The 72,089-nt window shown below is 31.9% G+C and overlaps 7 protein-coding genes and 1 non-coding gene across 8 annotated transcripts in view; 4 read left to right on the plus strand and 4 right to left on the minus strand.

Annotated features, from left to right (window-relative positions):
* Window positions 1-19,214: 19,214 nt before the first annotated feature.
* Window positions 19,215-23,343, plus strand: LOC115721144 (uncharacterized). Its single transcript, XM_030650396.2, has 6 exons — window positions 19,215-19,563; window positions 21,299-21,371; window positions 21,518-21,611; window positions 21,767-21,886; window positions 21,991-22,048; window positions 22,524-23,343. Exons 1-6 carry the CDS (start codon window positions 19,357-19,359, stop codon window positions 23,019-23,021), a joined length of 1,050 nt encoding a protein of 349 aa, XP_030506256.2. The 5' UTR covers window positions 19,215-19,356; the 3' UTR covers window positions 23,022-23,343.
* Window positions 23,344-24,647: 1,304 nt separating this feature from the next.
* Window positions 24,648-27,190, plus strand: LOC133034771 (uncharacterized). The gene has a single exon (XM_061110160.1). It carries the CDS (start codon window positions 25,127-25,129, stop codon window positions 27,044-27,046), a length of 1,920 nt encoding a protein of 639 aa, XP_060966143.1. The 5' UTR covers window positions 24,648-25,126; the 3' UTR covers window positions 27,047-27,190.
* A 423-nt stretch (window positions 27,191-27,613) lies between these two features.
* LOC115718853 (cysteine proteinase inhibitor) lies at window positions 27,614-30,355 on the minus strand. The gene is made up of 3 exons (XM_030647662.2): window positions 29,832-30,355; window positions 29,496-29,713; window positions 27,614-27,844 (listed from the first exon to the last, which is right to left on the minus strand). The coding sequence occupies exons 1-2, from the start codon at window positions 29,931-29,933 to the stop codon at window positions 29,510-29,512; spliced, it is 306 nt and encodes a 101-aa protein (XP_030503522.1). The 5' UTR covers window positions 29,934-30,355; the 3' UTR covers window positions 27,614-27,844; window positions 29,496-29,509.
* A 5,479-nt stretch (window positions 30,356-35,834) lies between these two features.
* LOC115721216 (uncharacterized) lies at window positions 35,835-37,925 on the plus strand. Its single transcript, XM_030650476.2, has 2 exons — window positions 35,835-37,377; window positions 37,460-37,925. The coding sequence occupies exon 1, from the start codon at window positions 35,857-35,859 to the stop codon at window positions 37,303-37,305; it is 1,449 nt and encodes a 482-aa protein (XP_030506336.2). The 5' UTR covers window positions 35,835-35,856; the 3' UTR covers window positions 37,306-37,377; window positions 37,460-37,925.
* Window positions 37,926-45,916: 7,991 nt separating this feature from the next.
* LOC133034143 (uncharacterized) lies at window positions 45,917-46,927 on the minus strand. Its single transcript, XM_061109173.1, has one exon. It carries the CDS (start codon window positions 46,925-46,927, stop codon window positions 45,917-45,919), a length of 1,011 nt encoding a protein of 336 aa, XP_060965156.1.
* Window positions 46,928-47,147: 220 nt separating this feature from the next.
* LOC133034144 (uncharacterized) lies at window positions 47,148-48,287 on the minus strand. Its single transcript, XM_061109174.1, has one exon. The coding sequence runs from the start codon at window positions 48,285-48,287 to the stop codon at window positions 47,148-47,150; it is 1,140 nt and encodes a 379-aa protein (XP_060965157.1).
* LOC133035298 (small nucleolar RNA R71) lies at window positions 47,698-47,804 on the plus strand. Its single transcript, XR_009686573.1, has one exon. It is a non-coding gene; the product is annotated as a small nucleolar RNA R71 (small nucleolar RNA).
* Window positions 48,288-71,053: 22,766 nt separating the features above from the next.
* The window catches only part of LOC133034774 (cysteine proteinase inhibitor A-like), a 1,407-nt gene continuing 371 nt past the window's right edge, over window positions 71,054-72,089 (minus strand). Inside the window, exons 1-2 of the mRNA XM_061110163.1 lie at window positions 71,991-72,089; window positions 71,054-71,376 (exon numbers count right to left, since the gene is read on the minus strand). The exon at window positions 71,991-72,089 is cut by the window's right edge and continues 371 nt beyond it. Coding sequence (XP_060966146.1) covers window positions 71,365-71,376; window positions 71,991-72,089 — 111 coding nt within the window. The 3' untranslated portion in view covers window positions 71,054-71,364. The remainder of the gene's footprint in view (window positions 71,377-71,990) is intronic.

A 72,089-nucleotide genomic window follows, 5' to 3' on the forward strand; every position in this document is an offset into this window, starting at 1 on the left:
TGTATGTCAATGATTCTCGACAAATCTAATACCATGATCCTTGCTATCTCATGTTAGTTTATTGCATATGCAAACATTCAATATTTATTGTCGACAAAAATTTCAATAAATGATAATTTCCTCCCATATTGACATAACTTATAGAGATCTCTTTAAATTACATATTTTTCAAATATGTTTATCATTTATAGGTACCTATATAGAATCACTTCAGGGATTCAATTATGATCAAATGTGTTATGTCTAACTTCTCTTGGGAGTCTTTTCGAGTACCGTTTTCATCACGGTTATCATTTTAATACTTTATAACATTAAGGTATCTCCATGAGTACCTCTAGATTTAACAACTTCAGGGCAAATCAAATGAAAATTTATTAATAATTTCTACATTGTTCATTTACGCTTCAGGCGTTTTCAACTCATTCTATCTCAACTTTGAATAATATTGATTTGCAGTTGGTATATATCATTTTGAACTATATTGTTCTTATATACTTTGTGCAAGGATCATTTTTCAAAAATTATCATCATCCCAACTGCTTCTCTCCCCCTGATCGAGAGAATTTTTAAAAATTGTGATATCTAATAATATTAATATACCTGTAGGGATTTCAGTATATCACAATGAATCAATATTTGTTTAAACTCATATATACTATATGACATTGAACTTTAGGTTCAATAAACTTCATTTTCAAGTTCAATCCTTATGAACTTAATTCATTTCTAAGAATGAGTCATACGTGTATAATTAGAAATACATAAATTTACACATTTTGTAAATGCATGATTATATAATCTTATCACATCGATAAGAAACTATGCAATAAAAATCTAACAATGGCTCAAGATTGTTATGAAAATATAATTTAAATATTTTCTATGTGCAAATATATGCACATTCTTCTTTTGAGCCTTATAAATAACAATGAGAAGAATCTTCTGGTTCTTCAACAAAATTTAGTCAGATTCTTTGACAATTTATTGCATATGATTGATCATGTCAAAATAATTCAATTCATGAACTTCAGGTTCACTATAATTTGTATTTCAATGAAACTTTCAAAATGTAATGTAAATTCATTACAACATAATCATTACAAGTTTCATTTTTATATACACGAATAATATAATTATATTATTCTCCAAAACATATACACTCTTCAGGAATCATTATCATCAATTCAATGATGTGTATAATTTAAAAGATACATGACAACTTCATCATGTTATTGTAATGGTCAAATAGATATAACCATAACATATCATTCATTTTTCCTGATATCTTTTTAACAAGTCGTCTAATTTATTAATAGACTATTCATCAGTCTAATTATCATGACTTGACATATTATATATTTAAATGTACAACAAGTACATATAATAAGTTATTTATTATCACTTTCATAACTAGATAAAAGTTACACATCTAGGTACATACAAAGACATTTTACTGCTCAAAGTAGCAAATGTATGTAAGACTTCTTCAGGAAGCTTTTCAACTAATCATTTTGTGATTCTTTATCACTTTGATTATATTGGATCACTAACAAATATTAGTAAATTATATATCCACTTTTGGGAATATGCAAACTGAATTATATGGTAACTATATATTTACATATCATGTACCAACAATAGTTTGAAACTATTGATTTCAAGAAATAATAAAATATGTATATATTAATTTGCTTCTGGCATTACCAATATATGTGAAATCTATATTCTTTGAAATAGAATTTCATGTCTATTCATTCTCTTTAGGTAATGATATTTAAATATTCTAAATGTACAATAAGTTTGTACAATTCACATTCTATTAAATAATCAAGTATACTTTTATCTTGACTATAAGTGTGTCCGTACTACAGGTACGCGACCACTATTATTCAATTCCACACATGATATATAGATTTCATGCACTTTGATTGTGTGTGGTATCTCATCTTTTGGTTATTTCCAATTTCTTCTGGAAATATTTGAGTATCAAACAATGCCATTGATTATTTAAAATCATTACATTCACTTCGGGGAATGACGTTGAACAAGTAGAACATTATTATAAATTTCTTAAAAATTTATTACTTGTTCATATATAAAAAGAAATTACTCAGCAATTTCTTTAACAATATTTCAAAGAATATATGAATACAATTTTTTGCATAATCTCCAAGATGTATGCAAAATTTGATCTTTAATATATGTCACATGCAATAATTTTCAACATTGCAAGCAATAACAGCGTATAATAACATGACTAATACAAACAATCTTTAAAAGTAGTTGACTTCAATTCGTATCATTCTCTGCAGGGAATGATGAACAATAAATACATGTCTCATGTATTTAAATAACAGTAGTCATGCTCACTGTTATTCTTATACTTTGATGTTTCAATGCAATTTTCTTAATATTCTTTTTAGGTATTCAAAACCCACTATAAAATTGCATCAATAATAATCATTTTTAATGATTCTTTAGTTGTATTCACATAAATACAATTATTTTTTTTTTGACAAATATAAAACATTTACTTCTGGAAATGTTTGTCAAAATCTATATCGATATTAGATTATTTTTCATTGTCCTCAAAGAATACAAGAACATATATATAAATATGTATTCATCTCTTTCATTATATATCCATCAACTATATAATGAATATTACGTTTGCATAATCTTCAGGATATATGCAAGATTTTATTGAGAACGCATAATCATCAGGATATATGCAATATTTTATCGAGGATGCATAATCTTCAGGATATATGCATTTTTTTTTTATCGAGGATGCATAATCTTCAGGATATATGCAATTTTTTTTTATCGATGATGCATAATCTTCAGGATATATGCAATATTTTATCGATGATGCATAATCTTTAGGATATATGCAATATTTTATCGATGATACATAATCTTCTGGATATATGTATAATTTATATAGATTTTCTCTATCATATCATAGGCACACATATATTGTAAATATTATAAATGATAAGAACATAATATGTATATATATATGAATCAATAATAAATATATAAAAACATATACATATATATATATAATATATAGATATATATAGATAAAAAGAAAAAAAGAAAACTAAAGGATTCTTGAAATTGTTTCAGTCAGATAAGTATATATATAAATGGAAGAGGTTTCAATGGTTACATTTTTATTGTAACCATCATGGTTACATTTTTTTTAAGCCATTAGATTACTATTAAATGGTTGTGATTAATTTGGAAATTAAATAAAAATAAATAATAAATAACTTGTAACCTGAAAGTAACCTAATCATTTATTTCCTTATAAAACTTTAATTAAGATTAATTATATTTTAAAATTAAATTAATTATAATTATTAATTAATTTTTTGCAATTTATTACTATATAAGGATCTTTTAGCAATTTATTTTTTTATACTTAAATTATTTAAATTTTATAGAAAAACTTTTTATAATTTAAAATTATACACATGTAATTTCATAATTTAAATTTTATTATGCTTGTAATCTTAATTTTAAATTATTACACTTAATTATTTAATTTTTTTATTTAAATATTTAAAAAGTAAAATGAAATAAGTTGAAGGATTTTTTAGAAAAAAAATGGCTGCACTTGTTATCGATTGATTAGCTTGAGGTCTCATACTTAGTTCATATAATTGTAACAAAATAATTAAATATCATTTAAAAATAATTAATTATTTGAAAATTTATAATAAGAAGAGAATTTTAATTTGGGTCAAAAGAAGTTTAATTTTTGTTAAAAAAATAAAATAAATTTTATTGTAAATATTATAAGTAAATGGCTTAATTATTAAAATAATTCAAGTAAGGATTTAAATATAAATATTAATTGCTAAAAGAGGTCTTGTTAAATATTTAAATAATTATTTTAAGAAAATAGTTAATTATAATTAAATAATTCTAAAAAAGGAATGTCTATTTAATTAATTATTTTAAGAAAATAGTTAATTATAATTAATTAAATCTAAAAAAGGAAAGTCTACATATTAGTAACCTGCTATTACAAGTTAGAAAAAAATGTAACCATATGGGTACAATAAAAATGTAACCATTAAATAGTCACCCATATATAAATATATATTTAGTGTATCGTGACTTTGAAACAATTCAAGAATTTTAACAAAATACTTACATTGGGTCTTAGGCAGAGACTTATGCTTGAAGCTTGGGCAGAGACTCGTGCTGATAACGTGTTATAAAATAATATAAAGTAGATGAGAAGAAAGAAGAAGAAGATGAAGAGAGAAAGAGAAAGTGAATGAGAATTTCTGAGTTGTTTATTCCAATGGGGTGAACCCCTATTTATACAAATACAAGAGTGAGATATTAAGAAACTAAGAAAAAGGGAAACTAAGGAAAAGAAGAATGTTGATTACAATTCATGGTAATAAATAAAAGATTTGGACATCCACATAATTATTAATATTTATAACAGTATACAATTATTAATATGTTAAATTTATTGTATTATGATTAAAATGAATATTTGAAGCTAAAAAAAATTAAAGATTACCTTTTCATAGAGTAAAATAATAATTAAGAAATTTAAATTTGATTAATTAAGATTTTTGTTATTTGAATTTTAATATACACATATAGAGTCGTACTTTTAATTTTTACAGGTTGTTAATATCTTTTATTGTGAATTATTACAATTTTTGAATTTAAAGATTTATGCTGTCTCATTTTTGAGCGAGTTAAAGTGCACTCATCTTATTCATTAAAATTATTTAATTTTATTAACGTGACAATTATCCATATATTAAATTCTTTAATATCTATTCTATATAAAATGTGCCTATATAACAGAATTCTTGATTTATGAGAAATTATTGGGCCACTTTTTTTTTAAATTTTTTTTTCTCTCTTCTCTCTGCCAAAGTTAACGATTTATTCTTAATTTAAACTAAATAATTTTATTTTTTCTGCGCATAAAACATCTGTAACTATCAAACTTCCGTTATTCTCTCTGGGAAGTAAAATCCCTAATATCCTAATTGTAATTCCACGATGAACACAACTAATTTAGAGAATAAGAATGCTCCTCCCCCAGTACACTTCCTCAACCTTATTCTTCCCCTTTCCTCTTTCATTGCAACCGCGTTGCGCTCCTTCCCCAGTACATCATCATCAATATCACCATAATTAATATTAATATTAATATTATACTCACTACTTCTGGAAGAAACGACAGTAACTGAATCTCCAGGGGAAGTATTCGTAGTATTGGATTTGATAAGGCCATTAGAAAAGAGTTCATCGGCATGAACAAATTTTGGGGATGGGGCAATAATAATTATTGGAGGGTTGAAATTGAAATTCCGTATTTTAATATTCCCAGTTTGATTATTTAATTAAATGATTAATTAAATGCGGAATAATAAAACTGGTACTGAAAACAGTTTTCTGTAGTTACAGAATGCAACTCTGTAACTCCAGAGAAACCCAGAAAAACAAACAGTGCATAAAAGTAAAAACACACAAGATTTTTGTACGTGGTTTCAACAATCCTTTCAGATTGTTACTAGTCCACGGGGCCACGCCTAGAGATAAGATTCATTAGATCGGTATCAAAAATACAAAGTAATTGACTTATGCATAATTAGACTCCCTCTTATTGTATGCCGCAAGCTTGATGTATTCCACCTACTAACCGAATCTTGATAAAACTCCAAGTGCTCGAACTCCCTTCGATCACCTTGAAGAGTGCTTGAATCCTCCCGATTCAAGGCTTAAAGGCTATCTCCCGAAAGCCTATACAACCATCTCCCGAAGGTTGTGTGCTTGTATCCTCCCGATGCAAGACTTCAAAAGCAATCTCCCGAAAGCTTGTAAATACCCTTCTCCCGAAGGTGCACTGATGTTCTTCTTCGTTGTAGACTTGAATACAGACTCAAGACAATACAAACAACAAATAAACAGAGTAAGAGTAGAACAACTCTTCTCTACAAAACAAAGACACTCTTTTCTTATGATATGAAAGTGAATAAAAGAGTTAACATAACAAAGACACTCTTTCCTTAAGATATGAATATAATTCTAAGTGTGTGAAAGAGATACAAAACCTAGCTACTATAAGATGTATTTATAATGAATATACATCTCATAGACAGCTTACATTCGGTCTGAACAAGACCTCAACCCACTAGAAACTTCCCTAAAATAATTCTTCAATCAGTCCAGGAATTTCCGTTTCTGTACATACAGAATCGTGGGCAGTAACTACAACTTTCCTTTTATAGAAAAGGAAAGTCTAGCTCCGGTTTTCTCTTCAAGAAACCTGATCTAAGAAAATGGGAAACTCAACACAAGATCAGATTACACAGCTGGTTAGATAAAGACGAAATGGGTAACCAAACTTACCATTTTTACCTTTTTTCCAAAAATAGGAAAGCTAGACAACTTTCCTTTCAAGTTTGATTTACACAAATATGGAAACCATATCAATATATGCCAGCCGAAATATACATTAAATAATAAAATATTTTTGTCAATTAAATATGCCAAAAATAGAATTAACAATCTCCCCCTTTGGCACTTTGATTGACGAAACATTTTATTATGAGAAAACCTGCATCAAGTGTTAGAAACCAAAGCAAATAGCTTTTCAAAGATACAAGAGTATAGAAAATACTCCCCCTGCATGAAAGCTCTCTAACACATAAAACATTTAACTTTTTTTGGACGGAAAAGCTTGCAAACCGAAGAACACAACTTTTTAAATGGAAAAGTGTTAAACCACAAACAACTTTTTAAACGGAAAAGTGTTAAACCACAAACAAGCAACTCCCCCTAAAACCAAGGGTCCAGAGTTGTAACAAAGAGTTCAATGAATCCAAAAAAAAAATATGACTACTCCCCCTTTTTGTCTATCAAGAAGCCAAAGATAACAAAAACAAACAAGAACAAAGTCATAAAGTCAAATAAACATTAATAAAAAGCAAGAGATAGAGAATTGAACCACTTATTCATCATCATTGGATCGGAAGTATTTCATGATGTTGTCCATCTTCCTAAGAAGCAAGGCTTGACTTGTTGCTATTCTCCCTAAACACAAGTTGAATTCACCCATTTCTGTAGAAGCAGAAGCAGCAGCAGGTTCAACAGTAACACCAAGGGAAGCAAGGTTGTAAGTCGACTTTCAAGCTTTGGTCTTCGACTTTCTGGCAGATTTCATCGGAGCAGAAGACGAACCAGAAGCTCCGGTTGCTGGTGCAGACGGCGCAGGCGGGGTGACCGGAGAAGCAGAAGCAGAGCCACGAGAGGGCTTCTTGGACGATTGGGCAATCTTAGTTTTGGCCATTTTCCTTTGAAAACCCTAGAACACAAGCACTCTTACACTTTGAAAAAAGTTAGACCTTTGAGAGAGAAAAAAAATAGAAAGAGAAGAGAGAGTGGTGATCGTGGGTTAATGGGTAGTTGAGCATATATAGCATTTGATTTTACTTACCCAAAATCAGAAAAATAATTGAAAAGGAAAGTAACCTCCTTACCTTTGACTCACATGTGGAGAGAAAAAAGGAAACCAAAAAAGGTTTTTCAAAATTTGGTCAATGTTTCCTTAAATGGAAAAAGGAAACCTAAAATCCCCACAAAATCTAAGAATTTAAAAACCCTTACCAAAACCGAAATAGCCACCAAAAAGACCAAATCTCCACAAAATAAAGGAAACATTCTAAATAAATAAATACAATTAAAACATGTTTCCATAAAATGAAAAAAATAAAAGAAAAAATATTTACAAGGATTCGAAAATGAATTCGAAAAAAATATGCCCCCCTTTTTCTTTTATTTTTTCAGAAAATGCCCCCAAAGAAAAAATTGCAAATAAGGAACAAGAGAACACACCAAGACACAAAAGCACTAATCACCACTTAAGAGCAAAAATTGTGTCTAAGAACAGAATGAAACATAACAAAAAAATAACAAAATTTTTAACAAAGCTCACTTGACTACTCGATCACGAACCTTTTTTTTTTTAGTATTATTATTTTTTTTTTATTTTTTGATTAAAAGACAGAAAAATAAAATAACCTTGATATTTTTGCAACTAGAATTCACAATGTCCATTTGTCTTTGTCCCTGATGAAAAAATCAAACTCATAAGAATAATCAGAAATTATTTTATCAAACTAATGAAGTAATAGAATGAGGTCATACCGGTTCACAGGAAAAATTGACTCCATCACCAAGAATATTAAAGTACATCAAACAGTATGTAATAGCTTTATAACACCATTTTCGAGAATAAACAAATTTTACCACAAACTGTGTCAAGCATTAGTGTGTGAAAGTGTAAGCAAGGAACATTGCCCAATTTGTCAAAAAGACTTTTTCTGATAAATTGTACCCATAGGAGACGCTGTCACACTACCTCAATGGTAGCCCTTTTCAATGGTAGCGTATCTTCTACATAACTCCTAATTACATAGTTCCAACTTACTCAGAGATGGCTTTCACACATTGAGATAGGTAGCTCTATTCATCCAATGGAGCTTGAACACACAGTTTTTTGAACAACATCATTCGAAAATGGTAGCTTACATAACACTGTTTGATGAACCTGAATATTCCTGTGAGGAGTGGACAATTTTCCTGACAAACCTGTATGACATCATAATATTACAACATTAGCAATAAAATAATGACTGAAATTCTTATAAGGCTGAAATTTTCTTCTAGGACAAAGACAAGACATTATGAACTCTAAGACAACTCAAATATCAAGGACTATGGAAAAATAAAAGCATTAAACAGTACAAACCCCTAAGGATTTCCTTAGAGAAATAAATCGGACCGAGTCAAGAGCTTTAGTAAAAATATCTGCAATTTTTTTGCTAGTTTCAACATATTCTAAGACAAGAATTTTATTTTCCACAAGCTCTCTAATAAAGTGATGACGAATGTCTATGTGCTTAGTGCGAGAGTGTTGAACAGGATTCTTAGAAATGTTTATAGCACTAGTGTTATCACAAAAGATGGTTAAAGTTTTCAAATCAAACCCATAATCTGCCATCATTTGTTTCATCCATAACAATTGGGTACAACAACTACCCGCAGCAATGTACTCACCTCTGCATTGTGGACAGAGAGATTGAGTTTTGCTTCTTGCTATGCCATGAAACCAAATTGTTTCCAAGATAGAAACATCCACCACTAGTACTTTTTCTATCATCAGCATTACCTGCCCAATCAGCATCACTAAAGCAAACAAGGTTAGAATTAGTGTCCTTTGAAAACCAAATCCCAAAATCAATAGTGCTATTTACATAGCGAATGATTCTTTTCACAGCAGAAAGATGGGATTCCATGGGATTAGCCTGATAACGTGCACAAACACCAACACTATAGCAAATGTCAGGACGACTAGCAGTAAGATAAAGCAAACTACCTATCATACTTCGATACAAAGTTTGATCTACCTTTACTCCTTGTTCATCTTTGCTTAATTTCAAAGTTGTGCTCATGAGAGTGTTGGTATGTTTGGCTTTCTCAAGACCAAACTTTTTCACCAAATTCTTTGCATACTTGCTTTGAGTGACAAAAGTTCCCTCATCTGATTGCTTCACTTGAAGACCGAGAAAATAAGTGAGTTCACCTACCATACTCATTTCGAACTCCTTTTGCATTTGGGAAACAAAAACCTGCACTTCAGAGTTAGAAGTTGTTCCAAAAACAAGATCATCAACATATGAAAAAATAATATCAAATTGAATGTGTGTGATGAACTGTGTTTTAATAACATTTCCTTTTCTATAACCATGAGAGTGTAAAAACTCAGATAGACGCTCATACCAAGCACGGGGTGCTTGTTTCATGCCATACAAAGCCTTGTCTAAAACATGATCAAGAAGGTGGGAATCCTTAATCGCTCCATTTTGTTGTGGGATTTTAGGAGCAGAAAGATTATGAAAAATACCATAAGATTTACAGAATTTACCATACACAGTATTTTCAAAATTTTTTCCATGATTACTCTTACCACGAACTATCTTACCAATGTTGCAATCTTTTTGAACTTTTAATTTCAAGCAAAGATACTTAAGAACATCAAAAGTATCAATGTTTTCTCTAAAAAATTCTACCCATGAAAACCAAGAGAAATCATCAACACACATAAAAATATACTTCTTACCATTCAAGCTTTCAACCTGGATTGGACCCATTAAGTCCATATGTGGGAGTTCGAGCACTCTAGAAGTATTCACATCTGGGACACTCTTGTGAGAAATTTTCAATTGCTTACCTAACTGGCATGGACCACATTTTCCCAATGACTCTTTACCTAATTTAGGTAATCCTCGAACAATCCCTGAAACAGATAATTTTTTCAGATTTTTAAAGTGAATGTGCCCAAGTTTTTCATGCCATAGGTCAGTAACATTTTCAATGACAGAATGACAAGTGGCATGCGTAGTGAGAGTATAACAATTATCACTAGATCGCAGCCCTTGTAACACAATTTCATCAAGAATATTACATACATAGCAATGATTGCTATCAAAGCTCACAAAAGATAACCCCGATCCACAAATCTGACTAATGCTAAGTAGATTAGCTTTTAGTCCTTCAACCAACATGACATTCTTTAGTTTAGGAAGCCCTTCGAACTTGAGAGTTCCCATTCCTATGACTTTACCAGTAAGACCGTTACCAAATGTAACTTCTCCACAGTGCATTGGTCTTATGTTCACAAGAAATTCTTTTTCACCTGTCATGTGTTTGGAACAACCACTATCAAAATACCACATGTTAGAAGCAACAGTTTTAAAACAAGTAGAACCTACCAAGCATTTGTTTTTGACAACCCATTTTTGTTTTTGTAAAACATGTTTATTTCCAATGTAATTAGATTTAAACATGTTATGCATGGTTATGCATTTAGGTCGAATGTGACCTTTTACTCCACAAAAATGGCAAATAGGAATGAAACGTCTTCCTTTCCCTTTGAAATTGTCAAACTTACCGTGCTGCTTCTTTTCTGTAGCAACAGAGTGCTTTGCTGTCGAGACAGAAACCTGCGAGGTAGAAACAGTTCTTCCAGAAACAAAACTATTAGTGGTATTAGACACAGGTTGATTTGGAACATAACCCAGCCCAGCATGATTGGTTTGGCCAGATTTTTGAATTTTTTCAAAGATGGTGGAACCTGGATTTAACATTTTAACATTCTTTTTAATGTTATCAATTTCCTTGGTTAAAGAAATAATTTTTGATTCTTTTAAAGACAATTCAGATTCACAACATTTGAGTTTATCTTCCAACTCATTAATGTTGTTACACAAAATTTTATTATCTTTAACCAGGGAGCGATTTTCAGCACTAGTTTCCAACCACTTACCAAACATTACCTTGTAGGATTCAATCATGGAATCCTCATCAATTTCTGACTCATCTGATTCGGATCTGGATTCTTCCTTGTTGTCATTGATCAGGATATTGTTCAAGCAAATGCTTTTTCCTTTTTTCCTGCAAATTTCTTGACAAAACACTTGTTAGGACAACTTTTTCTTTTTCATCCTCACTACTCTCAGAATCATCACTCCAAGTAACATTCAATCCCTTTTTATTTTTCTTTAAGGTATTAGCACATTCGGATTGAGTGTGACCAAAACCTTCACATTCTCTGCATTTAATACCCTTTTTATTGTTAGATGGAAAAGGTTTAGAGGGAATGTTACCAGAAATGTTACCTTTTGGGTTCTTTGAAAAGAACTTTTTATTTCCACCAGATTTCATGAATTTTTGGAAATTTTTTGCCAATAGAACCATTTCATCATTATTTTCATCATCAGAAACAATATTTTCAGAAGCATTAAAGGCAATACCTTTGCTTTTCTCATTCGAGAGATTTTGCTTACTCTTTTTCTTGATTTGTTGATTCAACTCAAAGGTTCTTAAAGATCCCATGAGTTCCTCAACCTTCATTTTGCCAAAATCTTTTGCCTCTTCCATTGCAAGCAATTTTGTATCAAACCTGTCAGGAAGAACTCGAACAATTTTTCGAACCAAGACAGATTCATCTAGTTTTTCTCCCAAGGCAAAAAACTCATTAGAAATATCAGATAATCTTTCATAGAAATCATTAAAGTTTCAGTATCTGACATTCTCAATTCATCAAATCTAGTTTGAAGCATGGTAAATCGTGATCTCTTTACATCAGCAGTACCTTCAAATTGAATTTGAAGGATTTCCCATGCTTCTTTTGCAGATTCACAAGATGAGATTAATTTAATAAAACCTTCACCAACACCATTAAAAATAGCATGTAAAGCCTTATTATTATAACCAGACAGTTTTTCATCTTCAGTGGTCCAACTGAGTTCAGATTTTACCTGAGTATTACCTTTTTCATCATTTTCAGTAGGTTGAGACCAACCTGTAAGAATAGCTCTCCATGCTTTCTCATCTTGCGATTTGATGAAAGCTCTCATCCTGACCTTCCAATAAGGATAATTCGACTCATTCAATAGAGGAGGTCTAGAGATGGAACTTCCTTCTGCAAACAAAGACATCTCACACAAAACAAGTTAAACGGAATAACCTCAAGATCTCACTAAGAATTTAGTGACTTGCTCTGATACCAATTGAAATTCCGTATTTTAATATTCCCAGTTTGATTATTTAATTAAATGATTAATTAAATGCGAAATAATAAAACTGGTACTGAAAACAGTTTTCTGTAGTTACAGAATGCAACTCTGTAACTCCAGAGAAACCCAGAAAAACAAACAGTGCATAAAAGTAAAAACACACAAGATTTTTGTACGTGGTTTCAACAATCCTTTCAGATTGTTACTAGTCCACGGGGCCACGCCCAGAGATAAGATTCATTAGATCGGTATCAAAAATACAAAGTAATTGACTTATGCATAAATAGACTCCCTCTTATTGTATGCCGCAAGCTTGATGTATTCCACCTACTAACCGAATCTTGATAAAACTCCAAGTGCTCGAACTCCCTTCGATCACCTTGAAGAGTGCTTGAATCCTCCCGATTCAAGGCTTAAAGGCTATCTCCCGAAAGCCTATACAACCATCTCTCGAAGGTTGTGTGCTTGTATCCTCCCGATGCAAGACTTCAAAAGCAATCTCCCGAAAGCTTGTAAATACCCTTCTCCCGAAGGTGCACTGATGTTCTTCTTCGTTGTAGACTTGAATACAGACTCAAGACAATACAAACAACAAATAAACAGAGTAAGAGTAGAACAACTCTTCTCTACAAAACAAAGACACTCTTTTCTTATGATATGAAAGTGAATAAAAGAGTTAACATAACAAAGACACTCTTTCCTTAAGATATGAATATAATTCTAAGTGTGTGAAAGAGATACAAAACCTAGCTACTATAAGATGTATTTATAATGAATATACATCTCATAGACAGCTTACATTCGGTCTGAACAAGACCTCAACCCACTAGAAACTTCCCTAAAATAATTCTTCAATCGATCCAGAATTTCCGTTTCGTACATACGTAATCGTGGGCAGTAACTACAACTTTCCTTTTATAGAAAAGGAAAGTCTAGCTCCGGTTTTCTCTTCAAGAAACCTGATCTAAGAAAATGGGAAACTCAACACAAGATCAGATTACACAGCTGGTTAGATAAAGACGAAATGGGTAACCAAACTTACCATTTTTACCTTTTTTCCAAAAATAGGAAAGCTAGACAACTTTCCTTTCAAGTTTGATTTACACAAATATGGAAACCATATCAATATATGCCAGCCGAAATATACATTAAATAATAAAATATTTTTGTCAATTAAATATGCCAAAAATGGAATTAACAGAAATCGAAACTCTCATCAAATTCAAGACTGTTTGCTATAGAAGGGACTATTACGTCAGATAACCAACTATCAGAGAAACTCTGAACGGCTAAAGGTCGAGAATGAGATGATGATGAGGCTGCAGTTTCTTCTTCCATGGATATAACAATAACTACTGCTACTTTTTAAGTTATATATATATATATAAAAATACTAGTTAGCAACCACGTGCGAGCCACGTTATAGGATGTTATTAATTGGCAACTTGTTAATTATAAAAACAACTCTTATAAAAGTGGTACCTAAATACATTTTACCACTTCTTTATAAAATTAAACTCTAATATAGTGTATAATGTAAGCTAAATGTTGCCCACAGTAAAAATTATATTATATTGGACATAAAATGTAATATGAACACTATAATAAATATTATCTTTTTATTTATTATTTTTACCACTTATTAATAAAACCGATTATTTTCATATTTTATTTAAATATCTAATAGAGTTTTTATATGCTTTTATTCAAAATTTAAAATCTTTGTTAATTTTTATGGTTAATGTTACAATTTAATATAAAATTTATGGCATAAATTAATTCTAATCAAACTATTAAAAAGTTTGTTAAGAAAGTCATTCGATCTAACTACCTAATATCTAGTTATAATTAGATTATTAGATGTAAATTTTAAAATTATAATTAGATCAAATCCGTTATCGAATAAGACGTCTAATCCAATGAACAACTCATCGATCCAATTCTCATCAAGTTGTCTTCTAATTATAATTTTATATATTTTTAAAATATATTTATTAATTTATTTTTAATTTTATATGTGTTTATATAAATAAGTAGATATAACTTTAATTATATATGTGTATATACTAACGCCTATATAAATTATAATAGCATTATTATATATGTTAGATTAGATTTTTGAATTATATTGATGTATGTTGATTATGTGATCATAAAAATTATATTATACATATCGAATTTGTGTTTATCACTAATTATGAAAAATAAGTTTTAAATTGTGTTTATTTTATTTATTTTTTTCTTTTAGTGAAATTTAGCCTTATTAATGGTTAAGACAACCAGTTAATGCATTGAAAGCATTGAATAGTCAGAACGGATTAAATATTATACATTTATTGAATTAATCAAATTAGACAAGTTGATTTGATTCGATTGAATTAGATCAGTTAACTATTCAAAATCTAATAAATAATTGGAATAGAGAGATTTCTCTTAAAAGAAAATTAGAATAGATAGATTTCGAGTCCAATGTAAAACATTAGTTTTAATATATAAACGCTTAATTTTTTTTTTTTTAAAAAAAACCATTTACATTAACGTGACGGCTAAACCACCTGAACTTTACGTTTTGTAACACTTAACCACAAAAATCAAAATTTTGGCGGCTAAACCACCTAAGTTCTGGTTCCGTTTCGCTCTGCACACCTCCGTCCAAAAATCACAGTTAAGTGCCACGGTGGACTGTACACGTGGAAAGTCCACCGTGACACTTAATTATAAATTTTAGACGGAGGTGTGCAGAACAAAACAGAACCAGGTTTACGTAGTTTAGCCGCATTGCAAGAACTTCACAATTGTATTTGAGCTCCTACTCTTTTTTGGCAGATACGTTTTGATGACATTTTATTTTCTTTTAAAAAAAAAGAAATATATGGATCAGTGAGTCAGCCTTTGTAATATATATTATATATAAATATATTCTTTAGTACATACATTGCTTCAAGTTCAAGTCGTCGACTTTGTCGGTCTCTGAGGAAGAACAAGACGACATCGTCTCTTCCCTCAGTTCTTCTACCATCAATTTCCTCCGTTTTTCCTTCCCATGATGCTCACCATCACCATCTCCACCACCCTCATCCTTGTTTGCCATGGCAACATCTTCGTTTGAAGCCGAACTGGCCCTTCCATCATCCAATATACCACTTGGATCTTGTCGGCTGGGCCGCCACATTACTTTGGTGAAAATTTCTGCATAATCTCTAACACCATAGAATGAATTTCATAACATTAACAATATGAAATATTAGTGTTAAAAGCAATTTTTCATAATTATAATTTACAAACAAATGCATAATATTCATAGTATACTTTTATATACAGGTATATATTGGTACTACATGTACTCACTGATCGAAAAAATTTAGACTTGCAATTTAAAATTTGTTGATTTGCTTTTAGATGTTATAATAAAGAAGAGACATAATTTTATAGTGTTAAAGTAATGCAATGGTTTGAAAAGATAACTACAAATAGCAGAACAGTAATACTTTTATAAACAACTACAAAATTCATATGTTTATACTTGAAGATTTGTAAGTTTGCACGATTTAGATGTTGGTTTACTTTATCATATCAGAAAGGTTAGTTGATGAATCAAAGCACAGTTTAAAAAATTTGTCAAGAGTGACCGCACTTTCATGCCTTTTCAATTTCATTACAAGCATTGCCAACTTTTCAAATGGGTATGTTAAATTTTAACGTTAGTTTCTGTTACAAGAAAAGCATATTCTTTGGTATATTCTGTTAAGTGCACAACAAAAACTGTTAAATAGGCATTTTATATATTAGGTAAGATATATATGTGTGTGTGCCAAGAAATTGAAAACCTTAAATTATATATATGTAAATGTAAATAGTTGATATTGTAGTGTGAAAAAGGGACACGTGATTATGTCTATACTTCCTTCAAATTGATCTCACTTGTTTCTTTGTCATAGTTTTGATTATGTTCTTTTTCATATTCCTTTTTTGTTCCAACTAAAGATTGCCATTTTGCTTTTTCTTGTTGAATGTGTTAAACCATGGTCAATCAACCCTGAACTATTTGTGGGAATATTTTTCATAGCATACTATTTACCTATTTTGGTTTATTGAAATTATTGGTGTAGGTAATCAGGAACAAATGGAACACTTACCTTGATCTTCTTCAGGCAAATTGTTCTGAAGGGTGAGTAGAACTCAAATGTAATAGCTTGCTAAGGCTGTTGAAATATTAGTCAAGGATTTGAAAGTGTTTTCTCCATTCAACGAAGAGCTCTTTACGTGGCTCAGCTTATTAAGATTGACCATCAAAAAAATACTGCCTGTATTCGTCAGGTATATATTATTCCTTTGCTTTTCTTATATATGAAAGCGTTAAAGTTACAAAATATTAACATAGAATTTATACTCTAATTTTGTTAATGTTTTATTAAACTGAAAATAAGCAAATGTTGTCTTTAAAAAGAGGTTTACTCTGTACTTATAAAGTAATATCCTCTGTTACAGTACAAATTTGACTACACTAAGTCCTCTGTAATTAGGAATAAGTATTCATTAATGTGATCTCAGTGAAAACATTTGCTGAATATCTCTAAACATTTGCTAATGATTTGAAAAACTCTCTTAATTAGGTTGAGCAGTTGATCAAAGATGAAGCAGTATATGCAGCCTATGAATTGCTGGAATGTTTTTGTGACTTCATTCTCGTCCAACTCTCATACATTCGAAAAACTAAGTAAGTACCATCAAATATGCATGGTTGATTGCCTTTCAATATATATATTTTCTACTAAGTATTAAAGGTTTTTGTTCCTTTGGTTCATTCAGAGCTGTCCAAATGATATTCATGAAGCAATATGATATAACTATCTAAATATGGTTATACTAAGTCTGCTAGGGGTATAATGATTGCTGAGCTCAAAAAGTTGATTGAAGCTAACCCACTATTTTTGGGAGAAACTTAAAGTTTCCACCTTGAAGAACTCGAGATTACGTACACTGATTAATCAAAGGTCTTGATTAGTTCTATCTTATGTGTTGACACTATTTTTTGTTTCTTTTGTGCTATAATATTGGCTTAATTTTTTTTTCTTTTTAAATGTTGAAAATTGCAATTTAACCATATTTGTGGACAACCTAATGGTGTCAGGGCTCCATCCCCCGTCGCGTAATCTTCTGTTGGATTACGCGAAATAGTGACTAACATCCAAATTTCAGAGTTGACGAAAAATCTGCAATTGAATAAGGTAAAAACTACTACAATATTTACTTTATAAAATTTTTGTTTCAATATCTTACTATTATTAACACCATTTGATTTGGATATAGAAAAAATATTTTTGGATTGAGGCGGCAATAAAAATAACTCATATTGTACAGAGTTTTTATTACATGTCATGTGACGCATGTCATAAAAAAATAAATTTATACAATCGCAAGGAAAAAATCATATGTGACAAGCCAACATGCGGCCAGGAAGGATTTCCTACACCACGATATCTTACAAAACATACGATGTTATTGAAATTAAGTTAAAATTAAAAAAGATACTAACAATCTTATTATGCATTTTACAGTGCTACAACATATGTTGAACTTGATGACAATACAAAGAGCGTATCTGCTGTCATGTTCACAGATATTGTGACAAATATATTTTTCGTGTACTGCTGCCCAACTAATGCAATATACTCCAGAGGTGTAGTTTTACATGCCTTTCATAAGTTGATTTTTTTTAATTAAATAAATTATGCACACCATGTCTAATCATCTTAACTGAAAATACATCACTGTTTGTAGGAACACCGCCGCTTTGTCGACACTACCATATTCAATTTATCAACGAAAAAATGGACAATCCAGTTATATATGGACCCGGCTAGAATGAAAAGTGAAAAATACAAAAATTATACTATTGTCTCTATCGAAGCAAATGAAGATTGAAATTCACCAATTAGTATCATTAGTTTTTTTTTCTACAATTTTTAGACAAATGCTATCTTCAATTATCAACAATTTAGAGATTGATTTTTAATTTTCTTTTGTCTATCTCATTTAAGTAATGTTTTTTTTAAGTATTGGAACATCAATTTTTAGTTTATTTTTGGATTAACTTAAGAACATATTTAAATCATCAAGCTTTCTTAAACACTAATATATTGCATACGGTATTCACTTTTAATTGACAACATTATAAACTATAATATTTAGATACACATAATAATAATCTTACCTAATAACTAATAATATTTTTTCTTTAATTTTTATAAATTGTATCACTTTCAAATAACATAGAAAAAAATTTAGCATAAAATTTAATATACGTACTTCGTACGTAACTTTTTGCTAGTATATTAAATTGTGCTCATAAAATTTTATCCACTTTTTTCACAGCTATAAAAAACTTAATTTAAAATAAATTTTTATTAATAAAATTAGACGAAATTTATTTTGATCCACCAATTTTAATAATTTTTTTTAAATAAAATTAAAAAGTACGAAAAATTGGAAAGTACACGTTATTATATATGGGATAAAATCCAAATTAAACTTTTAAAAAACGAGGCAATAAAGACAATAGGATAAGGGCGAAAAAAACACGAGCGAAAACACGAGAGACAGAGTGGGAAAGAACCGTGGCACGTCTATTGGGTTGGTCTCTCGAAAGACCGGTTTTTTTAAATTAAATAATAATATATTTTTTTTTTTGACGCGAAATTAAATAATAATATTAATAAAATAGGAAATGAAATTTGTTTTGAGCGAACTGGAAATTCTCCCTCCCCTTTATATTTCATCTTTCTTGTATATGTACATACGTCTTCTGTGTGAGTTTTCCAGACAGAAGGCGAGAACGACGTTGGTTATTAGGGTTTTTGTTTTTACGCCGTTTCATGGTCACAGACTACAGTTACCCAACATGAAGAAAAAGCTAGATACCCGTTTTCCAGCTGTAAGTAAATTTGTCTTTTTAACTACTTCTCCTTGGATATCTTGGTAGCTAAGTTTTGAATGATTAAAGAAAACAAGTGAAAAGTTTTGTTCTTGTTGTTGTTTCAAGTTTCTAGAAAATCTTTTTTGGAGTCTGATAAGTTTTATAGCGGTGTTTGAGGTTTACAGTATGTTTTTATGTAATAGCAAGTTAGGGAAAGAGAGGGTCTTTTTTTGATTTGATTTCTTGTCAACTTCTAATGCCTGTGTAGTTTTGCCGTTTTATTAAAACAGAGTCTTATCAGTTGTTAGTATGTACAATCTTTTACTCTGTAAAAAATGATATGTATGTATATTTGGGCTGCGTCTTTCAACTCCACTTTTTATTTTAATTTTGTTAGAAATGAAAAAATATTAGACGTAACTTAGACACCCCTAATTTGTACCTTGTAATGTTTAGAGACTAGAAAGCAATAAAACATACTGTTAGTTATATCATGGCAAGTAGAGGGACCCTGAGAATTGAATTTGAAGCCTAGCCTATGTGACTTGACTACTCAACCAACCCCTTTTTAGTGTTGCCCAATTTCAAGTTTGTTTTTCTTTATCCAGAGAGATTCAACTTAAGAAGTTTGCTGTTGTGACAATTTGGGTATGCAAGTCTATGATTTGAATTGTTTTTTATATATTTTTCTCAGAAGTACAGTACATGCTCACGCAATTATCACTTATGGCAATGAATTTGTGGTTAGACCACCATTTAAATTCTATTTCCTCTGCCTCTACTACCATACCCTTTCTGACTATTTGGTGATTTGGTGGTTATGTAAGTTGTTTGTTTTGCAGAATAGTTACAAGTGTGTAGCTGTAAATAATAAATGGTTGTAATTTATGAAACTTATGAGTTCTTGGTAAACATGGGGATTGTGGTGATACATTTCTTTCTTTCTTTCTTTTCTGTTACTGGGTTATCTTGTGCTCTTTGCTTATTTTAATTGTTATTCTAATTATGTTTGAGTGGAAAGTAAATTTGCGGCCACTTTTTCTTCTAATTATTTGATATTTCACATGTCCTTAGTCTTAGTGAGTAAGCATAATTTTTCCCACAAGTTAGTTTGATGATTTTGTTCGTATTTACAAGAGAGTCATTCTTTGATTTCATATTTTCTCCCAATTTTGTTCAAGTTGGTTCTGCTCTGTTTTTTACTTCTATAGCATCTAGTAAAAATTGATGTAATATTTATTCTCATCAGCTGTCCAAACGTGTTCAACAATTGCATCATGCATTCTTTCTTTCATCTTACATTTATCACTGCTAGTTTATTTTAAGATACACGTGCTTACAATTTTGTGCTTAGTTGTAGTATCACACACAAAAACACATGCAATTACAATATTTTGTCCACATGGCTTACAATTTTGTGTCCTAGCTGTTAGTATATCTACAAAGTTTGTCTTCATTTATTAGTCATCTTAGTTTATGCACAGTGTAGGAAGATTTATATTTCAATCATTCTTCTTCAGGTATGGATTCATTTTATATTTAGAGATACAACATATCCACATACAAACCCTCTTGTGCATTTTAGATCGACTTACTGAGTTACCCTTTTTGTTTTCCTTTCTTGTTTGCTAATGCAACTGAATAATTTTATTAAAGTTTTTGGTCCCAGAAAAAGTTGTTATGCTAAATTTTCAGCTTACCTTTTACACTGTATAATTAGACTCTTGTCTTATTTCAATCAATCAATTTACAGGCTAGGATCAAGAAGATTATGCAAACAGATGAGGATGTTGGAAAAATCTCTATGGCTGTACCTCTTTTAGTATGTAAGTAGTGTTTATCGTTTAAATACTCAGTTCAGTTTAAGTATAGCTATGCATTTTCAGTTTTAATAATCTCATTTATTCCTTCAACAGTGATCACATAACGTGTTTTATTGACTAATTATGGCTTTTTAAATTACACTATGCAGCCAAAGCTTTGGAACTATTTCTACAAGATCTTTGCCATCAGACGTATGGTATTACTCAGCAGAAAGGTGCAAAGACCATGAATGCTCTGCATTTGTGAGTGACTAATTATTTTACCCTTCATATCTGGTTTGCTTTTGACACATGGTGCCTTTTTTTTTGGTGCTTCCATAAAGTTTGTACCTCTTTCTTGCATTTTGTTTGATACACTGACATGCACATATGCTTTAAATTGGTTTCTGATCATGCAGAAAACAGTGTGTGCACTCGTTTAATGTTTTTGATTTCCTGAAGGATATTGTCAGCAAAGTTCCTGATTTGGGTGGGTCTGATACTGCTGCTGGGGAGGAACGATCTGCTGCGAAGAAAAGGTTTGTGAAATATGCAACTTCTCTTTCAAGTATTAGGTCCAGCAGCCAAGAAAGGGATTTTATTTTTAATTTGATTGTTTAAATTCTTCTGCATTTTTTATCAGGAAAGTTGTAGATACCGAAGGCCATAATAGTGATGAGGATTTTCAGAAGAATAAAACGGTAATTTTTTAAATTGACTTTTGTACTTGTTGTTATCATAGAGTCAATCCCTTTGTAGACAATTAGTTTTTTTGGAATACAGACCAGGCCTTCCTCTGTTGTCATTTAAAGATTTTCCATTTACTTTTCTTGATAAACTTGATTCCTTGCCATTCAGAAGGTGGAAAACTAAACTAAATTACTGGATAAGTTACCCTTATCTTGCGTAATTATGGAAGAAGGCAGAAGATATAGCTGTCCATATTTTTTGGTGTTGTTTGTCCATCCATTTACGTTTTGAAACTCGTTGCTTCCCGATTTATTTTTCTTTGATATTGACCTCAGATAGTTTAATTTGCTTCAGATTATTCTCAATGGCCCTTATACAACTGCACAACTAATTTGACGTACTTATGAGTCCATTATGGGATGATTTAGTGATTTACTGCCATATCATATGCTCTTGACTATTTATTTTTGTTATTATTGTTTTTAGCATGAAGTTGGTCATCACACTAGTGGCAGAGGAAGGGGTAGGGGCAGAGGTAGAGGGCGTGCTCGAGGTAGTCGAGTTAGAGACAAAGAGGCATATCATGACAGGTACGAAGATGATCCAGACGATTTCAAGTACAAGAAAAGTAATGATCAAAATCTTGAAGTTCTAGATGATAGAGCAGAGCCTGAAGGACCCAAGGAGAAGATTGCATGTGATGATAGCACCAAAGCATCGGTTCGAAACTTTGACTTGAATGTTGACTTGAATGAGACTGAGGACTTAACGGCTGTGATGACCCCACCTCCTGTTCCTGTTCCTGTTCTTACACCTGTCCCTTTCCCTGCTCAGACTGCACAGATCATTCCTGAAAACAAGCACGGGGACTACTCTGGTTGGTCCTTGGCGGATGTGGAAAAGATGGCCATTGATCCCATACAACTGGCCAGCTTAAATAGGAGGATGGATGAAGATGATGAAGATTATGATGAAGAAAGTTAACTGACTGCAGAATAAATAGTTAAGGCTTAAGGTTGTTGGTTGATTCCATTATTTTAGATAATAGTCATCTTTTGAATACTTAGTTAAGAGGAGGTAGGATCATACTAGACAATAGGTAAAGAAAAACAATGTAGGAGTGACTTTGTTCATGACAGATGTTTAGGAGAAGGTAGATGAAAGAAAGAAGAATTTATTGATTTTAGTTAAATATAGGATTAGAGGAATTCTTTACTTTTGATTTCTCTAACAGTTTGCAGTATATATATGCCCTGTAACAAAAGAAAGTTCAGTAAAGAGAAGAGACCACATTGTTTGATTTTTCTGTGACTGTCTCCAACCTTAGGCAACAAAGTGGACCTGTTTGGTGCTCAATGCTTCTTTCTTTTGATAGATAACGGAATTCATGTAGTTTTCAAATTAAAAATGGTATGTGTGGATTGGTAGAACACCAAATTTGTCACAAAATCTGAAACTAAATTGGACAATAATTGTCATGTAATAACCAAAAATCGAACACCAAATTTTATTTCCATTTAATAGCCAATACTTTAATATTTTACTCACCATACTAATACAATTATATTGACAATGAACCAAAAAGATAATAATTGAAAATGCTCCTAATTTTTCTTAATAAGATTACACAGCATGTAGATGCAACTCATAAACAGTGGAAGAACTGGAATTGGAGATCAGAACGAGACTTGAACTTAAATGGTTCTTCACAAGATCTGTGAAATGAGCTTCTTCAAACTATGCCAAAGCCTCAATCTTGTTTGCTAGACCATCTTCTCTTGTAAACTCATTTGAGTAAATTAGTTCAATTTTGCAACTCAAACATGTAATAGAGTAATAACAATATTGCTTTTTATCAAACTAAAAATTAAAATTCAAGAATTGACATAATATAAAAACTAGAAGTCTATACACCACTGCACATAGCACTTTGAAATCAATAAAGAAGCTCCTGTAACAAGAAGCTCTAACATGGCTGTTGCAATGACAGTGTTAAATTTACATTTAACTAAACACTAATTAAACAAGAAATCTCAAATTTATCTTGTTGCTGTTAATAATCTATTAATAGAATAAAAATAAGAGGGGAGGGAGGAAATATCATCATCAATAACAACTTAAAACATTCTAGTTTTCTCTTATATTCTATATTCTACAACTAAATTTTGGCAACTCTATACAATTACAAATAACTTAATTCAATTTTGCAAACAGCACAAGTAAATGTATAGAGATTTGCAACTCAATACAAATAAATCAAATAATTTCACTACTCATGAGAGTAAATTAATAGTCTTGTAACATGATTTTTCAAATCAAAACATGTAATTCAATTCAATTCAATTTTGCAATCTTATTTGGTAACTCAACACAAGTAAATAAATAGAAGTTTGCAACCTTTTAGTCCACGACTAGTTGCTACAACAAAGATTTTACATATTTTTTTTTTTCTATTAAACTTACAAATCATATTTAATTAACTGTAATTGTCATTTTTTACAATTAATGAAAAGCTAGTATTTGTACTGAGCATAAAGACTCAAACTTCAAAAGCTAACACACATATTGATTTTTAATCACTATCTTTGTATAAAAAACAAAGAAAAAAACACAGACATGATATTAAGTTTAAGCCTCTCAAAACAACCAACCCAAAGTTAGCTTAGCAGTGGCAACGGATTCCACTTCCCTACCAGAAAACAACATAGCTCCACGTAATCAGCTCCTCTTGCATTTTATTCAGTAAAAAATAAAAATAATTAAATAAATCACTCTATGTAAACTTCGTAGTTAAGATATTCCAAGGCCTTGGCCAAAAAATCCAAACATATACATACTAGCAAAAAATAAATAGTCAACGACAGCCTGTTCTAGAAAATACGTGGTGACCAAGATATCCAAATATGTTTCAGCAAAAGAAAATAATGATTAGAGAACGTACTACGTAGTGCCCAAGTAATTGAGCCTCGTATAAATTTAACAGACAAATCAAACCCAATCTCAAACAACCGATTATATCTGCTATTTTCACAGCTCAGCTCAGCTCAACTCTCATCGAATCTTTAGTCTTCACGGCGGCCAAATTGAGAATGGCTCCTCCAAGCCTTCTCGGTCCGCCAGAGCTCTACAACAACCCAACCCCATCACAAAAATCCCAAGCCAGCACCGGCGCCGGGGACCCTTTTGTAGATCTCTTAGTGGCCAACTTCAACAACTTGCGACCAGCTGAAACAATTCCGAGGGGTTTAACTGAAAATCAATCCCCCACCTTTCTCTCCTCCGGCAATCCTTGCCTTGACTTCTTCTTCCACGTGGTACCGGACACTCCAGCTCAGTCACTGACCGAGAGGCTCCGGTTAGCCTGGGCTCATAATCCCTTGATTACGCTAAAGCTCGTTTGTAATCTTCGTGGGGTTAGGGGAACCGGTAAGTCAGACAAGGAAGGTTTCTATACGGCGGCGTTTTGGCTTCACAAACATCATCCCAAGACTCTTGCTTCTAACGTGGCATCATTGGCTGATTTTGGTTACTTTAAGGATTTACCAGAGATTCTATACCGACTTTTACAAGGTCCTGATGTGAGGAGAATTCAAAAGGCCGAGTGGGAACAGAAGAAAGGTGTTGGGTTTCGATTTCTCAAGTCTAAGAAGACATCGAAACCGTCGATCAAAGGGGTTCAATCCACTGTGCCTAGAGAGATTAGAGTGTTGAACGATGTGGAGAAAGCAAAGAAGGAGAAGCAGAGAGCCAGAGTGTTGAGGGAAGAGAAGAGAATCGCCATGGCTAAAAAGGTTGTCGACAGATATATTCATGACCCTGAATTTCGATTCTTATATGAAAAGATCACAGACCATTTCGCTGAGTGTTTGAAAATTGATATCGAGAATTTGAACAATTGTAAAGAAAAATCTTTTACGTTTAGTCTGGCGGCCAAGTGGTGTCCTTCTCTCGATTCTTCTTTCGATCGTTCCACCTTGCTTTGCGAGAGCATTGCTAAGAAGGTTTTTCCGCGTGAATCGTGCCCTGAGTATGAAGGCGTTGAGGAAGCCCATTACGTGTACAGAGTCAGAGACCGGTTGAGGAAGGAAGTGCTTGTTCCCCTGAGAAAGGCCTTGGAATTGCCAGAGGTTTACATAGGTGCCAATCAATGGAACTCCATCCCATATAACCGTGTGGCTTCAGTAGCCATGAAATTCTACAAAGATAAGTTTTTGAAGCACGATGGCGAAAGGTTTAGAGAATATTTGGAAGATGTGAAACAGGGCAAGTCCAAGATCGCTGCTGGAGCTCTACTTCCCCACGAGATCATTAACTCGCTCCACGAGGGCGACGATGGCGGCCAAGTCGCCGAGCTTCAGTGGAAGAGAATGGTTAAAGATTTGTCAAAAGAAGGAAAGTTAAAAAACTGCCTTGCAGTTTCTGATGTTTCCGGAAGCATGAGCGGTACTCCAATGGAGGTCGCTATTGCATTGGGATTACTGGTCTCTGAGCTGAGCGAGGAGCCTTGGAAAGGAAAGATCATCACTTTCAGCGAGTTCCCAAAACTGCACATTATCGAAGGTGACAATCTTGAATCCAAGACTAACTTTGTGAGAAGCATGGATTGGGGAATGAACACTGATTTTCAGAAGGTGTTTGATCAAATTCTGGTAGTGGCGGAGAATGGAAAGTTGAAAGCAGAGGAAATGGTGAAGAGGGTGTTTGTGTTTAGTGACATGGAGTTTGACCAAGCGTGTCTGAATAGTTGGGAGACTGATTACGAGGTGATAAGGAGGAAGTTCCAGGAGAAGGGGTACGAGAAAGCGGTGCCGGAGATAGTGTTCTGGAACTTGAGGGATTCAATGTCGACGCCGGTGATGGGGAATCAGAAAGGGGTGGCTTTGGTGAGTGGTTTCTCAAAGAATTTGATGAAGATGTTTTTGGATAACAGTGGTGAGATTGATCCAATGGGTGTAATGGAGGTTGCCATCGCTGGTGAGGAGTACCAGAAACTGGTAGTCGTCGATTAAATTGAAATGTGTATATTTTGACGTTTTGTCTCTACAAAGTTTTAAACAAGAAAAAATAAAATAGAAAGGACTGAGAAGAGTCATTGAAGGTTTTTTGTTTTCTTTCTTTTATTTGTTCTTTATCGACTATTCTGTTACCTATGATTTGAAGGCTGAGAGTTTTTAACAACTGCATTGGTGCATCCAATTGCACTATCTAACAACAAATAACTAAAAAAAAGCTCAACTAAAAACTAGAACAAAAATATTTTCTTAGGCTTAGTAGCCATGAGACACCTTCCTTCATCTTCTCAATCGCACAGTTATGCTTTTCTTCTTATTGTTATTGTTAGTTACTCTACAAATATTATTTTAATTCAATAATTGAGGCTTACGTCTCAATTGACGCCTCAATACGCCTTAAGGCTCACCTCGCCTCACAGAAAAAAATGGCATGATGCTTAAAACTCGATACTCAATTAGAGAAATAATAACAGAAAGATTTAATGAGCGAATCCTATTCCTATAGCCTATACCGGACATATAAGGCCCACAAATATAACAGCCAGTGGAAATTTTGCTCAACAGTAACATAAAGGTCTGGTCTGCATTCATCGATTGTACTATTTATTTATTCGATGTTTTCAACAGAGTTACAGTATATTAAGGACAGTTGTCTTCATAATAAAGAGATAAATATAGGATTCTGAGGACGATTTGGCTCCATTGGATAGCATGGAACATACATTATGATATGATGTACTTAAAGTTAAGACTTAAAATCAAGCATACCGATTCATACAAGACATCCCCAGTCACCTGAAATTTCAAGGATAACATCATCAGTACCTAGTATTATGCTAACATAATTTAGAAATAATTATTTTAATCAATGCATGACCCTCAAACAGCACACACATTATGTAATCTGGTGTGTGTCATCGAAATGCTTAGGGATGAAATTAAATATATTCAGCTTTAAAAACATCAAGCCTATTATGAAGTTGTAATCATAGAAACATCATAGAGTACCATCTAATAATGCACATTGCACTGAACTATAACTAATCACAACTTGGGATTTTGATATGAAAAAACTTGACTTTTGACTGTTATATGTCTTTGAAATTGATGCAATCAGTCAAGAAATTCCAATGTTTAACTACTCGGAAACCAATTGTTGTAAAACTTAGGTAATAAATTGTTTAATTACTATTATCAACTAAAAAAATAAATATAAACGTTTGACATTTAAGAAATCTGCATGACACAAACAAATGAACAAATCTTATTCTCAAAAATTATTCTAGCCTTTTGTGGGAAAGTTAAAGGGCATCCAAACTAACTTTTCTCATAGACCATACTTCAAATTCGTTCTTCCAAAACCAAACGCACCTCAATCCTTTTTCAGTACCATTTCTTTAACCAAATAGTGATATTATCACTTACGAACAATGTTTACACATTATGTTTCTATTTGGCTCTAATCTATTCATTCTCAAGGACCCTCCCACCTTTCCTAAAAGGTTGAATTTTACTCAGCTCGAATCTTTCCATTTCACACACATTTTAATCCTAGAGTTACCGAATACAGTCCCAGAGTTTAACTTGGTAACTGACAGTAGGTAGTGCGGTCGTCAATTATAGGAATGGAAACAAATCATTTGACGTATATGCTCAGGTTTTCTTTTAATAAAAATTGACATTAGAATTTGTATCTCCTGATACTACAATTTAAAATCAAGCACTGGAAATTTCTGATACCATGTAAGGCACATAACATACAGATACAGTTCAATATCAATCAAAGGGAAAATTAGCCTTAAGGTAGCATTTTAGCAGAGTGCTCCGATAGTATGATTGTTCCTACTGGTCACTGGGGTTCCAACCGCAGACCTCTTACCCACAAGCACCCACAGCCAATTACTTGAAGGATAGCTCAAGTGGCGTATGGCTATAAAATGGCAAGATAAAAGACATCTTATAGTTTATGTCTAAATAAGGATCCATTACCGTAATCAACCGATTCTGAGATCATGACCAAGAATTCTCTAACAAACGAATTGAAAATAATAATAATAACACATCATCTTTCTTATATAATGATCAATAACATGTTAACTACTAAGTGATCAAGTCTAATGATGTCAATTCATGAAACTTAAGCAAATACTAACATGAAAACAATGGTTTACACAATAGTACTTGTAACCAAATAGCACAAGGGTCAAAGTTAAGTGATCAGGATCATTGTTTGTGTCAGTTTTGAAATATGAAACAACTCAATTGAGGTTCAATTTTATCAGAGCGTCTAATGATACTACTCAAAAGAAATATATATTTTCATAATATTGCAATAAAAGTAAGATTGCAAAAACAGAGTCTTTTTCTTATATTCCCGTATTCATAATCATATATAGAATTAGATAAATAGATTTGAAAAAAAAAATCAAAGACGTTTACAGCTTACCATATAGCTCAGAATTAAGAGGATGATCCAGAAGGAGCATCACCAATATATTTGAATTCCTGGAGCTCCTTAAAATGCATCCATGGCTTCTCCCACACCTTGGCTTCATAAACCTTCTTCTTATCCCCATCCAAAGCCTCCAACGTAATATGATGCATCGTACCAGAAACCACTTGCACTTTCGTGTTTACAACCTTCTCAAATTGCAGAAGCGAATTCTGCATCCCAAAACAAAGAAATCAATATCAGTTCTTTCCCTCTACACAACGATCGGTCATCAATCGGTATCTAAACAAGAAAAAAAATTGTAATCGGATAGAAAATGAGGATCTGCACCTGTTTCTTGTTGTGTTCATCGACAGCAAAACGAGCAAGGCTTTCGATCTCGAGACTGTTCTGATTCCCATCAACTTCTTTGATTCCACCGACGGTCGCCATTTTCCTTTCTTCCAAAATTTTCTTCTGTGCTTTCGTTTCTTTCCAATGTGAAATCTGTATAGCTTTATATAACAATATATATAAAAGGCATGATTATGGATTAAGTGAGATATACCATAGAAGAGAGCAAGAAAATCTGTCTGCGGCTGTTATCGAGTACAGCAATGTGTATTATAAGTTTTGTGCACTCGCAAGATGCTTGTTGATTAAATAAGCTTGTGCCACGTGTTAGAATAGGATTAGATTTTCTGATGGTCAACGGGAACAATTTGAAAGGAATACTGTGAACAGCCCCACAGGATATATATAACTGGCGCTTTGGAGGATATTTTTATGTTATGATTGGAATGTGGTTAATGGGTAAGAAAGAAGATATGAAAAAGTTGAAAGGATGATGGTGGGCCCGGTAACTGTGATTGTGTGAGCAATTACAATTGGGATAGAAAAAGATTTCTTATTAGTTTTGGAATTTTCGTTGGGAGAGGAATGGAATGGATGGGGACAAGATGCGGTTCCAAATGCTGAATGAGAAAGATGATGCTCATCAATGACTCATAATATGGTCAAAATAATAAATGAAATAAATCCCACTTTCCTATAGTCTCTTCTCCAAGGTTACAAAAGATAATTTGCTAAACTACCATCAAAAAGTAATATGGAATAATTAGATATTACACTATTTTTTTTTTTTTAATTATCTTATTACATTTACAGATTTTTTTTTTATATATTTTACAATTTTTCATAGAATTAATACGAAATAAATAAGAAAACTATATAGAAAGTAATATAAAAATAATATATAAATAACATTAACAGTTTAAAATAATAAAAAAAAATAATATACAAATAACAAAAAATTAACAACAAATTAACAAGAGTACAACATAAAAAGATAATATTTTTTATTAATAAAATCAAAAAAATCGTAAAAATATTTAAAATTCCGCAAAACCGTATGTTTGTAATTTTTTTTTGTTATTTTTGTGTATTTGTGAAATAATCCCAAGTAAAATTGTGTGTCTATTGCTACTAGAGATGTTCGTGGTGCGGGTGCAGTTTTTTAAATTCGCAGTGCGGGTGCAGTTTTTGACTATTTTTTCAAACAAACCTGTACATGCGGTTTTTTTTAATTTTCCAAACCGCACCCGCACCCGCACCCGCACCCGCACCGTGAAACTAAAAAACCGCATCGCAAAAAATGGTGCGGTGCGATGTGGTTTATGCAGTTTTTACGGTTTGGACTATCACTAAATAATTAAACTATCACAAATACAACAAAACTTGAGCAACACTTGTCAAAAATACCATAAGGCTTGAAAATAAATATGAAAAAAAAGTTTCAAGTTTCAACAATACAATAATTAGTGGGCTTGGGTTGGGCCTTCACATATTAGACCTAAATAAATATAAAAATTGGTATTTTTATAATATACGGTGCGGTGCTGTTTGAACCGCATATTTACAATTCAAAATCACAAACCACACTGCACCGTACGGTTTAGGAAAAATTCAAATCGCGACCACATCACAAAGAATTTCAAACCACATTTTTTTTGCGATGCGGTATGGTGTGGATAGTTTCAGCGATTTGATGAACACCCCTAATTACTACCTAAACGTCTCGTATTGCTTAATGTAGTTAAGTAAAATTTTGTGTCTGATAACTATTGTAGAATAATATTAACTATTTACAAGCTACCATCTGATACTACTAGACACCAATAATGGCAATACTCTTTGCAAAAAGAAATGCTAAATGATACCAATAGTACTTAATATCACTTAAATATATCATATCGCTATTGGTGTAATCAATTATCAGACCTCACATAATTTAATCAACTATATTAATTTTACACAATAACCCATACTGTGTAAATTTAAAATAGCACAATTGAAGAAAAAAAATGAAGGTTAACTTTTGCGTTGGTCAATGAGTTTGACCAGTTAACTTTTGCGTTGGTCAATGAGTTTGACCAGATACGTTGACCAATGCAAAAACTCCCTTTTTATTTGGGTCAGATGCAGGGCTGATCCTGAGGGTAGGCGAGCTAGGCGTGCGTCTTGGGCCCCAAACGGTCAAGACCCTGAAATTATGAAAAAAATAATTAATATAGATAAAACATTAAATAAGAAAATAATATAACAAAAATTATTTGGTGTAGTTATGAAGGATTGAACTTTAGAGCTCTTAAGAGTTTTTTAAAGCTTTTTCATTACACTAAATCACTAGAATTATGATTTTGATAATAGTTAAACTACATATAGGGACCTTAAAATTTAATTTCGCCTTAGGCACCATATACCTTAGCAGGGTCGGCCCTAGACATAGGCAGGCTAGGCCCGTGCCTAGGGCCCACACTTTTTGGGGCCCAAAATGAAAAATAAAAAAAAATTCATTATATTTTTATTTAACTAAAATTAAGTGTATTGTAAACAACAAATATTCATAGCTTAGTTAGTTGAGCTGTATGACATATTATACAATGTCATGAGTTCAAATCCCATAACACTTTTTTTCAATATTTTTTTATATATAATTTTGAGGGTCCTAAAATTTAGTTCGCCTTAGACCCATATATTCTTAGGGCTGACCCTGTACCTTAGGATCGACCCTGGTTAGATGATGGGCGTCATCAAAAGGCCACGTGTCACTCACCCAAAAATGCAGATAATATTTATCCCCAAGCCTCTATTTGCAAGCCTTCATTTTCTCGAGAGTTATGGAGGCTTACTATCCTAATCGGGATTTGGAATCCCATTCATGTCCATGAATCCAATTTTCCCCTTGGGCTATTTGCGAAGATGTTATGGACTCTTCATATTCTCACAATTCTAGTAGTAGTTGTTTTGGAATTCAGTATTTTATGTTGAAGTGATATTGATATTATTATAAATAAATTAGCCAAAAATAGTTTTATAATTATTTTAAATTTTGGGTATATAATTGTAAAACTTTCTAAAAAAAAGTATGCTTATGTAATGTTTGATCAAGAATGTCCATTTTTGAGAAATTTGCGGCCAAACCCCCTTATGTTTCATTTGTTTAACACTTAACCTCCTTTTCTTTTATTTTGGTGGGGAAACCCCCTTTTATTTTGTTCTGTTAGCAAATTCACTATTCTGTTCATCTCACCCATTTACCCCTTATGTGTCAGCCTCCAGATCACAAATAAATGCCAGCATGGCAAAGTAATTACATAATGTTAAAATAAAATTTCTTTTTCAGTTTTTTTATATAATTAAAACAAAAAAAAAATAAATAAATATATTTGAATAATTAAATACAAAAATTAAATCATAACAATTAAAAACTAAAATTATTACAATATTCTAAAACCACAACCACGATCAAAACAAAACCCAAAAATAAAACCCCAAAATTAGATATTTCCCCAAAATCACCATTAAAACGAAAATCCAAAATAAAAATCTCAGTCCTTGCTTCTTATTCTGGTTTAGGGGTGGACGATTGCTAGAGGTTTGTTATATTTCATCTTCCATTGAAGTCGACGACATAGCTGTGCGAAGGAGAATATCGAGAGGTGGCCATTTCTTCAGCTTCTACTGTGACGAGTAGCTGTGCAGTGTGGGTCGACATCAAAGGAGCTGTAAATTGAACAATGGTGAATATCAGAGGAGAAGATAAAAATCCTCCAGAATATGATATGCTATATCTTGTGAAATTAGAATTTTATTTAATAACAAAAAAAGTGGAGTTTGCTTTGCTGTATGTTGGTTGAACGAGAAAAAATGGTGGATTTTATAGGTGATGAGTTTCTTGGGGCAGTGTGGGTCATTGATTGATGTAAGTGGTTTTAGTTGGTGAAATGATATTGAAAAACATTTAAATATTCAAGTGGATTTAAATATTGAGAATGAGTGATAAATGTCATTTTCCCTTTACACATATGCACATGTCTACGTTATTTTGTCTTCTTATGAGGGGTAAAAAGTTAAAGGGGTTTTTCTTTTTTTTTTTTTTTTTTTTTTTTTTTTTTTTGATTCAAGCGTTTATATATTACATCATGTTTTACCTGGGACTCGAACCCAGGACCTCCAACACTCACACACCCACCTATGGCCACTTGAGCTAGCCCCAAGTGGTTAAGTTAAAGGGGTTTTTCATGTATATTAACATTGAATAGATGAAAACTACTCTAAAATAAGACTTGCCCAGATAAAAACTAACCCCAAATACCAAAACTTTCAATTTGAAATACATTCTTTTTTTCCTTTTTTCTTTTTTTCCTTTTAAGTTTATGACATGTTACAACAAGTATGTATGCATCAAAACTAAAAAAAAAAAAAAAAAAATAAGTGTGTATATACTCATAGCTAAGCACATGTTAATTATTACTAATTCAATTATTCATATTATGAACTCACTATTGGGGGAGTGAGTTATGTGCAAGTGATTGTATCAATCTCTCAAATATTTAAAACTATTTTATTGGATGTACTAGGACAAAGTTTTATTTGTGCTCTATTTGGAAAGATGTGATGTGATGATAAGGATTGTGGAGAGATTAGATTGTTGACCATAAAATCAAAATGAATATAAGCTTGTGGTTATAGAGATCTTTTATTTTTATTTTGTTTATGTACTTTTGCCCAACATGCAACTTATAACTGTTTCTAAAGAAAATTATAGGCATTGATTTTAATTAAATTGGAGTGATACATATGATTTTTTAATTAGATATGTTTGGATATCTTATCTATTTTGAAACTGAACAAAATTATTTATAATATGTTTGAGCTCTAATATTACCTAACCCTATTTTTTCAATTGAATGGAAAGAAGGTGAGGATGCAGTTCGATATATTCTTGAAGCACCTTTCACACAACCCGACACCACAACAAGTTGAAATTGAAGATGATGCACCTTTCACACAATCTGACACACAACAAGTTGAAATAGTGGCTGAATCATCAATTGAAGAACCACAAACAGAAGTTGGACTTGACTCTCAAGCACCATTTGAAGAACCTCAAGCACCATGTGATGAAGAACTTCCAACACAACAAGAAGACTTTGAAATGCTAGAGCTAGAATATGTCGGTGAACCAGAAATTGAAAGAGAGAATGCAAGGGAGCCAGAAACTTGCAATTGGTGGTCAAGTATTATAGAATTACACGTTGATCCCGATGTTGATGACGATGGAATTGATTCTGCTTCTGATGTTGCAAGTGTGAATAGTGATGAAGACAACTGCTGTAAAACTATTTTGGAATATAATCCAAACATGAAAATGGATGGATTCAATTTCAAATTAGGCATGGAATTCGGGTCAGTGCAATTGCTAAAAAATACCTTGAAGGAACATTTCATACTCGAGAGTAAAGAGTACAAATTACTAGCAAATGATTTGGAGAAATTTAGGGCGGTTTGTAGAGCACCAGGGTGTCCTTACCTACTCTACGCACATGTGAACGGAGGTATAATAACTTAGTTTCCTTTATCTTTCTATGCATTTTCCTGTTCATTATGACAAGTTAGTTGTACTTTGTCTCAAATTGTAAATTATGATTTTTGGAGTTAATTTATTTACTTTTACTTTGTACATAATGGGATGAGTAGAGTAATTTAGTGCATTTTCAATTATATATATTGACATATAAAATATAACTGATTTTAATTGATATTAATTGATTTTAGTTCACGTTTTATTTTTCTAAAGACATAAATACCTAAAATTCCATGGCTATGAGATGGTGTTAAATATATCAGCTAGTGTACACACATATCAGCTGTTGTATAAGTTATCCTTGTTGTTAGTGATAGAGCATAAATATAGATGTACCATTTAATATTTGCCACTAAATTTGTTTCCGTATTTTTATCATGAAACTTGCTATAACTATTCTTGCATTTTTATTTGTGAACAGATGGGAAAACATTTCGGATCAACAAGATGAAACCCAAACACCAATGTGGCATAGTGTTAGAAAATAAGCATGCAGACGCACAATGGTTGGCAAAGCATTTCCTTAATGAGTTTAGGATGCACCCCAATATGGAATTCTCAGCTTTCCACCAGATGACACAAAATAGCAAGTTCTCCAAGGTCTCGAACCATCAATTCTACAGGGCCCGTGACACTGCAAGGATAATATTAGAGGGGTCTGTTAAGGATCAATATGAAATCGTAGAAGACTATTGCAACCAACTTTTGGAAACAAACCCTGGGAGTACTGCAAATATTCAAACTATATTGGTTGATGGTAAAAGGGTTTTTGAGAAGGTTTACATATGCTTAAAGGCATGTAAGGATGGTTTCATAAGGGGTTGCAGGAGGCTAATTGAATTAGATGGTTATCATTTAAAAGGCTATTGCAAAGGAATTCTATTGGCTGCCGTTGGGATTGATGGAGCAAACTCAATCTTTCCGATTGCATATGCAGTGGTTGGGAAAGAGACTAAAGAAAGTTGGACTTGGTTTTTGGAGCTGTTAAAAGAAGACTTGCATCCCACCGATCCTTGCATATACACGATGATGAGAGATAGGCAAAAAGGTTTGCAAAATGCAGTGGACAAGATTTTCCTTGGTTCCGATGGTCGTTTTTGTGTGAGACATATGCATGGTAATTTTAAGAAAGATTTCCCTGGACTTCTGCTGAAACAAATGTTGTGGGCTGCAGCAAGAGCCACAACCCCAGCTGACTTTGAAAGAAAAATGAAGGACTTAAAAGATGTTAATGAGAGAGCTTATAATTGGCTCGCTGCAAAGAACTCATCCGAGTTGAGTAAATCACACTTCAAAGAATCTGTGAAGTGTGACATGTTGCTTAAGAATGTATGTGAAAGTTTCAATAGTGCAATCTTGGATGCAAGGGATAAACCAATTGTAACTTTATTGGAGTCGTTAAGGCTTTGGTTGATTCGTAAGTTTACCAAAAACAGGGAGAATGTGGACAAGTGGAAGAACCCTGTGCATAACAATATCATGAAGATATTGGATAAGCAAATGGAAATTTCTGCTTATTGCTCTATTCAACTTTCAAATGCTACAATGTTTCAAGTAACCATGAATGATGGAAAGAGCTTAACTGTTGATTTGGATACACACACGTGCACATGCAGAAGATGGCAACTGACGGGGCTTCCATGTGGACATGGTTTGGCCACAATATTTTTTGCTAAACATGATGTGTGGGGATATATTCACTCGTGGTACCACAAAGCAGCTTACGAAGGTACAGTAGGGCCAGTGTCGAGCCCAGACAACTGGCCAAACAAAGGAATTAATCCTATACTACCTCCAGGTGAAAACAACCTTCCCGGAAGGCCAAAGAAGAAAAGAAACTTGAGTGCTAATGAGCCGCCCCTGCTAATGCAACCAAGCTTAGTAAAAAAAGGATAACTGAATCATTGTGGTAATTGTGGACAAGTTGGACACAGTAGAAGAACATGCAAGAATGAAGCTGCACCTACGGTATTTATAATCTTTATTCTAAGTGATTCTGATAAGTTTTATAATGTAAAATGAAATTGAACTATAAGTTATATTTGTGTAGGTTGAGAAGAAAAAGGGAGAGCGCCCACCTGTCAAGAACCCAACTAAAGAAACAATCAAGAGGAAGAAAAGAAAAGAGAGACAAAAGGCTGGGGAAAGTGCAGTTGGAGCAGGGACCTCAACTGCAACTTCTTAATAGATTATGAATTGTGCAAACCCTTTTGATATTCAAACCCTTAATAATGTAGTATTTTGATCATTTGGGGTAGTTTTTTGTAAAGTTTTCAAGGAGATTATGATAGTCATAACATACTTTGGCAACAAGTTGTTTTTTGTAAAACTTTCTAGGACCTAATATATATTAGGAGCTAAATTATTTATCTTATGATGGTGATATCATGAGTACATTCTAATAACTCTTACAACTGCAGTGTACAAAAGGTTCTTTTAAATATATAGTTGTGTTGACATTATATATTATATACATGTACATGATATATTATATATAGATAGTTCAATTTAAAAGATGACCTTGTTATTTCTTTTTGGAACTTTTAGGAGTTAATATGTATTAGCATCATGATGTAAATCTGGTGATATCATACAAACTTGTTCCAAGTTCAAGAATAATTATAATTGAAATAGTACTTCATTTTATTCCAAAATATTTACTATTACAACATGCATTAATATTAATTTACTAATGTCAATTCTCCAACTTAATATTTCAAATACAACAACACCATCACTATTACAATAGAAAACAGAAAAGGTTTTATGTTGCTTTTAATATTTTTATTCTCCATATCTTGAACAATGTGATTGCTTTTACCATAACTTTGTATAACTGATTCAAATTGTGGCATGTTATGAATTTTGTCCACTAGATGGGAAGGTTCTTCATAAGTTGCTGTAATAGAAGAAATTTCACTCTCCAATTGTTGTATCTTCTTAAGTAATCTCAATATCACTTGTTTAGACCGTTCACACATCTCAAGGTCCAACCAAGCCCAAAAACTACAAGACTATTGCCCCTGCCAAAACATAGTATTTCTAAAAAGCTATTAAAATAGACTAAATGTTAAAAACAAGTTTATACAATATCTTTTACATGATAATTACAATTAAATATATATATATATATACACAACACAAACACAGACACAAATGCAAAGATCAAGATTAACATCAACTATAAATAATTACCAAATCATCATTTTTATGTCAAGTAGTAATTACCAAATCATCAAATGGTACTGAAAGTTCTGGAAAAACAAAATTTGTAAAATCTAGTGTTCCAGCGAATTTACCTACTGCTGCAAATTTAAGATCTGCTGCAACAAAAATGTCGTCTACAGAAGCAAAGTCTCCAGTAAGTTCAAAAAGGATAAGATCTCAGGTAAGAAGGTTTGTTCCAATCTGTCATTTTTGTGGTATTAAAGGACATATCAGGTCTAAATTAATGTTTCACGTTGCAAAATATGTTTAAAACAAATTATTTTGGTAATTTGAAATTTTTTCAAAAGAAACATAGTTCTTTGAAACAATAATGGATTGAAAAAGAAAAATGTTTAGCTGGTTTTTCTGATAAAAGTGCTGCTTCTCAAATGTGGTATTTTGACAGTGGTTGTTCTAGACATATGACAGGTGACAAGGATTTTTTAGTGAATATCAGACCAATGCAATGTGGTGAGGTCACGTTTGGTAATGGTTTAACAGGGAATGTCATTGGAATGGGAACTCTCAATTTTGAAGGGTTACCAAGGTTGAAAAATGTTATGCTTGTTGAGGGACTAAAAGCTAATTTACTTAGCATTAGTCAGATTTGTAATCAAGGGTATACCGTCAATTTTGACAATGATCATTGTTTTGTTCTTAACAGTGATAAACAATGCATTTTACAAGGGTTTAGATCTGTTGATAATTGCTATACTCTCACATCTATTCTTACTTATCATTCTGCATGTGAAAATACCAGTGCCATAAATATTTCCAAAAATCATGTTCAACATTCTAGAACAAAGCACATTGATATAAGGCATCACTTTATCAGGGAACTTGTTGAAAACAAATCTTTGCAATTAGAATATGTTGATACTGAAAAAAAATTAGCTGACATTTTCACCAAGACCCTAGATTCAAGTCGCTTTGACTCCCTCAGAAAGTCTTTTGGAGTTTGCATTGTCTAATCTCTCTTGTTCATATTTTTTTTGTACAATATTGTTAAGTTTTTTCTTTCTAGCATTTAATCTTCTTTCATTTAAATTTGACAAATTATGTTTATGCTTTTGGAATATAATTAGTTAGGATCTCATTTTTATCATACTTTTTGAAATTGAGTTAAAAGGTTCATGTTACTTTTTATTTGTGTCTGGGATTAAATAATGTTCTTTTATAGAGTTGAGCGATTTTTGTTTCAGTTGCTTGTCAGGCCCCTTGCTGGAATAGAGCTACCCATACTAAGGTGTGAAAGCCATCTTTTGAGTAAGCTGGAACATTATAATTAGCAACTATGATGATGATGCACTACCATAGAAAAGGGCTACTGTTTAACGCCCAAATGTGACTTCCACTAGCGGTGGTTGTAGTATAGATCGGGCGGTCGATTCCACAGGGAGGTGATTATGGACAAAAGCGTTAGTAGAAAAATAAAAACAAAAAGTTAATAATAAGTGATAGTAGTAACAAATGATTTTGTGGTTTTTGTTTTGGTAATAAATATTAAAGGAAAGCAAATAAAGGTGTAATCAATAATAAAAGAGAGAAAGGCTTCAAGAATCATCCATATGCTTGTTTAGCTATTTTGTACCTTTGATTCACTAAGTTGACACAATGATGTAACATTGAAGTTCATCATATTTTGAGTATACAAGTTCTTAAAAATAAAAGAAATAATTTAATCTTATGTAGAACCTAGAAATGACATTATACATCAAGCAATAATGCAATAAAAGATTAAATATAAAACTAAACATCAATATTATTTTTACTAAATAGTAACACATAGAAAGAGCATGACTAATCCTATATATTTTTAGTAAAAATAATGACAAAGAGATAGAGATGGAGATGGAGGTGATAGTGAAGGAAATGAACATTAATATTACTTTTATTAATTTTTGGACACATAGGGAGAGCATGACTAAACCTATATATCATTTAACAAAAAGTAAATAAAAATGAACATAAAAGATAGAAATGAGCAATACTACCATTACTATAATCACTAAATAAAAATATATAGAAAGAGCATGACTAAGTCTATATATATATTTGGTATAATAGCATAGATAGTATAGATGGAAGAAGAACATAAAAATAAAAGTGGAATATGAACTTGCATTACTCAAATAAACATTACAACAAAAAGTGAATCAAAGATACAAAATAACCTCACTTTGCATATGGAATCATCCCTAACCTTCCAAGGAAGATTAGGCCATTATGCTAATCATTCTCATAAAATTTCTAAAGAGAAAAGATGAGAAGAAAAGTTGAGAGAATTTTGCTATAGTTTTTCTACACTAAAAATTACACTCCCAATTACTAAAATGAGCTCCTATTTATAGAGCCATAAAAGGACTAAAAATAAATAAATAAAAATTTGGGATTATAAAATAAATATTAAGATTAAATTTGACATTTCAAATTAAAAATAAAATTAATATTATTTTTGTTATCATTGTGATTTTGACTTCTACTCTTTGGATGAAGGTTGAGTGTGGAAGAGGAAAATAGGGTTGATGATGACCTAGACTTATCATCATTGCATCACATGCTTTGGAAGAGACAAAATTGATGATGAGCTTCATGGGCTAGACTTAACCTTTTTGGGTTGGGTTGCTTTGGACTTCAACAAAAATGCCATTTTTTTCTTCATTTCTTTTCAACTTTGCTCCTTCCTCTTTCTTTCAACAAAAATACACTTTAATTCCTACAAGAAAGACATAAATTGAATCAAAATCAAATATTTTCATTTATAAAATATATTACAATAATTTCATGAAAATATCAATTAAAACTCAATTTATTTTATCATTTAAAATAAATAAAAGTGTATTTTTAACCACTAATCACAACCCCCAACTAGCTTATTGCTAGTCCCTAGCAATTCAAGCGGAGAAAAAGAATAATCGAGTTGAATAAGCAAGTCAAATCACGCAAAAATATCCAAGCATTTTCAAAATATTAGTAGAGAGTTAAAGATTGCTATCAGTGTTATTTCAGTTGTAACAACAGAGTTGTGTGTGTGTGCACCAAACTGTATTTATTTTATTTTAAGTCTTAACACAAATAGTATCGAAAAATCTCAAAAGTGTAAAGGTCTCAACTCCAATTTTTTTTCACGGGTATTGAAAGTATTTATATTGGAAGGGTGACACTCTTTGGAGTTGGAAATGTAACAATTAACGCACAAATGAGAGAGGATAAACTTTTTAGGATAAGCAATTTGAACAAATATTGATCACAAGATAGACATATCAAACCAATAGAATTCAAATGACAAACAACCTTTGGGATTTACATGAAAAACTCACAAAATAAAGAGCCAACTAACTAACTAATAAATAAAGAAATATAATAACAATTTTTTTTTCTTTAGAGAGACATGTGATGCTTCTCTTTTTTTTTTTTTTTAATTAAAATAAACTAACATGATTTTTTTTTTTAGATATGGAAAGAATGGAGGTAAATAGAAATAAAATGATATTACTTTTGCTATTTTTATTTTTTTTTTAAAGATGGAGACTACTTGAAAATCAAAATAAAATGATGTTGCTCTTGTTCTTTTTTTTTTTTTTCATTATATATATTTTTTTGATGATTTTTTTTTTTTACTTTTTTTTTTCTTCTCTTTTTTTTTTTTTTTGACAAGAGACAACATATAAAAATAAAGATATAAAGAAATACAATAAAGTTACAAAGAAATAAACACAAAGGCTCTTTTGACAATAAATTAATCCCTCTAGTAAATGTCATGTTTGAAATTCCAAAAGTTTAACTTTACCAACTCAAATGATCAATGAAAGTTCAAAAAGTTATTTTCTCAACTCTCACAACTCACAAAAAATGAAAAACTTTACACTCAAAATTTTTCTTAACTATATGTGTTTACAACCATTTTACCACATGTTTGGAAAGTGCACAAAAGAACTCTGAAAATCACAACTTGGTAACAAAATATAGCAAATATTGACTCAAACTGTAATTTTACTATCATGCTTGGATAATTTTGAAAAAATTTGACTTAAAAAATTCAACAAGACAATTATAATTCTCTAAATGAACGCTCACCAGAGCTCACCACCCCCAACTCAAAATTAGACAGTGTCCTCAATGTCACAAAAAATATGAAATGAAAAAGATATGGAAAAGAGTACACCTGATCGACGATAATATGCACGGGGTGAGAGTGGAGATAACCTGATAACAGTAACCCAAAACAAACATAGAAAATACAAAAATACAAAAACACAAAACAAAAATAAAAATAAAATAAAATACTATAATATATAGATAGGGAAAATAAACATTTCAGAGTGTATAATCTGGGTCCTCAAGAAGGACCTCTTCAACAAGGCTCACACTCTCAATGTAATGTTTCAGTCTCTGGCCATTGACTCGAAAAATTCTCCCATCGGTTGGGTCCTTGACTTCAACAGAACCGTTGGGGAATACTTGTTTCACCACATATGGACCAGTCCACCGCGATCTCAACTTACCGGGGTGGAGATGCAAACGAGAATCGTACAAATGTACTTTTTGATTCGGCTCAAAATGTTTTCTTAGGATCTGTTTATCGTGAGCAACTTTCAGCTTTGCTTTGTAGATCCTAGAATTATCGTAAGCATCATTTCTCAACTCCTCAATTTCAGACAATTGAAGTTTTCGGTTCATACCTGCCGCACTTAGATCGAAGTTCAGGGCCTTAATAGCCCAATAAGCTTTGTGCTCAAGTTCGACAGGTAAATGACATGCTTTCCCATAGACAAGTCGATAAGGAGACATCCCAAGAGGGGACTTGTAAGCAGTGCGATATGCCCAAAGTGCATCTTGAAGACGTGTTGACCAATCTTTGCGGTCGGGATTTACCGTCTTTTCAAGAATGTTTTTGATCTCCCTATTAGCTAGCTCAGCTTGACCATTGGTTTGTGGATGATAGGCATTTGCAACTTTGTGAAGTACACCGTACTTTCGCATAAGAGCCTCAAAAGATCTGTTGCAAAAATGAGTGCCTTGATCACTAATGATAGCGCGAGGGGTACCAAACCTCGATAACACATTTTCTTTTAAGAATTTCACAACAGTCGCGTTATCATTATTTCGACAAGGTACTGCCTCGACCCATTTTGAAACATAATCCACAACAAGAAGGATGTAAAGGTAACCAAAAGAAGGTGGAAATGGTCCCATAAAGTCTATCCCCCAACAATCAAATACTTCAATGACAAGAATTGGGTTCAAGGGCATCATGTGCCGACGGGACAAGGAGCCTAACTTTTGGCACCTTACACAAGAGCGACAAAAATCATTGGTGTCTTTGAACAAAGTGGGCCAGTAAAGACCGCATTGTAAGATTTTTGTAGCGATTTTCTTCACAGAAAAGTGACCACCACAAGCATCATTGTGGCAAAAATTTAGCACACTAGACACCTCATCATCGGGAATGCATTTTCGCATAATCTGGTCGGGACAATACTTGAATAAGTATGGATCATCCCAAAAGAAATTTCGCACCTCAACCAAGAATTTGCGTTTGTCTTGTGAACTCCACTCAGAAGGGAGCTCACCAGTTACTAAGTAGTTAACAATGTGCGCATACCACGGTAACTTAGTAACAACGAATAATTGTTCATCGGGGAAATCATCATGAATAGGTGGGCCATCAGCGGGATCACTAAATTCAAGTCGGGACAAGTGATCCGCGACTACATTTTCAACACCTTTCTTGTCTTTGATTGTTATGTCAAATTCTTGCAAGAGAAGGATCCACCTTATTAAGCGTGCCTTAGCATCCTTTTTGGAAAGGAGGTACTTAAGGGCAGAGTGATCGGTGAAGATCGTAATAGGTGATCCAATCAGGTAAGCTCGAAGTTTGTCAAGAGCAAAGACAACGGCAAGCAACTCTTTTTCAGTTGTGGAATAGTTCATTTGAGCACTATTAAGAGTTCTACTTGCATAGTAGACAACAAAAGGTTTCCCCTCCCTTCGTTGTCCAAGAACAGCTCCAACAGCAAAATTACTGGCATCACACATGATTTCAAAAGGAAGACTCCAATCGGGTGATTGAATAATGGGAGCAGAAGTGAGTGAATTCACAAGTGTTTGGAAGGACTCCTCACACTTTGGGGTCCACTCAAAAGTAGCATCTTTGGCTAGGAGGTTGCATAATGGACGAGAAATCATTGAAAAATTCTTTATGAACCTCCTATAAAAACCAGCATGGCCAAGAAATGACCGAATGTCTTTGACGAGATCTTAGGGGTAGGAAGTTTAGAGATGAGGTCAATTTTAGATTGATCAACCTCAATCCCTTTTTCAGAAACAATGTGGCCTAAGACAATTCCAGAAGATACCATAAAATGACACTTTTCCCAATTAAGCACAAGACCTTTCTCGATGCAACGTTTTAAAACAGCCTCAAGATTGAGAAGGCATGCGTCAAAAGATTTTCCAAAGACGGTTAAGTCATCCATATAAACTTCCATGGTGTTTTCAATCATGTCACTGAAAATACTCATCATGCATCTTTGGAAAGTAGCTGGTGCATTACACAGTCCAAATGGCATACGCCGGAAAGCATATGTTCCAAAAGGACAAGTGAAAGTGGTCTTCTCTTGGTCCTCTAATGCAATCTCAATTTGATAGTAACCTGAATAACCATCGAGAAAGCAGTAGAAAGGATGACCAGCTACGCGCTCAAGAATTTGATCAATGAATGGGAGCGGGAAATGATCTTTACGGGAGGCGGCATTCAATTTTCGATAATCAATGCACATGCGCCAACCCGTCACAGTTTTGGTGGGAACAAGGGCCCCTTTTTCATTTTGGACAACAGTAACACCTGATTTCTTAGGTACTACCTGAACTGGACTTACCCATTTGCTATCGGCCACCGGGTAAATGATAGCAGCATCAAGAAGTTTTAACACTTCATTTTTCACCACTTCTTTCATTGGTGGGTTCAGTCTTCTTTGAGGGTCCCTTCGTGGGATAGCTTCTTCTTCCAGATTAATTCGGTGGGTGAAAATTCGAGGGCTAATACCTTTGATATCAGCAAACGTCCAACCTATCGCAAGTTTGTATTTTCGCAGTAGCTCGAGTAAGCCGCAATTCTTGAGAAAGTTGAAGGTCGGACGAGATGATAACTGGAAAGGTTTGGCCATCTCCCAGAAAAACATATTTCAAACCCTTTGGAAGTTAGTTCAGTTGAACATTGGGAGGTTCTTCGGCAGAAGCTTTTAGCGTGTCCCTCTCACGAGGTAATGCTTCAAAGTGTGGCTTCCAAAATTTCTTCCTACGTTTTGTGTGTCCAATTGATCAACGGTAGCAAGAGCGGACTCAACAAACCGGGATTCTCATTTTCAAGGCGTGAGAGGAGTTCATCAAGATTAACGAAATTTCTTTGCAATTGAATCTCTTCAGAAACAAGATTGTCAATCATGAATGTTTGATGACATTCTTCATCCTCTTGAAGTTGTTTCCCAATGTGAAAAATGTTGACCTCAAGTGTCATATTTCCAAATGATATTTTCATTAGACCATTACGACAATTGATCAAAGCATTTGCAGTGGCAAGGAATGGTCTTCCAAGGATGATGGGAATCTTGGATTCCATGTTGACCACAGATTGAGTATCCAGAACAAGGAAGTCCACGGGATAATAGAATTTCTCAATTTGAACAAGAACATCCTCAACGATACCCCGAGGCTTTTTGATAGAGCGGTCAGCAAGCTGCAGCACAACAGATGTTGGCTTCATTTCTCTAAGACCAAGTTGCGAGTACACAGAGTAAGGCATGAGATTCACACTCGCGCCAAGGTCAAGCAAAGCTTGGCTGACTTCATGAGTCCCAATTTGGCATGAAATGGTGGGACAACCAGGATCTTTGTATTTTGGCGGTGTCTTTTGTTCGATCACCGCACTCACTTGTTCAGTCAAGAAAGCAGTCTTCTTGACATGGTGCTTTCTCTTAGCAGTGCACAAGTCCTTGATGATTTTGGCATAAGCTGGCACTTGTTTTATGATGTGAAGCAAAGGAAGATTAATCTTCACTTGTGTCAAGTGCTCAAGGAGTTCAGCTCGGTTTTCAGGAATTTTCCCAACAGGTCTAAGAGCACAGGGAAATGGTACTTTTGCTTGACCATTTATCGGTGCCTTTGTCAGGGGCAACTTTTGAATTTGAAGTAGTGGTTTTGATGGATGGATCTTCCAAAGCTTTACCACTTCTTGTTGTGATGGCGTTAACCCCTTTAACGATGGGATCATTAGAGGTAGAGATTTCAGCCATGTGTTGCCCTTGTGCATTAAATTGAGGCAGGAAGGAAGTCTGCCTTTCTCGTAAATAGCCAAGGATGCGGTCAATTTTGAAAATTGACTTTTTATTTCTTGGACATCTTCCTTTAATTGGCGATTGATTTTAGCTTGTTCCTCAATGAATGCATGAATAGTGCTTTCAAGGGAGTTCCCTTGTTGTTGAGCATTGTATTGAGGCGTAGGATATGCCTTTGGAGGTTGAGCTTGATGCTCATTTCTCCATTGTCCTCCGGCATGTTTGAGCTTGGTTAGAGTTATCTCTCCAACCGAAATTCGGGTGGTTTCTCCAACCGGGGTTGTACGTATGGGAGAATGGCTTGTTATATTGCCCTAAGGCATTGCATTGCTCCTCATGAACCCCCTTCATTTCTTTGTAAACTAAGCAGTCCTTAGCTAAATGCCCATTTTCTCCACAAACGAAACAAGGTTCGAGTGGTCTGGATTGTGCTTGGGCAACCATGCACCCTTTTTGGCCATCTTTAGTCGTAAGGATTTCAATTTGCTTTTTTAAAGATTCGACTTGGGCCTTTAAGCTGTCCTCTTCCCGAAGTTGGTAAATCCCAGCTAGTCGATTTCTGTTGGTGCTTTCAGCAGCACTTGGACCAGTCCATGTGTGAGATTTTTCAGCAAGCTCAATGAGAAACTCAAGAGCTTCTTCGGGTTCCTTTTGAAGGAACTCACCGTTGCACATCATTTCTACGAACTGGCGCTCACGACTTGTGAGGCCTTCATAGAAGTAGCTGACGATGCGCCAACTCTCGTACCCGTGGTGTGGACACTGACTTAAGAGATCTTTAAATCTCTCCCAGACTTGATAGAACGTTTCATTGTCTTTTTGGGAAAATGTTGAGATTTGTCTTTTCAAACTGTTGGTCTTATGGACAGGGAAATATTTAACAAAAAATGTTTTGGTCATTTCTTCCCATGTTCCGATAGACCTAGATCTCAAAGAATACAACCAACTTTTAGCTTTATCCTTCAAGGAGAAGGGAAAAAACTTTAAGCGTGCAGCATCATTGATGGTTGCTCGGTCATAAAAAGTGTCAACAACTTCCTCAAATTCCCTAATATGCACATATGGATTTTCATTTTCTATTCCATGAAAAGTTGGCAAAAGTTGAATAATGCCGGGTTTGACACCAAGACTTGGCATATTAGGTGGAAATATGAAGCATGATGGTATGGAAGTTTGGGTGGGGTGAAGGTAATCATTAAGTGTTCTCTGTTGTATTTCATTATTATTATTCATTGCGAAGGGATTACCGATTATCGTGTGAATGGGAGAAGGAGTAGTGGATGGATTGGACGAAGTTTCACTAGAAGTGGTTTCGTCAGAAGAAGAGTTACTCATCCACTCTTGTTTGCTTTTTTTTTTAAAAATATATTTAATTTTTTTGTTCAACTTGTTCCCAGGTTACTTTGGAGGTTTTTAGAATGGTCCTTCACAACTTACTAGAACTCCCCGGGGTTACCAGGTAAGTGTGAAGGGTTCACTAACCTTTTCCACCAAAGACCTTTCTAAGCAAAAATGAGTTGCTTATTTTTGATAAAACAAGGTTGTTTTTGTTATAGTAAATAGCACAAAAATGTAATATTACAATGATTAACACAAAAATGTTCCCAGGCCAATTGGAAAGGTTGCCAAGGTACCGCTTCGTCCCAACCTTGCCTAGACAGAACCGAGGTTCCCAGGTAAGGTGGAGGGTACACTAACACAAACCTTATTTAAAAACCAATCTTTCTAGACAGAACAATCTTGGTTTGTGTCATATACAATATTACACCGTTGTACCAAATACTAAGCGTTTTATGAAGAAGTTTTTATAACTTACTTTTTTTTTTTTTTGTATTTTATGATTTTTTAGAGGACTTAAATGCTATGAGTACTAAGAAAAAAAACAAATAAAACACTAATGAAAAAAAAGAAACAATAACTAAAAGATAGTATAAACAATCACACTAAACAAAAATTAAAGTAAAAAAAATAATAAAAAAAAAAATAAAGGGAATAGACTTTTTTTTTTTTCAAGAAAAAAATTATACTTGTAAAACTAAATACAAGAAGATGTTAACTATTTTTTTTTTTTTTTCAAGAAATCATTTCTGATAAGGAAGATCGGATAAAACTGCAACCTTAGAGCATACTTTGAATTCTTGGTAATTTTTTTTTACAAATATTTACACAACATAAGACAATATTCATAAGAAAATAAAATATAACAAAAAAAAAGTTACTAACCTCTTGATTGTAGATTTCACTAGCTTTCGAAAAATTACCTCCCCGGCAACGGCGCCAAAATTTGTTTAACGCCCAAATGTGACTTCCACTAGCGGTGGTTGTAGTATAGATCGGGCGGTCGATTCCACAGGGAGGTGATTATGGACAAAAGCGTTAGTAGAAAAATAAAAACAAAAAGTTAATAATAAGTGATAGTAGTAACAAATGATTTTGTGGTTTTTGTTTTGGTAATAAATATTAAAGGAAAGCAAATAAAGGTGTAATCAATAATAAAAGAGAGAAAGGCTTCAAGAATCATCCATATGCTTGTTTAGCTATTTTGTACCTTTGATTCACTAAGTTGACACAATGATGTAACATTGAAGTTCATTATATTTTGAGTATACAAGTTCTTAAAAATAAAAGAAATAATTTAATCTTATGTAGAACCTAGAAATGACATTATACATCAAGCAATAATGCAATAAAAGATTAAATATAAAACTAAACATCAATATTATTTTTACTAAATAGTAACACATAGAAAGAGCATGACTAATCCTATATATTTTTAGTAAAAATAATGACAAAGAGATAGAGATGGAGATGGAGGTGATAGTGAAGGAAATGAACATTAATATTACTTTTATTAATTTTTGGACACATAGGGAGAGCATGACTAAACCTATATATCATTTAACAAAAAGTAAATAAAAATGAACATAAAAGATAGAAATGAGCAATACTACCATTACTATAATCACTAAATAAAAATATATAGAAAGAGCATGACTAAGTCTATATATATATTTGGTATAATAGCATAGATAGTATAGATGGAAGAAGAACATAAAAATAAAAGTGGAATATGAACTTGCATTACTCAAATAAACATTACAACAAAAAGTGAATCAAAGATACAAAATAACCTCACTTTGCATATGGAATCATCCCTAACCTTCCAAGGAAGATTAGGCCATTATGCTAATCATTCTCATAAAATTTCTAAAGAGAAAAGATGAGAAGAAAAGTTGAGAGAATTTTGCTATAGTTTTTCTACACTAAAAATTACACTCCCAATTACTAAAATGAGCTCCTATTTATAGAGCCATAAAAGGACTAAAAATAAATAAATAAAAATTTGGGATTATAAAATAAATATTAAGATTAAATTTGACATTTCAAATTAAAAATAAAATTAATATTATTTTTGTTATCATTGTGATTTTGACTTCTACTCTTTGGATGAAGGTTGAGTGTGGAAGAGGAAAATAGGGTTGATGATGACCTAGACTTATCATCATTGCATCACATGCTTTGGAAGAGACAAAATTGATGATGAGCTTCATGGGCTAGACTTAACCTTTTTGGGTTGGGTTGCTTTGGACTTCAACAAAAATGCCATTTTTTTCTTCATTTCTTTTCAACTTTGCTCCTTCCTCTTTCTTTCAACAAAAATACACTTTAATTCCTACAAGAAAGACATAAATTGAATCAAAATCAAATATTTTCATTTATAAAATATATTACAATAATTTCATGAAAATATCAATTAAAACTCAATTTATTTTATCATTTAAAATAAATAAAAGTGTATTTTTAACCACTAATCAGCTACCTTCAGTATGGTGTGATAGCATCCAGTTGTGGGATCAAATTGAAAAAGGCGAAAATGAAAAATCTTGCCAATGACAATGATCCTATTTTCACTGCACACACTTATGTCTGACAAGTGTGTTCAATTCTGTAAGTCTCCTCTACTAAAATAAATTAAAAATCCTGGTTCACAATTGTTAGTAACATGCATATCTTTTTCCTCAACATCAATTAAGTATGATTTGTTCTTGAGATACTAACTATTTATACTCTTTCGAAAGCATAACATGTATTTTTGTCATTTGTAATGATTTTTGATTAAATTGCTTGGTTTAGAATTTCTTATATTTATTGTACATCTTTTATTTTATTTTCGGTTCTTTAAAATTAAAAAATAAAAAAAAATATAAAGAGAGGGAGGTGTTGGTGACTTGATTCATGGGCTAAAGGAAATTTGTGCTTAATTGGTAAGTATCAATATTTATTCTTTCTTGATTTATTTTGATATGTTTCCATTTAAAGATTGATCTCTTATATGGTAATGTGTTTTAATCTTGAAAGATTGTCTTAAATAGGATATTTTTGGAAATAATGTTGGTACTTCTAGTTTCCTTTTATTTTATTTTTTTAAAAAAAGGAAAGGAGAAATTTTTGCAAGATAGTGGGGCGGTTTCCTTTTGTGTTCTTGGGCCGGTAGTTTCTCTTTTTAAGTTGGTTTCCTCTTTTGATCCTCTCTCTCATGATTGTATAAACCAACTTCCTTTGTCTTTTATTTTCATAGCCTAGCTACCCGATTCCTATTTCTTTGTGTTCTTGTTCTTTGTTTCTCATTCTTACTTTCAGAAATTCATGGCTAAAACTAAGAACCTAAGGCATCCAAGGAAAATGGTGGAATCCGATCAAGCCCCCTCAAATGCTCTTCTTGTTGCTCCAATCGTCTTGCTGCCATGGAGGAGGTTTAGCAAAAGATGTCCAAGCACCTGTCGTCATTGATCAAGCTTTATGGGGCATAAGTTTTCTTTCTTTTTGTTTTTGTTGGACATATTTCTATATTTTCATTTCTTTTTGTCTTTGGCCCTTATAGATAAACAAAAAGGGGGAGTAATTGGGTTTTTAATTGTATACTCAACTGTCTAGGGGGAGTTGATGTTTGTGTTTGTGTTTGTGTTCGTCTTTGGTCAAAGTTAGCTTTTTATTTTGGTTTAATGTTGTGCTTCTTAGGGAGAGTTTTTTATGTTTGTTTCGCTAACTTTGTTTTGTAGGTGTTTGTTAATTAATAATATTTTGATTATCTAAAGTGCCAAAGGGGGAGATTGTTAGGTCCTTTTTCGGCAATTTAGTTGTCAAAATATTTTTTAATTAATGTGCATTTTATTGAGCATTCAATTTGTTTTTATCAACTCTGGACCCTTTTTCCAGGGGGAGTTGTGTTTGGTACTTGTGAACTTATTTGGATTAAAAGTTAGCATGTTGTTTTGTTGTTTTACAATTTCGAGTGTGTTACTCAGGGGGAGTTGTTATTTGTTCTTGCTAACTTTAATTTGCAGGTACTTTGTGTTAGAAAATATTTTGTTCATCTAAAGTGCCAAAGGGGGAGATTGTAAAGTCCTTTTTTGGCAAGTTAGTTGACAAAATATTTTTTCCTTTTATGGTAAGATTGTTGTGCATTCATATTCGATTTCTTACCTTATAAATTCGGTTTGTAGTTGCTCTTTTCCTTGTTAGGAAAGTTGCACTTTCAGCTGAACTTTCCTTTTGTTGAAAACTTCTTAAAAGAGAAGCAATTGTCTTTTGGAAAGTTGTATTTTTTAGGGAAACTTTGATTATTGCCTTTTCCTTATTGATTTCGATTGTATCTTGATACAATCAGAATATCTAATCTGTTTTTGGCAGGAATCAAGCATTGATAAAGGATCGGACCCAATTATAGCAAGTTTCCCGTTTTTGGTGTGATCTGCTGCGTCAGCATCCGAATCTGATGTAGCAGATCGTGTTTTCTTAGGAAAGTTTTTGTACAGCTGTAGATTCGAACTTGTGACTGTCTCTAAGGTTTCTATGTTCTATAAATAGAGCCTAGAGAGCAGCCATTCGAATCAGCTCTTCCATTATTCATTCTTTGCATTTATCTTTTAGAGAGAAGAGTGTTTCTTTGTTTTGTGAGAGCCTAGTTGTTCATCTAGGTTCTAGTTGTTCTATTTCTGTTCTTACTCTGTCCTAGAGGTTGTGAAAAACTACTTGACTGAACAAGAGATTGGTCTTCGGGAGAAGACTTGATAAAGCCTTACTTCGGGAGGAAGTAAGCACTTGGTCTTCGGGAGAAGACTTGTTGAAGCCTTACTTCGGGAGGAAGTAAGCACTCACACTTCAAAGACGAAGGGAGTTCGGGCTTGAAGGTGTTTCAAGAAGTCAGATTCATAAAGTGGATTACAAAGGATTGCGGCAATACTTTAGAGGGAGTCTAAACTTGTTTAAGTCAATTGTCTTTGTAATTTTGATACTTTATTAATTGATTTCATTCTCTGGGTGTGGCCCCGTGGACTAGGAGTGTTCGTGAGAACACTGATACCACGTATAAATCTCTTGTGTCAAGTTATTTATTTTTCTGCAAATATTTTATATTCTGCCTGTTCTGTTTTGCTGTAGCAGAATTACTTTCTGCTTCTGCAGACTCAACCTGTTTTATATTTTCTTATATATAATTGACAATTGCAAAAACACAATTTTTCATCTTATTTAAGAGTAGTTTTCATCTATTCAATGTTAATATACATGGAAAACCCCTTTAACTCTTTACCCCTCATAAGAAGACAAAATAACGTAGACATGTGCATATGTGTAAAGGGAAAATGACATTTATCACTCATTCTCAATATTTAAATTCACTTGAATATTTAAATGTTTTTCAATATCATTTCACCAACTAAAACTACTTACATCAATCAATGACCCACACTGCCCCAAGAAACTCATCACCTATAAAATCTACCATTTTTTCTCGTTCAACCAACATACAGCAAAGCAAACTCCACTTTTTTTGTTATTAAATAAAATTCTAATTTCACAAGAAATAGCATACCATATTCTGGAGGATTTTTATCTTCTCCTCTGATATTCACCATTGTTCAATTTACGGCTCTTTTGATGTCGACCCACACCGCACAGCTACTCGTCACAGTAGAAGCTGAAGAAATGGCCACCTTTCGATATTCTCCTTCGCACAGCTATGTCGTCGACTTTAATGGAAGATGAAATATAACAAACCTCTAGCAATCGTCCACCCCTAAACCTAAATAAGAAGCAAGGACTGAGATTTTTATTTTGGGTTTTCGTTTTAATGGTGATTTTGGGGAGATATTTAATTTTGGGGTTTTATTTGTGAGTTTTGTTTTGATCATGGTTGTGGTATTAGAATATTGTAATAATTTTAGTTTTTAATTGTTATGATTTAATTTTTGTATTTAATTATTCAAATATGTTTATATTTTTTTTTTGTGTTTTAATTATATAAAAAAACTGAAAAAGAAATTTTATTTTGACATTATGTAATTACTTTGCCATGCTGGCATTTATTTGTGATCTGGAGGCTGACACGTAAGGCGTAAACGAGAGAGATGAACGGAATAGTGAATTTGCTAACAGAACAAAACAAAAGGGGGTTTTCCCACCAAAATAAAAGAAAAGGGGTTTAAGTGTTAAACAAATAAAACATAAGGGGGTTTGGCCGCAAATTTCTCTCCATTTTTTATTAGAAAATAGAAATCTTAAAAGTATTCCATGATGAATTAGTGGTTCTCTTAATATATATAGAGGCACCCGATTTAAGCTCGTTGTGTACTTTGGCAGAATGAGTTACGCCTTCAATTTTACATAAATAAGTGTTGATTTATGTGTCAGCTGACATAAGTTTTAAATAAATTTTATACTTTTTTTGGTAGTTTAATAGGCTATAGGAGGCAGGTGCTCATCATAATATAATTTTATAATAGATAAGTTTACTTGCTATAGCCCTTTCAGCTACTGGATTATATTTTTTGGATTTAAAAATTAGATTTGAACAAGGATAGAAGGGTGTAATAAGTAATTTCACAAGTCTAATTGTACTTGTATTTTTTTAGTGGATATGTCCCAAAATTACAGTAAAAACAGGTAGGGGTCATTGCAATTCCAAAGCCAAGTGTTATCTACCTGGTGAATTTCAATGTTTCCCTATTGACAATAGCGTTGTGGTTGTAATAATTCCCAACCTTCAGCTGTCTTTGGGGGCATCTTTCCTTGACGACTCTTAGCCAAAGCAGCCACGACTTGTCTTAAAGAGTTTCGAACCAAAGCGTTAACACTCGACTTTTCTTTCCTGGTTGAAGCAGTGCATCCACATTAAGCTTGTGTTTCCCCATCTTCGGAGGTAGCCACTTCCTACTTTGGTTTGGACTATGAGGGGGAATATGAGTTCTTTGTTATTGTTGAGCCTGTTGGTAAAAGGCCAAAAATTCCTTTGCTTCCTGACATATCTTGGAGGGTTGTTCCTGCTGATTCCTGAACACAAAAGAGTTCCTGCTGTTCCAAGTCTTCCAAAGAATGCATAGAAAAAGGTTAAAAGTATCACTTGGAAAGTGGGATTTAATGTATAACAATATATCAATGCTATTTTTTCCTCTCAAATTACTAAGAATATGCTTAAAAACCGTACCTGACCACACCCTCTTAACACCCTTACAGTTAAAAAGAGCATGCTGAATAGACTCAGGATACAGTTCACAACGAGGACAGGTGGGGGAGGGATAACTATTTCTACAATGTAGGTTAACAGCAGTGGGAAAAGTGTAACGCCCTGAACCTCAGGAACGCCACGTGTGTGCTTTTATAATCTTATTATCAATAATCTATTAGTTTAGGAAAAGTGTGGTTTAATTCAAAAAAAAAATATATTATCTTTAATTAAATTTAAAATAGAAACTTTAGTTCAAAATACTGTTGTAATATGGGGATCCCCTGCTAATAAAAGTCTTTTATAACCAATTATAAAACCATTAATACAAGAGTAGGTTATACATCCAATCATAGAAAAAGGGGTGATCCTGCTTCCTGGAAGCCAAGACAGCACGGTTGATATGTACATTGCTGGGAGACCTCTGACTCGTGGCCAAAAAGAACCGCTAATCTTCTTACCTGCATCATGAAGCACCCGTGAGTCATAATGACTCAGCAAGAAAGCTATTAGACAAAAGAAAATTATGGAAAGTGATAGTAGATTTCTTTTTAACAAATTATTCATACCAGTAGATTGCACTCTTTCAACGTATATTTACAATTCAACGTCTATACGAGCAACTCATTACAAAAGTAAGAGTATTTATAGCTATACATAATCAACAATCTCAGCATTTCATAAAACACCTTAATCATGCATTATCATAAATATTCATTTTCAATGCTTCATAAAGCACCCTAGTTCACACATTAACATATCCACACAATTTCAGTGCTTCATAAAGCACTCCAATCATACATCATTACAACTTGTTTTCTTACATCCCTAAGCCACTGAGACTGTAAGAAAAATGACCAATTTCATAAGCAATTTAACATTTATTCAATCATACCTTAACAAAAATGTATTCAATTACAACTCATCACATAATAACACTCTTGATCGTTCCACAACTTCATAACCACATAATTTAGGTACTTCATAAAGTACCCCTACCACTCGTTAACCACGAGCTGTATATGTCACTATCGTTGTCCGATACAACAAACGATAAGTAAGAAACCTATCCGCGGTTTCAGGAGTAATTACTCATAACGGTAATAACCGTTTCTTTTACTCGATCATAATCGAGCCACAACGATAATAATCGTTTCATAATACTTCCCTCGATCATAATCGAGTCAAACGATAATAATCGTTTCATAATATTTCCCTCGATCATAATCGAGACTATCACAATTATAATCGTTAACTACAAACGGTATATAGTACTTTTCTTACCTCAAGTCCAAAGTCAAGTATGTGGGCCGACCTGAGTGGAACGATGCCCGATACTTTCGAGTCCTATGTCACGATAAAGGTAAATCAATAAGGGTCCATTCCAAAACACTGTCTAAAACCCGCATAAAATAACTTAGGGTTTTCTACCAAATCTTATGGTAAAAACACCCTAAAATAAAATACATCTTTTGGCTCTAATCCATGTCTCATACTGTAGAGCTCTTCATAAGCTTCGAAACGGTATATAGAATGTCTAAAACGGACACCCGAGTGAAAAGTTATGGCTAAAATACAAAAATTGGCGATTCCTGAAAAATTGACCATCCGGAATTCCGGTTGGTGCAGCCATGTTCCATTCGGAATCCCGGTTCACAACAGCAGAAACTCGAAAATTTCAGCTCTTCAAAGTCTCGAAACTTGCTCCAAACCTAACCAATTGATCCCAAACTTTACAGAGCAGTATAATAACCATAAGACAATATATTCCAAGCTTCAAAACACAACAATTCAATCTCTAACTCAAAATCACATGTTCAAGTGAAGAAAACTTAATTTTTAGCTTCATCCAATGCAACTCAAGTCAACCAGCCATGGAAGCCACCCAAATCAATTTTCAGCATACTCAAAAATCTAAACTAAACATAACCCTAACTTACTTTAACTCCTACCGCTACTGAAACACAAAACCTTACTCCAAAACCAATTAAATTCTTAGAACAAAGCATAGAACTTACCTTGATTGCTTCTAGGTTGTGCTTAGGTTCTACAAGCTACTTCAATTCAAGAGAAATGGTGAAGTTTTGATCCTTTGCTGGCTGGTTTTTGGTTCACACGAAGGGAAGAAGAAGGAGAAGAAGAAAAAGTTTTGTTTCTTACCTTGGAAGCTTTTCCCTTAAATAGGGTTTCTTATTATTTTCTTCTTCTTTTTTTTTTTTTTTTTTTTTTTTTTTAATAATAGTGGGCAGCCCACAAAGTCTAGAAAGTCAAAATACCTATTCTACAAAATGACTAATTTACCCCCAAAGAAATTAAACTTTAAAATAACCTAGGGGCATTTTGGTAATTTTCTAACTTTCCTGATTTAACCTACTTCTCAACATCTTAACCTAGTCCGGTATAATTTCCAATATAACACAATTTCTACCATCGTGACATTTCTGACCATTCTGTCGAGTTCCACAATTGCCAGGCCCAAAAATATTTTATTCGAATTATGGTATCTACGACACCCACATATTTCAATACAATCTCCGTAATTAATAAATTACGCTTTATTATTCATTTACTCATATTTTCCTAATCAACTCGTAATTAGTTTAAGTAGGATTATAATCCTACTCTAATACCCACTTAATCACATATTTAATAAAATATGTCCAATTAAAATATCAATATATTTTTCGGGATATTACAAAAAGTGTCATAGCAAAGTCGATATATAAATTGCTTAACTTTGGGGGGAATGTTCTGCATCCAGAGCGACTTCCACCAAGTATTGAGGAGATCAGAGTTTGAGGCAGAAGGCTTGAAAATATTAGCCATGGATTTGGCTAGATGGTACCCTGTTTTGACAGTGTAGTGGCTAGAGTTGGTGTGCTGCCAGAAAAGAGTATCAGGGTGATTAGTGTCAGGAGGGGGAAGAGATAGGATATCATGAACAATATCATTAGGAAAGTGGTTGTTTAAAAGGGTAATGTTACAGTCACCATCTGAGAGAAGCAAGTCAAAGACGTGGATAAGGTGGTTAGGTAGGGATATAGGGAAAAAGTGGCAATTCGGGATCCATTTTTCATTTAGGATTCAGGTGGTGCCACCATTCCGTATTTTCCAATGTAGTCCTACTTTAAGGAGAGATTTTCCCCAATGTAGACTTTTCCAGACATACGAGAGAGAGTGTCTAAGGGGAGCATCTAGAAAGGATGACCTGGGGAAGTATTTAGATTTAAAAAGTGTGGCTAGAAGAGAGGTTTGGTTTTTTGGATTCTCCAAGCCTATTTGGCAAGCATGGCCTGATTGTAAAGGGCCCGCCATTTCTTCCAGTGGATTTTCAGTTCACCATTATTCGATCCCACCAGAATTTGGCCATTTTTCTTTCAACAAAATTACAAAAGAAGTTGGAAGTTTGAAGACAGACATGACATAGGTAGGAATAGTCTGGATGACTGCTTTAAGCATAATCTCTTTGCCTCCTTTGGAAAGAAATTTTCCTTGCCATTTAGAAAGATAAGACCGAATTCTATCCTTGATGTGATTGAAAGAGTGTTTTTTTGATTGGCCAAAGCATTAGGGCAATCTATGGTACTTGTCAAGGTGATTAGTGGAGGGAATTTGCCTGTAATCCTGGATGAGATTTTGGTAGGTAAGGCCGGTATTGGGGGAGAATAGGATGGAAGATTTATTGAAGTTCACCAACTGACCCGAGATACTCTCATACTTGACAAGAGCCTCTTTGATAGCATTACAAGCCTGGATGTTAGACCAACAAAATAGTATGCTATCATTAGCAAAAAGAAGATGTGAGATTTTTGGAGCAGTACATGCAATATCCAAAATTTGTTTTAGTGTTTTCAAATTGCTTAAGAATAGTAGAGAGACCTTTTGAACAAAGGAGAAAGAGGTATGGTGAGAGAGGATCCCCTTGGCAAAGTCCTCTAGAGGGAATGACATTCCCAAGGTCATGGCCGTTGATGTTGAATTTAAAGGAAGCAGTTGACAGGAAAGTCATGATTAAAGAGACAAACTTAGATGGGAAACTGAATTTCAGCATGATCTTATTAAGGAAACTCCATTCAACTCTGTCAAAAGCCTTGGCCATGTCCAACTTGACTGCCATCCAGCCAATCTTGCCTTTTTTTCCTACATTTGATCGAATGGAGTATTTCTTGGGCCATGAGAATATTATCAGAAATGAGTCAGCCCTTAAGAAAGGTACTTTGGTTGGGAGAAATAAGAGGGTTTAAGACTAACTTGATCCTATTAGCCAGGACTTTTGAAATAATTTTATAAACAGTAGTGCGCAGGCTAATAGGGCGATAGTCTTTAAGGGTAGAGGGATCCTTGATTTTGGGGATGAGGGTAATAAGAGTGGTATTGAAGTGTGTTATATCAGATTGGTTATTTAGAAAATTGAGACTTAGAAAAAATTTCTCCCGAAGACCCACGCTTTTTCAAAGCTTCTCTTCAACCTATTCTATGAATAGTATGAGATCATAATAAGAAAACTAAAACCTAGTTGAATACTCTAGGTTTCTTACAATGGAAACACTCTTCTCATAAAGAAAGATATGAAAGTATGAGAATAGAAGAGATAAAATCGTTTGACTGCTCTTTAGGTCCTATTTATAGAACATAGCAACCCTTGAGACAACCACAAAAACATTTTTCCAATTGTACAAAGCTTTCTTAAAAAAATTCTTGATTTGTAGCATTAGAATCAGACTCTACAGCAGCAAATCAGGACCAGATAGAAAACTTTCTAAATTAAACTAAGATCACGAATTTAGACTTCAAACCTGCCAAATAAAATTCATTTGATCTGTTCTAATAAAGGCAAAACCGAAATCATCAATTAGAAAAATAGAGTTAATTTTTTTAAAGTTAAACAACTTTCCATAAGAGAATTTCTTCTCTTACAAGAAGTTTTCATAAACCAAAGAGACCAAAATTAATGTAATAAAAATAATTTAAATGCTCAATAAAAATACATAATAATTAAAACATATTTTGACAATTAAATTGCCAAAAAAAAAAAAAACCTAACACAAACAAACAAACAAAAATATAGAACTTTATGAGAAAGTAATATTATAACATACGTTATTGAAAAATAAACATATATAATAAAAACTAATAAAATAAGTAGTTTAGACTTGTGTAATGACTAGCAAATAGTCAGCCTCCTTTGAGTTGTCTTCTTTGACCAAAACCCCAGCACTGCAAAGAAGGACTTTAAGCTCATCAACGTCTAGTGCATGGAATTGCATAGAGTACATTATACCAGAAACCACCTCTTCTTGAAACACACCAATTATCTTTACAAAGGCCAAATTCAGAGATGGGTAATTCTTATTCTCGTTATGAAATTCGATGGCAAAACGAGCAAGCTCCTTCATCTTTGGATCACTCTCAGATCCTTCCACTTCCCTCAGTTTTCCCACTATATCTTCCATTATATTATCAATATCTTTTATATAAATATATTAACTTCTTTGTTTTTCTTATTTAGGATCTTGATCTTCTCTCTCAAAGTTCTCTATATTTGTGTATTGTTTTTGTTTAATTATATCAATATTGGACATTATTTATATACTAATTCATTTATGCATGTATGGTTCTATTGTTTTGTGCCTTTGTTGAATGAAGCACATACAAATAGCCTTCATTATTATTATAATGAAAGTGTACGGTTTTTGACTAAGACCTCTGACTTTCATATCTTTTGAATTGGGTTTATCCAATTGATTGAGTTGTTTAAACACATCTACACATATATAATATTTGGTTGATTTTTTCTTTTCTTCCATATTATATATATTGTTTGTTTATAAAAATACTAAACAGGGTAAAGATGGAGCGTGGCAGGTACTAAGTATTGAAACTTTCTCTTTTTGTTGAATTGAGATTATATATACATACACAGCCGCCCATATGTGCTTAAATACATGTACGTGTGGCTTGTTAAACTCGACTAGATTTTAATTTGTATATTTTTTGTTATGATAATTGATAAATAACCCAACTGGAATTAAATAAGGCATTGTTTGAAAGTAATGCTGTAATGGAAGAGAAATGAATACATATATAAGAATAGTAATGAATGAGAAAGATAATAGGAATAAAAATCGAATGGAATTAAATTAAAATACATAATTGATAAAAGAATTAGGGGAATTATTTTTTATACTATTTTTTTTAATTTTTTTTTTTTTTCAAATTTACGGTTTGAGTTTCTAAAGTGTTTGCAGCGCTAGTTGCAATAAGAGTTTCTATACGATTTTTTGTTGCAATTTAGGTTGCAGCGCTAGTTGCAATAGGAGTTTCTATGTACAATTTCGTAAAAATACAAAAAAATTATTTTGAAATGTAAAAATGAAAAAGCCTCAAAGAATTATTATATATATTTTTTTCATTTTGTATTGAAATAGTCATTCTTTTCATTTCAAAATGAAATAGTCATTCCACTAAAATACAACTAAACAAAAATGAATGGAATGAAAATTATTTTATTTTCATTCCATTTCATTTCATTGCCTCCAACCAAACGTCACCTAAGTATATTCAATGTATTATTTCAAATCACATAGAAAATAATCTTATGTAACACACTATTCTTTATCGTGAGTTGTGCAAAATTGAGGTAGAGTCGAATTATTTTTTGTCGTCCAAGTTATTTGAAGTTCATGTACCATAAAAGCAATATGACTCACTACTGATCGAGGGAGAACCACATTTTTTATTTCTGATCGTATTTGCTCGTGGGCAATGCTCCTTTCGAGTTCATTTTTGTAATAATGAATGATTTGATTATGTAATGAAGTTTTACCTTTTATTTTTTTTAACCAAAAAAAAATATTATAATTTGAGTTTTTTATTCTGATTTTTAAGGGTATTTTATCCTATTTTTACTAAAATAAAAATTAAAATACATGCTAGTAGAATAGAAAATTTTAAACCGAGATAAATAGTTGTGACCCGATCAGTAGAAAATAGTTCGGCGTTCAAAAGTTCTAAGTTACATAAGTGATAAAAATTGAAAACCAAATTTCAGAAATTAATCCTCTCAAGCTTTTAATACTCCTAACAACTTTTCTACTCTGTTTTTTAAAATACATCACCAAAATTCTACCTTTTTTTTTTTTTTTTTTTTTTTTTATTTTATTTTACAACATACTTTTACATTACACCATACATTAATTTCTTTAAAATACATTATCAAAACTCCATTTTTTAAACTTTTTTTTAATATATTTTATTCATTTTTAATATGTACTATTAATATAAACTGATATATATCCTAGGGACAGACCCATTAATACTAATGTGGAGGCTATAGTCCCACTAATAAAAATATTGCTTTTTAAAAAATTTAATGTAAAATTTTTAATTTGATAATTATAGACCAAAGTAGTAGAAAAGTCCCCACAAAATTGAATAAATCTAATAAAAATGATTATAATGTAAGTATAAATATTTTTTTAATGATAAATAAGACTCCACAAAGTAAAAATTCTAGGTCTCCTATTTATAAATAATTATTAAATCTCAAAAAAATTAATAAAATATATTTAGAGTAATAAATAGTTAAGTGTAGATCATGAATATATAGTAAATTTTAATATATAACTTTAAAATATAAGGGCTCGTTTGGTACACCGTATAAGGGTCGTATTATATTAAATTATAAATAACACTATGTTTGGATAAAGCAATGTATTGTATTAATTATTACGACCAAATTTTTTAATACAATGTATGTTGTATTATTTAATACCTAATAAATGGTCCGTATCAGCTTGTATTATAATATTTACAAAAGATTTGGAGTTAATACCAATCTCTGATTCGGACCCAGACCTGAGACCCGAGACCCGGGACCCGAGACCCGAGACCCGGACCTGGACCCTGACTCGGACCCGAATTCGGACCCGAACCCAGACCCGGACCTGAACCCGTAGTTGGTGTTAGGATCGAGTGTATTAAAAATATATTATAACTTCACACAATTAATTAATACAAGTCAATACCAAATATTGTATTGTATTAAATAATACTAATACAATACAATACAATACAATACAACACAATCAACACAATACAATACAATAAAATACAATACGGCGTACCAAAAGAAGAGTTTAGAATAATATTTGCTGTAACGTATTTTTAGTACGATTTTTAAATTTTTTTAAAACTTCTCTATTTTAGAGAGGCTCTTGCGAGTGCTATAAGTCTCTTACTAGTCTTTATTGTATAAATACTGTCTTGTATTTTTTCTTTTTCCTTTTGCATAATGATAGAGTTTTCTACTCTGCTTTTACTGAAATACTTTATTTCTAATATTCCAACTCCAATCTAAAAACGTTTATAAGGTTAAAAAAAATAAAGTGGCTTTAACATTATATAAGAATATTTTTATATTAAAGGAAATATATTTCTATTTAAGGAAATAAATAAATAATTGATTTTCTGATAAATGAATATTTTATATTCATTGAATCTGGACAAAATCAATTATATAATATTCTATATATGGTCAGATTTCTATATTCATTACCTGATTTGATTTCCTGAATTAATTGTCAAAATATTCTGACAATTAATGTGGCACAGATACTGATGGAGTATCTCACCTATAAATATAGGGTCTCGGTCCCCGAGCTCCTCACTCATTCTGTTCATAACAGCAAAATCCATCTAAAGAGAGTTGAGAGAGCGAGGAAGCCCGATTACCCACATCAACCAGTTTTCTTTGCAGATCAAAGCTTATGTGGGACTAAAGCTCAAGAATCAATGGCTGGAGGTATTTCGATCCTTATTCATAGTGTATATATGTTTGATTTAATTCCGCATTTTATACATAAACATATATATTTCAGTTTATACATATAAATGTCTAACAGTTGGTATCAGAGCGGATTATATATCTCTGCCTTGATTTATTTTGAGTTTCATATATATATATACATACATTTACGGGGTTCTTCATTTATAATATAAATTATATATATATTTTATATATACTTTTATATTATATAATCCCGATTATATATATATTCATACTCAATTTATTTTTTATATATACATATATATATTCATCTTCATATTTACGTTCATATATATATTATATACATTTATTTATACCGTATAATATATATATTTCTGGGTATACTTTCATATTATTATTCATTTATTCATTGATTTCTTTCCATATAATTAATTATCATATTCTTTTATATATCTTTATGATATTTTATATGGTTTAATGTGTATATGTAAGTATATATGTATATATATACATATTCAGTATTGATTTTTGTTTGTATATATATTTTATATACATTTTCTTTTCATTTACGTATATATATATATATTCATATTTATATATATACACTTTTATATTCATATTTCATAATCTATATGTTTATATGTATACACACATTCATATTTATATTCATATACTGTGTATATACTTATAATTTTTCATGTATATATGTTTATATATAATACTCAATGCTTTCATATTTTTATTGCATAAAATTGTATGTAATATTCTCTTTCATACATTAATGATGATTTTATGCAGTATATATACATTGTATACGAGTATATATATACATGAAAGTTTTATTTTTCGGTCTATAATCTTTCCGTTTTCATTTTCGGTATTTATTTTAAATCCTCTATTCATTACTATATTCATATAATATTTTAGATCGATTTTATGAATGAAAAGGATTTAAAACCCATCTGAAAACTGAAAAAATTCTCTTAAGAACACGATCGGACTCGAAAGAATTTTTTATGAAATTAAAGTCTACATTTTACGTGTTTTCGATGCTTGAAATCAATATGGATCTCTTAATTTATTCATTTAGATCATTTTGGAATTGGTTTCATGAATTTTGGTCATCGGTGTTGTTTTTCATGGCAGTTTTTCAAAAAAAAAAAAAAAAAAAAAAAAGGAAAATTAAGAAAAATTTAAGAAAATTCCGAAATTTTGTTACTTTGATTTATTTTTGGAATTTTATTTTATTTCCTTATTTTTGTTGATTTAGTCAATTAAATTACATTTGTTTAACTTTCCATTCTTATTTAACATATATCTTCATATATTATATGTTATTTAGTAATAAATTATTATGGAAAGTTTTTAATTTGGTAAATTAATTACATGCTTTTACATGTAATTACAATAATTGTGATATTTTAAGAATGTGAATATTTAATTATTCTACAATTAAGTGCGCAATTATTATATTTATTTACCAATTAAGTAATTTATTGATTAAATTAATTGATAATCTGCCATTAAGTATATTCTTTAATTTTGCATTTAATTGATTTCATATAATTAATTGTACTAATTTGTATATTTACCTTATTTATACAAATTAATTATTAGTACAAATAATTAAGATATTATATGGTTATAAATGCATAATTAATTACATATCATGGAATTAAGCATTTAATATATTATCATACAATAATTGTTTTAATTTGTATTTATTTGGAAAATTTATTTTTAATACAATTAATTTTGATTTATATGATTTAAATGCTATACATAAATTCCTTTTATAGTGCTAGATATATTTAGAAATGTTCAAACATTAAGATAGGTTGAATATTTTATCTAGCACATTAAGTTTCATAAAATTTCATAAAATTATTCATAAAATATTCATAAAACTTCCTAAAATGAATAAAATATGAATAAAATGTAAGTAATTTTGTGGTTTGACATAAGAAAACATGAACTTGGGACAAATGCTCATATCTAGAACGGTTTTTAATGATCTTCAGACGACCACACTAGGAGCACTAATCTCAGTGATTGTGTACTATGTTAATAACGAAATTACTTTTAGGTAGAGCTCAATACCTAATGTCATAGTGAACCATATAATTTTATATAATTAGGGAGTAGCCACAACATCCTTATTTGTATAAAATTATACATTAATTAAAATTCACCTTAATGGACATAACTTGTAATTAATTATATAGGTATAATAATTTTACCCCACAGGGAGTTATGGGGATTTAATTTAATAGTGTTATCACAAATTTAATTAAAGATAGATAATAAACCTTCATTTTCCAAAACTAATTGTTTAATTAAATCTATCATAAAGTTCATCTAATTTTATTAAATTTAAAATTTAGCCCACAGGCTATTTTGGATTTAGTAAAATTTTAATCTTCAGTTTATACTTTGGTGTCTAGTGAACCACATAATTTTAAATAATTAGGGAGTAGCCACAGCATCCTTAATTATATAAAATAATATATATTAAGTGGATTAAAATCACATAATGGACATGAATTATGTGAACATAATAATCTTACCCTACAGGGATTTTATTATATTTACATGATTAATATGTTAAATTAAATTCTCTTAATTTATCCCACAGGAAATTATGTAGATTTAATTTAATAATTTTATCATAAAGTATAAAATTTTGAAACATTTATAAATAATTAAGTGTTTCATACCTTTCATTGAGATAGAAATATTAAACTTTAAGTTTTTCATAAATTGTGTAAATCTATCATAATCTACATCTAAATCTAATCTTATTAAATTAAAAATTTAGCCCACAGACAATTTTTGTTTACTAAGATTTCATATGTAAGCATGTTTATTCATTGGTAAAAACATGATTCATTTAAACCTCAAAACTATATATGTAATTTTATTACATCACTATTCACAAATTTCTTCCATACTAGTAGAAATTTCCAAAAAATTTATTCTGATAACTTAATCTAAAATGTACAGTTTTTACTGTATAATTAAGAAAAATAAATCACACTTTATTATCACCAATAAATTTTAATTTATTGTGTATGAATTCATTCTAATATAGTTAATGTGATTATTAACACATAGTGGATTATTTTAGATTGTTATTCCACATTCATAATTTCTTGCAAGGTTTACAAATAAACCTAAGAAAGTCAGTAACTGTGAGCAAATCTTATCCACAGACAAGATAAGTTGTCACATTTAGAAGTTTAAGGAACAAGCAATATAGTAGTGGCTTTGTTTTAAAATTGGCAAAGACCTTTATGTTCCAAGATTCTATTGAAACTTGATTTAGACACATTTAGAGGTCTTTACTACAAATGATGTCACTCATAAAGATATGCAAGTTCAATCTGACAATAAGAAATGTGTTATTAATAAGAATTCTTCTACATTATAGCACCAAAAATTATGGAACATATCTCCATAAATAGAATAAATGTTAGTAAATGGTGGGGATCTTCATTACACTAGATTTTACTAACTTTATTTAGAACTTGTGTGAATTTCATTAAGAATATGTATTCCAACAAGTCAAAATCGGTGCATACTAGAATTCTATCATATTAGAAATCATACAAGTCAATTAATTTTGAAGACATGGACTCAAATTTTGCATCTCTTTTTTAACGATTACTCACATAAATAATTTTTCTACAAAAGTATAGATTTATATTTTTCAAAGACATTTAAATCTTAAGTAGAGAAATGGTGCATTTTGCATATTAAGATAGTGAGATCAAATATAAAATGGAGAATACTACATTAAAATTCGTGAGTACGGATAAACTCCCAGTCTATTTGCAAAGTTTCTTTAAAAGCATGGGTTCATTGCCCGATACATATGCTTGGTACACCTAAATTATAGTGTGTAACAGATTTAAGAAACTAAGCATTTTTTGGACATGGGGTGGAGCCTACATAGCCAACTCCAATCTTTCCTAAATCTTTGTCTATTGATACTCAACAATGGGGTGTACATATCGAATCGTGTTCTAACCAAAGTTGTTTCTCAGACATATTTTGAGTTGTGATAAGGTTGAAAACCGACTTGATGACATGTACACATTTTATAAATACCCATATATAGTTAGAGTACAATTGTCAAAGAAAAGATCTGGGCCCTAAACCATAAATGAGCATATTTCATTTGAAAAGCTATAAGGTTTAAGGGTTACATATTTTATTATCCATCTCACAACACTAGAATTGTGGAATTAAGAATTGACTTGATCAGTGGGAGTGATCAATCTAGGAACCTAGTTTCTGAGAAAGATCATTCATATTTTCTCAAACTTCCACCTCAAGTGTTAGATTAATTATGATTCACAACAACCCTTAAGATTACTGGTTATTGAGAATTCATAACTAATCAATAATAATATACAAGTCATTGGTAAAATTCTAATAAGTTATGTTATTTAGTAATTGCTTACAATTTCTAAAATAACATGCTATTGAACCATTTGCTCTTTTAAGAGTTTGCTGGTCCATCCTTAAGATGACTTATTAGAACAGTAAGATCAATGTATTCTAGTGATCACATTTTGTACAATAAGAGTTCAACTACAATATTAATTTGAGACACAAATTAAATTATAGAATGATAAAGAATTGAAGTTGTAGTACAATATGCCATGAATGAAAAAATGAATATCTTAAAGAGCAATAAAGTTTATCTTTAGTAAAGTTGCCTAATGGGGTGGAGAACATTAATTAAGCATAGGTTTTTTCACCAATAATATTCATTAGGCAACATTGAGAAACATAAAGATATAAAAGAATATTCATTGCTAAGAAGTTCATTTTGAACTAAGAATCAATAACAAAGGAGATTTACATTCTCACTTGTTTTTATAAAAGATTCTATTATAGACCTTGGCATTTGTTGCTTGTTTTAATTCATTAATCAATTCCAAACAGTGAACTAGAGGAGAAGGTATACAGACTGCCATAAAGATTTTCCTCTAATAGTGGTGAACATATGCAAGCTTAAAGTGTCTACCTATAGATTAAAACAAACATCTCACAAATTGGTATTATATCATCTTTTCCTTTAGGTTTGAAAAGAGAATTATGGAAATAATTATATACCAGAAAGTTAGTGGGAGTAATATTTGTTTTATACGTAGACAATATGTTACTTGCAAATAATGATAAAAGTTTTCTATATAAGTTGAAATAATTCATAATTTCTATATATAATTTTAATTAATTAGAGAGTAGCCACAGCATCTCTGATTAAATAAAATTATGTATTATTCATCTGATATAACTTTTATCTTTAAGTGTGATAAATTCAACTCGAACCAGCATCTGAAAAATGATCTGAAGTGAGAATAAATTAAGAACATTCATTTGCTTCTATTTTAGAAGCCTAATGTATGCCTAAGAGTCTGAATAAGACTTTGCATTACATCTGTTTCAGGATCGTTAAGTAGTATCAGAATAACTAAAGTTAAGACCACTTTATTTTTCATACAAAGTGATGAGGTATCTTTAAGATACTAAAAATTATATTCATACATATTTTAAGATGAATTGACCATCTGGAAATATAGTTAACCAATTAGATTCTAACATACTTCACTGGTTGTATTTATTCACGTAAATCAATATTTTATTACGTCCTTAAGATTACCAGTAAGTTATATTGTAGAGAATCTTGATTGTTATTTCCACTATAGAAGTCAGATTCATTTATTGTTTTGAGGATACATCTCGTATGATGTATTATAGAGTTTCATAGTAGGCTTAGAGTTCAGAATTACAGTTTCATTAGGCCATTAAGAAAATTTTGCGATAAATTCAGCTACAATATTTATGGCTAATAACTCTAAGAGTACTGGTCGAAGCTAGCATATCGACATTAAGTATTTAGCCATAAAAAGGCGTGATAAGTGGTCATTAATCACGCAAACTGAATTGGGTGATCGCATAGATCCTTGACTAAAGGCATGCCGCAACACAAATTCAAGGATCATAAAGTAAATATGGGATTCAATTAACCCATATGCAGTTTTTTTATTTGTACAACCAAAAATTATTTTATAAAACTCTAATTTCGATATTTTCTCATATTTATGTGCACCTTAATTTCATCTGAGAAAATTATCGTAAGAGGACCTGAATAAACATAAGGGTTAGGGTTTATTCACTTAAGTACATTGCCACATAAAGTACATTGTTATATAATAAATATATCGTAATACATGGAAGATAATACTCGACTTATAATGAGGACATGTCGCTATGATTCGTATGTTTATTATATAATGAGGAACGTTTGGGTTTGAATGTTTTAGTCTAAATGCTGACCAAGTGGGAGAATATAAGAATATTTTTATATTAAAGGAAATATATTTCTATTTAAGGAAATAAATAAATAATTGATTTTCTGATAAATGAATATTTTATATTCATTGAATCTGGACAAAATCAATTATATAATATTCTATATATGGTCAGATTTCTATATTCATTACCTGATTTGATTTCCTGAATTAATTGTCAAAATATTCTGACAATTAATGTGGCACAGATACTGATGGAGTATCTCACCTATAAATATAGGGTCTCGGTCCCCGAGCTCCTCACTCATTCTGTTCATAACAGCAAAATCCATCTAAAGAGAGTTGAGAGAGCGAGGAAGCCCGATTACCCACATCAACCAGTTTTCTTTGCAGATCAAAGCTTATGTGGGACTAAAGCTCAAGAATCAATGGCTGGAGGTATTTCGATCCTTATTCATAGTGTATATATGTTTGATTTAATTCCGCATTTTATACATAAACATATATATTTCAGTTTATACATATAAATGTCTAACACATTATACACAAATAGTAACACAAGTAGTAAAGGAGAATACATTCTTCTGAGTAAAATTCCTTGATTTTACACATGAGTATGAAAATAAATAATAATAAAAAAAAAAAAAATACAACAACATCATATGAAAGTATAAACGAAATAATACATTGAAAAGAAGAAAGACGTCACGTGAATCCGAATCACAGTTCTGGCATTATATATATTTATATATATTCTCAGAATTATTTTGGCTCCATTAATCGATTAACTCCCCCACATTAGTCATCATCCTGAAAATATTAATTAGTTAATTGACAGGTGGAAATGGTTTAGATTAGTTTAATTACTGTTAAATCATACATACATACATACATATTAATTAGTTATATGATTTATCCTTTTCATATAGTCTCAAACATTATCAACAATTCAAGGATGTATGCACATAGATATAAGTATATGAATCAAATTAATCATGATAATTAATAGACTAATTAGAATTTTTGCTCCTTAAATTATTGAGATTGTTAGATTTAAGGTTTAATTTCATTCAATTTTACTATTTCATTAATTGTTTATGTATTGAATCATGCTCCTCAAATTTTGATATCTACCAAATCATGTCCCTCGAACCTTGATATATACTAAATCATGTCATTTGAACTTTCATCCATGTTAGACTTTTTTTTTACTAAAATTAGACAAAAGTCCTTAAATCTAACAATGTCAATAGTTCAAGAGATATTTTTAACGATCTCAAAAGTTCAGAGAACATGATTTCGTACATCTAAAAGAGGGATAAAAATTCTAATTAGCCTTTAACAAAATAAATGAATCAAGGATGTATGCACATAGATATACGTATGGATCAAATTAATCATGATAATACATATTAATTGCGTACCTTGAGTACTCTAAGAAGTACTAAAGACTGGGCTTCCTTTGAATTGTCTTGAGACTTGACCAAAACTGGGGAAACGTAAAGAAAAGTGATACCCTGATC

The sequence above is a fragment of the Cannabis sativa genome, chromosome 2 (assembly GCF_029168945.1).
Source record: "Cannabis sativa cultivar Pink pepper isolate KNU-18-1 chromosome 2, ASM2916894v1, whole genome shotgun sequence".
Lineage (NCBI taxonomy): Eukaryota > Viridiplantae > Streptophyta > Magnoliopsida > Rosales > Cannabaceae > Cannabis > Cannabis sativa.

Excerpts from the sequence above, each read along its gene's own strand:
- LOC115721216 (XM_030650476.2), top strand. The coding sequence starts at position 35,857 with ATGAAACCCAAACACCAATGTGGCATAGTGTTAGAAAATAAGCATGCA.
- LOC133034144 (XM_061109174.1), bottom strand. The coding sequence starts at position 48,287 with ATGAGTAACTCTTCTTCTGACGAAACCACTTCTAGTGAAACTTCGTCC.
- LOC133034771 (XM_061110160.1), top strand. The coding sequence starts at position 25,127 with ATGGCTCCTCCAAGCCTTCTCGGTCCGCCAGAGCTCTACAACAACCCA.
- LOC133034143 (XM_061109173.1), bottom strand. The coding sequence starts at position 46,927 with ATGCACAAGGGCAACACATGGCTGAAATCTCTACCTCTAATGATCCCA.
- LOC115721144 (XM_030650396.2), top strand. The coding sequence starts at position 19,357 with ATGAAATTTGTTTTGAGCGAACTGGAAATTCTCCCTCCCCTTTATATT. Across the intron at positions 21,887-21,990 it reads CGATCTGCTGCGAAGAAAAG|GAAAGTTGTAGATACCGAAG; the intron begins GTTTGTGAAATA and ends ATTTTTTATCAG. Across the intron at positions 22,049-22,523 it reads ATTTTCAGAAGAATAAAACG|CATGAAGTTGGTCATCACAC; the intron begins GTAATTTTTTAA and ends TATTGTTTTTAG.
- LOC115718853 (XM_030647662.2), bottom strand. The coding sequence starts at position 29,933 with ATGGCGACCGTCGGTGGAATCAAAGAAGTTGATGGGAATCAGAACAGT. Across the intron at positions 29,714-29,831 it reads ATGAACACAACAAGAAACAG|AATTCGCTTCTGCAATTTGA; the intron begins GTGCAGATCCTC and ends TTTGGGATGCAG.